Consider the following 72,089-nt stretch of genomic DNA (forward strand, 5'->3'; position numbering starts at 1 on the left):
TCCTCATCTATTGATTTGATCATGTGATTTTTGTTTTTGCTCTTGTTTATGAGATGTATTACATTTACTGATTTGTGAATATTGAACCATCCTTGCATCCCTGGGATGAATCCCACTTGGTCATGGTGTATGAACTTTTTAATGTATTGTTGGATGAAGTTTGCTAATATTTTGTTGAGGATTTTAGCGTCTATTGTCATCAGCAATATTGGCCTAAATGTTACTTCCTTGTTTCTTTATCGAGTTTTGGAATTAGGATGAGGCTGGCTTCATGAGAATAGTTTGGGAGTTTACCAACATCTTGGATTTTTTGGAATAGTCTTTGAAGCATAGGGGTTAGCTCTTCCCTAACTGCTTTGTAGAATTCTGCTGTGAAGCCATCTGGTCCAGGGATTTTGTGTGATGGGAGTTTTCTGATTACTGCTTCAATTTCTTTTGCTGTTATTGATGTGTTTAGATTTTCTGCTTCTTTTTCATTGAGTTTTGGAAGATTGTATTTTTCTAGAAATGTGTCCATTTCCCCTAGGTTTTCAAATTTCTTGGTGTACAGTTCTTCATAGTAATTTCTTACAATCCCTTTTATTTCTGTGGAGTCAGTTGTAATCTCTCCTCTTTCATGTCTGATTGTGTTTATTTGTGTCCTCTCTCTTCTTTTCTTTCAGAGCCTACTTAAAGGCTTGTTCATTTTGTTTATCTTTTCAAGAAACCAGCTCCTGGATTCATTGATTCTTAGAATTGTGTTTTTAGCCTCTATGTCATTTAATTCTTCTTTGATCTTGGTTATTTTCTTCTTTCTATTTGGTCTGGGCTGTATTTGTTGTTTTTCCTCAAGTTCTTGTAGTGGTAGTGTTAGGTTTTTTTGTTTGAAATGTTTCTATATTTTTTTAGGTATGCCTGCATTGCTATGAACTTCCCTCTCAGGACTGCCTTCTCTGTGTCCCATAAGTTTTGGGTTGTTGTGAGTTTATTTTCATTTTTTACAGGAACTTTTTAATTTCTTCTCTAATTTCATTCTTGACCTATTTGTTTTTTAATAGCACGCTATTCAATCTCCATGATTTTGGGTGTTTTGGGTTATTTTCTTTGGGGTTGCTTTCTAGTTTCAGGTCCTTGTGGTTGGAGAAAATGCTTGGTATAATTTCAATTTTTTGAACTTGTTGAGGCTCATTTTTTTGTCATATCATGTGCTCTGTCTTTGAAACTGCTCCATGTGCATTTGAAAAGTATCTGTATTTACCTTCTTTGGGATGAAGGGCTCTCTCTCTCTCTCTCTCTCTCTCTCTCTCTCTCTCTATATATATATATATATATATATATATATATATATAATCAGTTAAGTCCATTTTATCTAGGGAATTGTTCAATTCCACTATATCTTTGTTAATAATTTGTTTGGAATATCTGTCCATTTTTGACACTGAGGTGTTAAAATCCCCTACTATAATTGTGTTGCTGTCAATAGGTTTCTTGAAGTCCTTTAAGATTTTCTCTCTATATTTGGATGCTTCTATTTTGGGTGCATATATATTTACAATGTTTTTGACTTCTTGGTGTATTGTTCTCTTGAGTATTATGAAGTGACCTTCTGGGTCTCTTTTTATGGAGCTTTTTTTTTGAAGTATATTTTGTCTGATATGAGTATTGCTACCCCAGCTTTTAATTCCCTGTCCATTTGCTTGGAAAATTTGTTTCCTGCCCTTCACTTTCAGTCTGTGTAGGTCTCTTGTCCTGAGGTGTGTTTCTTGTAGACAGCATATGTGTGGGTCATGCTTTCTTATCCATTCAGCTATTCTGTGTCTTTTGATTGGAGCATTTAATCCATTTACATTTAAGGTTATTATTGATAGGTACTTATTTATTGCCAATTTTGTACCTGTCTTCCTCTTTGTCTCTCTCTTTTCCTTCCTTTCCTTGAAGCAGACCTTTTAGCATTTCTTGTAGAGCTGGTTTGGTGGAAGCATATTCTTTTAGACTTCTTTTGTCTTGGAATCTCTTTTTTTTGGCCTTCTATCTTGATTGGAAGCCTTGCTGGGCAAAGTAGCCTTGGTTGTAGGCCTCTGGTTCTCATTACTTGGAATATTTCTTGCCATTCTCTTCTTGCTTGGAGTGTTTCCATTGAGAAGTCAGTAGCTAATGTTACTGGGGCCCCCTTGTATGTTACTTCTTTTTTCTTCCTTGCTGCCTTTAAGATTCTCTCTTTGTCTTGGAATTTTGCCATTTTGATGATGATGTGTCTTGAAGTGGGCCTCTTTGGTTTCCTCTTGATTGGGAGTCTCTGTGATTCCTGGATTTGTGTGACTTTTTCTCTCATCAAATTAGAGAATTTTTCTCTCATTACTCTTTCAAATATGTTTTATATCCCTTGTTCTTCTTCTTTTCCTTCTGATATTCCTATTATTCGGATATTATTATGTTTCATATTGTCTTGCACTTCTTTTAATCCCTCTTAACTTTTTCTGAGCCTCTTTGTCTTGCTCTTTCTGGGTGCTTTATTTTTTTCTATTTTGTCTTCCAAATCACTGGTTAGATCTTCTGATTCATCAATCATGCTTTGGATTCCTTCTACTGGATTCTTCATTTCAGAAATTATATTCTTCATTTCCTTTTGGTTCTTGTTGATAGTTTTTATTTCCTTTTTTCATGTTGATATAGTTTGCAGTGAGTTTATTTTAGCTCCCCTGTAGTTTCTGGTGGTTCATTGTGAGCTCTTTGAACTTCCTGGTAACCAGTGCTTTGAATTCAATATCTGATAGTTGACTTGCCTCTATTTCATCTAACATTCTTTCTGAGACTTCCTCCTTTTCTTTCATTTGGGAATTGTTTCTTTCTTTTTCCATTGTTTGTGAGACTCTTCTTGTTAGCTTCAGCTTCTTAAATTGATTTGTTATGACTTCTTGGGTTTATGGTGTGAATTTCTATGGTATAATACCTGTGAGCTTTGGTGGTGTAGTCTCCTTGACCTCCCAAGCTCACATGTCTTCGGCTGGCATTTAAGTTGGCTGTGTGTTTTCCTTTGTGTTTTGGTTGTTTTGGGCTCTTTCTTTAGTGGGTTCTTCCCACCAGCTGGTTAACTGATGGTCCTTCTGTCCACCACCTGTTTCAACTTGTTGTACTTGTGAGGGCAGGTTGTGTTGAACCTAGTTTATCTGTTTGTACAAGGTTTTGAGGATACTCTTTTGCTCTTGTTAGGTTCTTTGTACTGGGTAGGTTTCTCCACTATTTAGTGGTATTTCCAGATAGGCCTTGGATTGAGGTTTGTGTGGTTTCCACTTTCTCCTTCACCTTCTTCTGTTGTTATCTGTTGGTGGTTCCTTTTTTGGTGGTTTTCCTCTTCCAGTGTATATCTTGGTGTTCTCTGCTTCCACCTACTTTTTTTTTATGATCAGTTGGAGAGGGAGGCAAAATGTTTTATGACAGCAGGAGAGTATTTTATATTTACAGTCACATTTGGTAGAGAATAGATAGAAGATATTCAGGCTATGTATAGTGTTAAATGTGATCTTCTACCCAACTAGCCACTTTTAAGAAAGGATGAACAACATATAAGTCTCTAGTTGGGGGATGGGGGGAGAAGGCCTGTCAGTTGGATCTCAAAAGCTGCAACATTGCGAGAGGTCAGATTCTGAGGAAAGGTAAGAGTAAAAAATAGTAAATAGATGTAGTGTATGAGATAACAGCTTTAACCATTATAGTAACAGAGTTCAGGAAACTGTGAAGTGGGCTAAGATCTGGGAGATGTTTTGTGAAGTATTTACAGTTGTATAGAACAGCTATTATTTACAATAGTATTATAGCAACAATCATATTACAGACTCTGTGTGATCTGGGTAACATGAATAGGGGGTATAGAACATTCGGTAGTGTGCTAAATGAAAACGAGTGGTGTGAAGTATAGAAAACTGGCAATACATTGTGGAGGAGAGAACAGGGAAAACCTGTCAAATGATACATATATCCAGCCAAGGTACCTTGCAAACTTTGCAAGGTAAAGTAGCCTATACAGAAAGAAGAGGAATACAAAGATACTATTAACATATAAAAGAAGTGAGAATAATGAAAATAATCATAATACAAATATGCAGTATCTTGTGGCCTCTCTGCTATAGCAAAATGAAATTTGTCTCTCAGTCTGTACTATTGGGATGCCCCCTCTTTGGGTCCAACTCTGGTCTTTTCCCAGTTCCAAGTTGTTTTTGTCACTTGTGAGTTATAGGGGAAAAAAGGCAGGAGAAGGAAGGAAGAAGTGATAAGTTTTTTTTAAAAAGGAAGAAGAAATCAAACAGGAAAAGAAAAGAGAGGGGAAAAGTATTGAAAGATAAAACAATAATAAAATTAAAAAGATAAAAGATTACTTTTAAAAATCTCTCCTGTTGGTTTCAAACTGGCCAACCTGTTTTTTCTGGTCTCCCTGGGTCTAACAGGCTGAGGGGCGATTGGTGTGGTCTTTCTGGGAGCGCTCTTTCAAGAGCTAACCTGGCATCTCTTCCCAGTGACTCATGAAGGGAATTTAGGTCCTCTTCACAGCACTTTACCCAGGGTCGTCTCTCTTGGCTGGGGTGATGGAGTTCACACACACCAGCCAGACTGCCTGGGTCCTGCAGGAGCTGGGCAGGACCCTACCCAGTTCTGTGTTGGAACACAAGGGCTTCCACCCAACCTCTGGATCACTGCCAGGCTGGGTGGGGAGCAGGCCAAGTGGCTGTCTCAGGAGAATCCTTCAGTTTGCTTTCCAAAAAATTTCTCGTTAAGAAAGCTTGCCTTTCAGCACAGACTAATCCCCCCAGCCAGATCAGTGACTATTGGAGTCAGATCCCAACACTGTGCCTCTCAATTCTCCCAGCTTGGTAACCACAGACTCTGTGGTTGATCACAGCCCTTTGTCCTTAGTACCCTCTTTGCAAACTCAATTAAACAGGTCTCTCCAGGTGCCCAACCTTGCTTGGCCAGGGAGGGAGGGAGCTGATGACCCAGCTCTCTCCCAAGGACCCTTTGGCAGGCCTGAGGCTCCCAAAGAGACCATTTGTAGAAGCACGGGATGCCATGCGCTGGATGCCCCCCAAGGTCGTTGCTGCTCCTGTCTTTGCTCTGGTCCCTGAGACCCTACTCTCCTTCAGCCATGTCCTTAATGTCTGGTTTTTAAGTATCCATTACAATTTCTGGTATCTTCGTTTCATATATTCTGGGGAACTGTTGACTGTTTGCACTGTTCCTCTGTAGATCGGCCAGGATTTTCTCCCATGTGTACAAATGGAATCCATTCTGTCCTACTTTGTTGTCATCTTCTATGTCCATCATTGGAATCTTGATAGGAATTGTATTTAGTCTATAGATCGCTTTGTATAATATGGACATTTTAATGATATTAATTCTATTCATGAACACGATGTGTGTTTCTACTTGTTTGTCTCTTCAATTTTTTTCTTCTGTGTCTTATAATTTTCTAAGCTCATGTCTCTTACATGTCTAGCTAGCTCTATTCCTAGGTATTTTATTTTTTGTAGCAATTGTGAGTGGGATGTTTTCTTCATTCTTCTTTCTAGCTGGTTCATTATTGACATATATCAAATGCCACTTATTTCTGGATATTAATTTTTGTATCCTGCTACTTCGCTAAATTAATTTACCAGTTCTATTAGTTTCTTGGTAGAATCCTGGGGGTTCTCTATGTATCATATCATGTCATCTGCAAATAATGACAGCGTTCCTTCTTCCTTTCAATTTGGATTCCTTTATTTTTTCTTGTCTGATTGCTGTGGCTAAGACTTCTAGTAGTATGTTGAATAAGTGCAGTAAAGGTGGACATTTTTGTCTTGTTTTAGCTCTTAAGGGGAACACTTATCATTTTTGCCCATTGAATATGATGTTGGCAGTGTGTTTGTCATATATGGACTTTATTATCTTTAGGTATGCTACCTCTAATCCCACTTTACTGAGAGGGTTTTTTTGTTATAAATGGGTGTTCAATTGCATCAAATGCTTTTTCTGCATCTATTGTTAAGTTCATGTGGTTTCTATCCTTCATTTTGTTTATTTGGTGAATCACATTTATTGATCTGTGAAAGTTGTACCAACCTTGCATTCCCAGAACAAATTCCACTTGATCATGGTGTATGATCTTTTTTATACATTGCTGTACTCTGTTTGCTAATATTTTCTTGAGGATTTTAGCATCTATGTTCATTACAGATATTGGCCTATGATTTTCTTTCTTTGTAAGTGTGTTTTTCTGGTTTTGGAATTAGGATAATGTGGGCCTCCTAAAAGGAGTTTGGGAGTCTTCCCTACTCTTGAATTTTATCAAATAGTTTGAGAAGGGGAGGTATTAGTTTTCCTCAGAATTTTTGTTAAAATTCACCTGTGAAGCTATCTGGTCCAAGGCTTTTGTTTGTTGAAAGGTTTTGATAACTACTTCAATTTCTCTAGGTGTAATCTGTCTACTGAGTTTCTCTATTCTTCCTGATTTAGTTTTGGAAGACTGTATGTTTCTAGGGATTTGTCCATTTCACCCAGGTTGTTGAGTTTGTTGGCATATAGTTGTTCATAATGTTTTCTTACAATCCTTTTGTATTTATTGGTGTCAATTGTAATTTTTCCCCTTCATTTCTGATTTTATTTATTTGAGCCCTCTCTCTTTTTTTCTTGATGAGTCTGATTAAATGTCATTCTTGTTTATCTTTTCAGAGAATCAGCTCTTGGATTTATTAATCTTTTGTACCATTTTTATAGACTTTATTTTATTTATTTTTGCTCTGATCTTTATTATTTCTTTCCTTTTATTCATTTTGGGGTTGGTGTGCTGTTTTTTCCCAATTCCTTTAAGTATAAAGTTAGATTGTTTATTTCCCTTTTTTTTAGTTACACCTATAATGCTATGAATTTCCTTCTTAGTATTGCTTTCCTAGTGTTTCACAAATTCTAAATTTTTGCATCCTCATTTTATTTGTGTCATGGTGTTTTTGATTTCTCTTTAACAGCATTCACTCACTCATTGTGTCATACATTGTATTAAGCTTACATGTCTTTGTATGTTTTTTCATGTTCTCACGTGATTTCTAATTTCATAGCATTGTGGCCAGAGAATATGCTTGATATGATTTCAGTATAATTTTTATTTTCTTGTGAAAATATTTTATTTAAGCAATCACATTAATGCTCTTAAATCACCCAGAATTCTGTATTATCTGCTATTTCATGGGTTACTGAGTGGGAATTTCATTTTCCAAACAACTATTATCTTATAACACAGATTTGGTATGTGCTGCTTAGAATTTTATTTAATAATACTTCTGGTCAAGATGGAGGCATAGGTAGACACACTGTGCCTCCTTGCACAACCAAAAGAAGGACTACAACAATTTAAAAACAAAAATCAATGAGAACTGACAGATAATCAAACTATATGGAAGTCTGACAACAAAGGAGTTAAAGAAGACACATTCATCCAGACTGGTAGGAGGAGCAGAGACAGGCAGCCAGGCAGAAGGACTAGCAGCAACATGGTGGCCTGAGGACCCAGACAGATAAGGCAGCTGGAGGACCCAGTGAGGCAGTGGATTGTGGAGCAAGGTGCACAGAGCTAGAGCTGGCTGGCAAGGCAGCAGTGGCCAGACCTGGAGAGGCTGCAGATTGTGGACTGGTTGGTTCCTTATTCACATGCAGATAAATTGGGAGAAAGAACTGGGGAGCTGGACAGACTGCTCAACCCATGGCCCCAGCTTGGAGAAATAAAGCCTCAAACCACTGATGGAAAAATCTGGTGGGGTTGAGGCACTGGGAGAAACTCCCAGCCTCAGAGGAGAATTTATCTGAGAGACCCAAAGGATACCATGACATATACAAATGCACCCACATGGGAATCAGCACCAGCAGGGGGAGTGACTGAAATCTGGCACAGAGTGAAGCAAACACCATTATTTCCTCTCAGACCACTCCTGCACATAGAACCTCACAGCACAGTCACAATGAATACCCTGCCCAGGTGAACACCTAATGCTCTGTCCCTCACTATGTACCAGGCACATCAGGAGAAAAAAAAATGTCCCAAATGAAAGAACAGACCAAAGCTCCAGAAAAAAATATAACTAACCAACAAAATCATAGCCAACCTATCAGATGTACAGTTCAGAACACTGGTGATCAGGATGTTAACAGAATTGGTTGAATTTGGTCACAAATTAGATGAAAAAAATGAAGGCTACACTAAGTGAAATAAAGGAAAATGTACAGGGAACCTAGAGTGATGGGAAGAAAACTGGGACTCAAATCAATGGGGTGGACCAGAAGGAAGAAAGAAAAATCCAAGCAGAAAAGAATGAAGAAACAAGAATTCAAATAAATTAGGAGAGGTTTAGGAACCTCCAGGGCATCTTTAAATGTTCTATCATCTGATTATAGGAGTACCAGAATGGGTAGAAGAAGAGCAACAAGGGGAAAATTTATTTGAACAAATAATAAAGGAGAACTTCCCCAATCTGGCAAAGAAAAAAGACTTCCAGGCAGTCCGGAAAGCTCAGAGAGTCCCAAAGAATTTGGACCCAAGGAAGAACACACCAAGGCACATCATTATTACATTACTCAAGACTAAAAACAAGAAGAGAATCCTAGAAACAGCAAGAGAAAAGGAGGCAGTTACCAACAAAAGAGTGCCCAGGAGTCTGTCAGCTGATTTCTCAAAAGGGACCTTACAGATAAGAAGGGGCCAAAAAGAAGTATTCCAAGTCATGAAAGGCAAGGATATACATCCAAGATTGCTCTATCCAGCAAAGCTTCCATTTAGAATAGAAGGGCAGATAAAGTTCTTCTCAGATAAGGTCAAGTTAAAGGAGTTCACCATCACCAAGCCCTTATTATATGAAATGTTAAAGGGATTTATCTAAGAAAAAGAAGATAAAAAACCTGCACAGTAAAATGACAGCAAACTCTCAATTATTAACAACTGCACCTAAAATGGAAACAAAAGCATGGTAAGCAAACAACTAGAACAGGAACACAATCATAGAAATAGGGATCACATGGAGGGTTACCAGTGGAGATTGAAGTGGGAGAGAGGGGGGAGAAGGCACAGAGAGTAAATAGCATAGATGGTAAGTAGAAAATAGAAAGGGGAGGGGAAGAATAGTTTGGGAAATGTAAAAGCCAAAGAACTTATATGTATCACCCATGGACATAAAATAAAGGAGGGAATGTGGCTGACAGGGTGTATGCAGGGTGGTGGGGAGGGAAGGTAGGAAAATGGGACAGCTGTAATAGCATAATCAATAAGATATATTTCAAAAAATAAAATTCTATGTAATATATAAGCATCCCTGAATTTAGATATTTAATAAGTTATTGACATATAAGGCAATGTTTTATTATTGTTCAAGTATGCTTGTCTGCCTTTTCCTCCCACCATTCCCCCCATTCCTGCTATCCCCTGACTTCACCCCACCTTGATTTTGTCCATGTCTCCTTCATAGTTGTTCCTGAAAACCCTTCCACATTTTTTCACCATTATTCCCTCGTATTGCCTCTCTGGTTACTGTCAGTATCTTCTTAATTTCAATGTTTCTGGTTATATTTTGCTTGCTTGCTTATTTTGTGGATTAGGTTTCACTTAAAGGTGAGACCATATGGTATTTGCCTTTTACCACCTGGCTTATTTTGCTTAGTAAAATTGTTTCCAGTTCTATCCATGCTTTCACAAAGGATAGGAACTCCATCTTTCTTTCTGCTGTGTAGTATTCTATTGTGTAAATGTACCATAGTATTTTTATCCATTCAATTACTGATGGATACTTTGGTTGCTTCTAGCACTTGGCTATTATAAATTGTGCTGCTATGAATATTGGGGTGCATAGTTTCTTATGGATTGGTGTTTTACTGTTCTTAGGATATAATCCCAGAAGTGGAATTGCTCGGTAAAAAGGCAGTTCCATTTTAAGTTTTCTGAGGAAATTTCATACTGTTTTCTACAGTGGATGCCCCAGTCTGCATTCCCATTAACAATACACCAGGGTTTACTTTTCTCCACAGCCTCTCCAGCACTTGTTTTTAGATTTGTTTATGATGGTCATTTTAACTGGTGTGAAGTGTTATTTTAGTTTTAATTTTCATCCCTCTGATGGCTAGTGATGCTGAGCATATTTTCATATATCTCTGGGTCCTCAGTCTGTCCTTCTTGGAGAAGTGTCTGTTCAGGTCTTCAGCCCATTTTGTGATTTGTTTGTCTTCCTGGGGTGTACTTGTGTGAATTCTTTATATATTTTGGACATCAACCTCTTGTGTAAGATATCACTGGCAAATATGTTTTCCCATGTGACTGGTTATTTTTTCATTTGAATAATTTTTTTCATTAGCCATGCAGAAGCCTTTTATTTTGAGAAGATCCCATTTGTTCATTCTTTCCTTTATATACCTTGCTCTAGGGGACATATTGTCGAAAATATTGGCATGTGGAATATCTGATATCTTCCTGCCTATGTTTTCCTTAAGGACTTTAATGGTGTCACTACTTAGATTTAAGTCTTTTATGTACCTTGGGTTTATTTTTGTGTATGTTGTAAGTAGGTGATCAAGTTTAATTTTTTTCTTGTGTGTAGGTGTCTAGATCTCCCAACACTATTTGTTGAAGAAGCTATTTTTATTCCATTTTATGTTGCTGCCCCCTTTGTCAAATATTAATTGACCATAGAGAATAGGGTTTATTTCTGTGCTCTATTATGTTCTGTTGGTTTAGGTATCTGTTCTTAAGCCATTATCAGGCTGTTTTGATTACAGTGTGATGGGGACTCTGGCCCACCAAGTCCATGTGTTGTGGCAGTGATGAACAAATTCATATAGACTACAGAAGTCCCGTGGAGGAAAAGGGACAGCATGGTCACTCTTTGAAAAAGAGAAAAGGCCCTGACCCCTGCCTGGACAGGCTTTTATTGTTTTTCTGGGTACATTACACCAAGGATGGTCCTCATTTACTATGCACAGGTTTGCTGTAGGTGATTATCTTTTAGAGATAACAAAGGAAAGAATGTTGCTAATTACTTGAAAGAGAAGAATGTTTCAGATCAAGGAAAAAAGTGGTTGAACTGGTTACACTCCATACTTGGGAGGTTTAGCACAGATTTTAGGAAGTTACTTTAGAGATATGCAATAAACATTTCCTGTTTCAATTCGGGGTGAGGAAGTTTTAGCAAAAGCAAGTCTCATAGCAGCCTAGGTACAATACAGGTCTGATTCCCCATGAGAGAACCTACCTGTGGGCATGGGTCCTGTGTGCCAGACCTCACTCCCCACTGGCTTTTGCAAGTGGGAGCTGGGCTACATTTCCCACTGCCAGGCAGAATGGTCCCCCATAACAGTGGCCTTGTAATACAGTTTGATATCAGGTATTGTGATCCCTCCTACTTTGTTCTTCTTTCTCAAAATTGCTGCAGCTATTCAGGGTCATTTGTGATTCCATATAAATTTCTGAAATGTTTGTTCTATATCTGTGAAATATGTCATTGGCACTTTAATAGGGATTGCAGTGAATCTATAAATTCCTTTGGGTACTATGGACATTTTGATAACGTTAAATCTACCAATCCATGAACATGGTACATGCTTCCATTTGTTTGTGTCTTCCTTAATTTCTTTCTTCAGTGTTGTGTAGTTTTCTGAGTACAGGTCTTTTTATCTCCTTGGGAAAGTTTATTCCTTGGTACTTTATTTCTCTTGTTGCTATATCAAATGGGATTTTTTCCAGATTTCTGTTTCTGATATTTTATTTTTGGTGTACAAAAATCTTTTGATTTCTGGGTATTGACTTTGTATCCTGCTGTTTTGCCAAATTCACTTATTAGGTAAAGTTGTTTTTTGGTGGAGTCTATAGAGTTTTCTATGTATACTGTCATGAATTCTACAAACAATGACAGTTTTTATTCCTTTTTTCCAGTTTGTGTGCCTTTTATTTCTTTTTCTTGTCTGATCTCTGTGGCTAGGACTTTTAGTACTATGTTGAATAGAAGTGGTGAAAGTGGACAACCTTTTCCTGTTCCTGATATTTTTTGTAGTCACAGTGCCAGATGCATGGCACAGCTTCTGCACAAGCACTCATTATGTCCCCAGTGATAAGTTACCTTTACATTTTTTTAAGATTTTATTCATTTATTTTTAGAGGGGAAGAGAAGGAACGAGGGAGAGAAATATCAATGTATGGTTGCCTCTGATGTGTCCCTCACTGGGAACTGGCCTGCAACCTAGGCATGTGCCCTGACTGGGAATTGAATCATGATCGTCTGCTTCTGAGGCCTGCACTCAATCCACTGAGCTACACTAGCCAGGGCTCCTTTTTTTATTTTTTATTTAATTTATTCATTGTGTTTTGGAACTTGAAAGATATGCATTTTTATTTTTAAGTAGAAGCAATTTGAATAAGATCAAAGGAATAAGTTATATAACAGATATATATCCATGGATCAAAATTCATTTGGAATTACACACGGGAATATACATAAAATTTTTGTAAATTTTATACAAGAATTAATATATTATAAAATTCTCTTCTAGAAAACCCTTTACTATTCTAGCTACAAAAAAGAAGAAATTACTTAAAATAATATATAGGATGTGGCACTAATAAAACTCCTTTTTTATTACAAAGTCATAAACATGTAATTCTGTAACATAACAGTATCACACAGCATATGACATTTTAGGTGAAATGTTTAAATTGCTGTTCATCTCATGTAAGGCACTCATGTTCTGTACCAAGCACACTCAAGCAAACCTTACTTCTGCTGGCTCTGTATGTTCTTTGAGAAGAAATTATTCTAAAGACATCAATGTTGCCACAGAAGTAAAGAAACACTTCTAAGAATATCTGATCAAGATTGGAAAAAACTTTTTGATCTCGGAAAATGGACAAAGGGAAAAAACTGTGTATATATAGGCAAAGTAGGAAGCTTAAGAAAATGGTGGATTAAGCTGTATAGAGAGGTTTAAACAAAAATGGAAATTCTGGAACAGAAATTAAATGAGCAAGTTCAAAACCTGAAATCTGATTAAATTATCACAAGTTCTGGTTTTGAATCTTAGGGCAAAAGGGCAAGGATAGTTTTTAAGCCTTAAGTTTTTGTTCCTTGTATAACTGCCACCACAAAGAACCTTTTGAGAGCTCTCTTTATGTCCTTGTTCCTGAGACTATAGATGAAGGGGTTCAGCATGGGTGTGACCACAGTGTACATCACTGAGGCTGTTGCACTTGTCTGTGAGTTATGGGTACCAGCAGAGCTGAGATACCATAGGACTGTACCACAAAATAAAGAGACAACTGAGAGGTGAGATGCACAGGTGGAAAATGCTTTATACTTCCCCTGAGCTGATGGGATTGCACATATGGGGGACACAATCTTAGAGTAAGAGTAAAGGATCCCAGCCAGAGGACCACCACCTAGTAGGACAGTTACAAAATAAATCACATTATTAAGAAATGTGTCAGAACAAGCAAGCTGAGCCATCTGATTGAGTTCACAGAAAAAGTGGGGGATTTCCAAGTCTGGAAAGAAGGACAGCTTCAACACCATCAAGCATTGTATCAGAGAATTCAGAACACTCAAGATCCAGGACACCAGAACTAGTAGTAAATGAGTAGATTTAAAAATGTCATACATTTACACAATAAAATACTACGAAACAGAGAGAAAGAAGGAGCTCCTACCCTTTGCAACAGTATGGATGGAACTAGAGAGCATTATGGTAAGTGAAATAAGCCTGGAGGTGAGGTAAAAATACCATATAATCTCACATTTAACTGGAACATAATCCACAAAAGAAAAAATCAAACAAAATATAACCAAAGATTTAGAAATTAAAAATAATTTGACAGTAACTGGAGGGGAGGACGGAGGGCATAAGGAGGGGAAGGGTTTTCAGGAACTACTACCATAAAGGACACATGGACAAAACAAAAAGGAGGATGGAAGCAAAGGAAAGAGGTGGATTTGGCAGGTGTAGGTGGGGAGTGATTGGGGGGAAATGCAGACAACTGTAATTGAACAACAATAAAATAATTATTTTTATTATTATTATTATTATTATTTAATTATTGTTCAAATACAGTTTTCTGTCTTTTACTCCCATCCCAGCCCACCCCCCCCAGTGCTCCCCACCTACCTTCCATTTCCACCCACCTCAGTTTTTGTCCAGGTATTCTATATACTTGTTCCTGTAAATCCTTCACTTTTCCCCCTTAAATTTCCTCCCCTCTCCCCTCTGGTCCCTGTCAGCCTATTCTCTATTTCAATGTCTTTGGTTATATTTTGCTTGCTTATTTGTTTTGTTCTTTAGGTTCCTGTTAAAGGTAAGATCATATGGTATTTGTCTTTCACTGCCTGGCTTATTTCACTCAGCATAATGCTTTCCAGTTCCATCCATGCTGTTACAAAGGGTAGGAGCTCCTTCTTTCTTTCTGCTGCATAGAATTCTATTGTGTAAATGTACCATAGTTTTTAGATTCATTCATTTGCTGATGGGCACCTAGGTTTCTTCCAACACTTGGCTATTATAAATTGTGCTGCTATGAACATTGGGTGCATAGGTCATTTTGGATTGGTGTTTCAGGGTCCACAGGGTATAATCCTAGCAGTGGAATTGCTGGGTTAAAAGGCAGATTCATTTCTAGTTTTGTTAGAAAATTTTATACTGTTTTCCATAATGGCTGTACCAGTCTGAAATCCAACCAACAGTGAACTAGGGTCCTCCTTTCTCCACAACCTCTCTAACACTTGTTGCTTGTTGCTTTGTTTATGATGGTCATTCTGACCAGTGTAAAATGGTAATCATTGTGGTTTTAATTTGCATCTCTCTGATAACTAGAGATATTGATCATCTTTTCATGTGTCTCTGGATCCTCTCTATGTCCTTTTTGTAGAATTGTCTGTTCAAGTCCTTTGCCTACTTTTTAATTGGGTTGCTTGTCTTCTTAGAGTGGAGTAGTGTACGTTTTTTGTATGTAAAATAATTATTTTTTAAAAAGAAAATGGAGTAGCCAAAGAACTTATACACATGACTCATGGACATGAACAATGGTGGGGGGATTGTCTGAAGTAGTAGAGGGTGCTGGGTGGAGTTGGGAGAGGGGGAAAAAATCAGGGCAAGTGTAACAACATAATCAATATGATATAATTTTTTTAAAAAAGGAAATACATTTCCCCTGGAGCATCCAGAAGGATTCCAGTCTTGCAGACATCTGAATTTTAGCCCAAAGAGAACAATTTCAGAACTGACCTTCTAGAATCATAAGATAGATATTCATTTGTTTTATGCCAGCAATGTAGCAATTTCTTAGAGCAAGAATAAAATTTTATTACAGGTGTTTATCCAATAAATTATTTTTTGTAGGAACTGATGGGTGTCAAGTGTGAGGGTGCTGAGGACTTGGTGAAAAAGGTGAAGGGATTAAGAAGTACACACTGGCATTTACAAAAGAGTCATGGGGATGTAAAGTACAGCATAGGCCATATAGTCAATTAATACAAATATGTGGGTACTAGACTTACTGGGGGATCACTCTATAAGTTACATAAATGTCTAACCCCTATAATGATGAATGTCAGCTGTAACTCAAAAAATTTTTAAGTTATTTTTATTTTTTTTATTTTTTATTATTTTTTATTTTTCCACAGCTCCAAGACTGGATGAATTTATTTTTTATTTTTTTTAATTTATTTTTTTAAATTGATTATGCTGTTACAGTTGTTCTATTCCCCTCTTCATTCCCCTCCACCCTGCCCCCCCATCCCCACCATTACCCCCCTTTAGTTTATGTCCATGTGTCTCAAGTCCTTTAGGTTCTATATTTCCCATGCTATTCTTGCCCCCCCTTCTATTTTCTATCTACTGTCTATGCTACTTATTTTCTGTACCTTCTCCCCCCATCTCCTCCTCCCACTCCCCTGTTGCTAACCCTCCTTCAGATCTTCATTTCTATGTTTCCGCTTCTGATCTAGCTGTTCTTTTAGTTTGCTTTCGTTTTAGGTGTGGTTGTTAATAACTGTGAGTTTGTTGTCCTTTCACTGTTCATGTTTCTTTAACTTCTTTTTCTTAGATAAGTCCCTTTAACATTTCATATAATAAGGGCTTGGTGATGATGAACTCCTTGAATTTGATCTTATCTGAGAAGCACCTTATCTGTCCTTCCATTCTAAATGAAAGTTTTGCTGGATAGAGCAATCTTGGTTGTAGGTCTTTAGATTTCATGACTTGGAATATTTCTTTCCAGCCCCTTCTTGCCTGTAAGGTCTCTTTTGAGAAATCTGCTGACAGTCTGATGGGGACTCCTTTGTAGGTGATTGTCCCCTTAGCTCTTGCTGCTTCTAGGATTGTCTCCTTCATTTTAATTTTGGCTAATGTAATTATGATATGCCTTGGTGTGTTTCTTCTTGAGTCCAACTTTTTTGGTACTCTCTGAGCTTCTTGGATTTCTTGGAAGTCTATTTCCTTTGCCAGATTGGGGAAATTTTCTTTTATTATTTGTTCAAATAAGTTTTCCACTAGTGGCTGTGTCTTTCCCCCTTCTGGTATCCCTATAATTCGGATATTGGAGCATTTAAAGATGTCCTGGAGGTTCCTAAGTCTCTCCTCATTTCTTTGAATTCTTGCTCCTTGACTCTTTTCTGTTTGGCCATTATTTGCTTTCTTCTGGTCCACTCCATTGATTTGAGTCCCAGTTTCCTTTTCATCGCTATGGGTTTCCTGTGGAATTCCATTAATTTCCATTAGTTTCGCCCTCATATGTTTGTCTAATTTGTGGCTATAATCAACCAGATCTGTGAGGAAGCTGATGACCAGTGTTTTAAACTGTGCATCTGAGAGTTTTTGCTATTTCTTCGTCGCTTAGATTTATCTCTGGGGCTTTGAGGTCTTCCTGCGACATTTTTGGTCTGTTCTGGCCCTTTAAATGTGAGAAGCGGCGCCTTGGACTCCCAGGTCGCTGGGTTGTGACGCTGTATGTGGGGGCGTGGTCAGAGCGGGGAAATGGCGGCGCCCTCTATGCCATTTGCCGTGGGGACGCCGGGCCCCGGTCCAACCGCCCACTCCCTCGCCTGTCCGCTCGCCCGCAAATAGGGGACCGCAGTCAACACGCAGCACCGCCTCCCCACTGTCTCCTCTGCAGTCGCTCACCCGGTGGGTTGCTCGGTCGCTCACTTGGTCCAATCCTGCGTTTGGAACCTGTGCGTCTGGATTCGCGCATCTGGATTCCGCGCCCGGGTCCGACCCAGTCCACCTGTGCAACCCCTCACGAGACGCCGTTTTCGCCCCTTACTGGTCAGGCTGAAGAATTTGTTGTTAATGGACTTCCAAAAAGTTCAATTTTCCGTGTTCTGGTTGTGTTTTCTGATGCTAATATTTAGTTGTCCCTAAACTTGGTTGTGTGAGAAGGCACGGCACATCCACCTATACCTCCATCTTGGCGGAAGTCCTTAAGTTATTTTTAAAAATGAAAAAATTGGTGGCAGAATTGTTTCACTATGGTATAGTGCCTGGTGGGTAATAGAAATATCAGGGGGACCACTTTGTGAAGTATGTGATTACCTAACCACTATACTGTACAGTTGAAAATAATTTGGTTTAGGTGGTGGTCATGCCCTGCGATATGCAGATGATGTACTATAGAATTGTACACTTGAAATCTATATAATTTTAGTAACCAATAACTTAAATGAAAAAAAATTTAATATTGAATGTCAATTGTAATTGAAAAATAAAATAAAACAAAAATAGAAAAATTGTTTGCAAGAACTAATTTTGAGTTGGTCTTTTTAAAATTTTATTTTATTTTAATTGTTGTTCAAGTACAGTTTTCTGCTTTTTATTGCCTTCCCAGCCCACTGCCCCAGATCATCCCACCTCCATCCCATTTCCACCCCTCTTAGTTCTTGTTTATGTGTCCTTTATACTTGTTCCTGCAAACTCTTCCCCTTTTCCCCTGAAATTTCCTCCCCTTCCCCTCAGGTCACTGTCAGCCTGTTTTCAATTTCAGTTTCTTTGGTTATATTTTGCTTATTTCTTTGTTTTGTTGATTAGGATCCTGTTAAAGGTCAGACTGTATGGTATTTGTCTTTTACTGCCTGGCTTATTTTGCTAAGCTGCTCATTTCTTAAATTTATTTTTCAGTTACACTTGATATGCAGTATTATATTAGTTTCAGGTATACACAATGATTAGACATTTATTTTTAATATATAATCTTTATTATATTTTTCATTATCATTGAGTCCCCTTGTACCTCCTTACCTCCCCACAATCACCATCCATATCCATGAATCCTTTTTCTTTATTCCTGAATCTCTCTACCATCTAACCTCTCCCCAATAGTTGTCCTTTGTTCTCCATCTATAAGTCTGTGATAGTTTTGCTTGTTAGTTCAGTTTGTTTGTTAGGTTCCAAATATGAGTGAAATCATATGGCATTTATATTTATCTGACTGCTTATTTTACTTAGCATAATAGACCTTTAATTAACATAAAGTGATCAATCTGACAAATCCAGTACTATCTAACATCAGATACAGTCATTAAAATGTTATTGGGTATATTTCTGATGCTGTACTTTGCATTCCCATTACTATTAAGCCTCTCAATCCATTCAGTGAGCATTACTTACGTGCAGCCATTTCGCTGTAAATCCCACCTTCAAATAGAAGGTGAAAATTAGAGTCCATATGGAGATATTCTGCCCACTAGGTGGTACAGAAAATTCCCCATTGCATAAGTGTAAATGTGCAATTTACACCTTGAAGCATTTGAGGATCTAAGGTAGAAAAAATAATTTCTTATTAAAATAATAGTCCTTCTTTAAATCTTTGTGTCAAAATTTCTCCATTCTTTCCATTTTGTGCTCACTCAAACATTCATTCTTTTTATTTTTATTCTCTCCATCTTTCTCTCAAAATTTCTTTAGCACAATAAATATAAATATATGTGATTCTGTTTGCATGTACATATATGTGTGTGAATGTGCTTATTTGAGAGACAAGTGAACACAATTGTACACACATACAGTCTTAAACTTGAACATTGTCTTTGAACTGAACAGAGTATTTCAATACATTTCATTTACTCTGCAAAATATTTATCTGTAATTAGAATTTATTATCTCATATTACCATCAGAAATGAAGAAGCCAGTTCAGGGCAATTACATTTTTAACAATAACATAACAAAGGAGTTGAACCTTGTACACCTTTGCAAAGTATATACAAATGGGGTCATGTAGTATAAATTCTTAATTTTTGTATGGCTCACTTACATGAGCCATCTAAGTGGATTCAGCATGTTGTATGTGCTGTACATTTTATGTAAATGTGCTTCATAAATTAGTTAGGAATTAAACTTTCTAGTAGAGCATGGCTCAGGGTCACATCTAGAGCACAGGTAGCCAAGTCACTTCCAGAAGTGCTGGGAGAATCTCTTCTAACCAAGAAGAAAGTAAATGTTATATATCAATATAGGAATTAAGATAAAGCAATTATCATTTAATAAATCCATTTCCCCATAAACTAATGACTCACTTGCATGTACAAAGGGAATAAACTGACATGATTTGGTTCAGCAGAGAAGAACTCTACAGCCACACACAGCATCATGAATGAATCTTAGGGACACAATAGAGAGACTGACAGCTGACTACAAACTGTGAGGAGACAGTCAGAACTCAGATCAACTTCCAATCATGTAATCCCACTGGCAATAAATGCATCATATTAAACCATTTGCTTCTAGGATCACTTGGTATGTAGTGACAGCCCACTGACAACAATAACAAAAGTGTACAGAAGGGAAAAATTTATTGTAATCTGTTGGTTGTTATTCTAGACTTTTGTTTTGATATTTAAAGATAGCATTCATGATTATTCTGATATAGAAGTTTATTACAAATAATTGCATTAAAGAGGAAGTCCATTTAATGGTCATTGTAGGTAAGCAGAAGGGGTCAAAAGAACATGTGTGTTTGTGCAACACTTACAACTCTGAGTCACAAAACTGGACAGGAATTCAACCTCTCTGGTGAGTCATTGTTTGGCCATTTATGTGCATATATGACATATCTATAGATCACACATATAATATATATACTGCATGAAATTGATGTAGTTTTTTTCCCTACCTCTCCAGTAGTTACACAATATTTACAGTAGGAGGAAATGCTTCATTTAGAACAATAGGGAGAATCATATTTTTAGGCAGCAATGAAAGTTTTAAAGTGGAGGCAGGAAGACAATTTGATAGAAAACATAATTACACCAAGCAATGATTCCCTCCAAGCATAAATTCTTTTACACACAGACACAGATCGTATGTACATACATCGATAAGTAATCATACACCATAAAAATAGTTTACCTAGTAATAAATGTATGACTTAAAATTTTGCTTTTTCATACTTAAGGTTTGTGTTTGACTCTCAGGACATATTATGTTAAACTAAGTATTGAAGTTTGTGTTTCCACATCAACTAGAATTGGAGATATGATTTATTGGTCAGTTTTGCCTGTGACTATGCTATAAATGTGGACACCAAGCTCAATAAGAATCAGGATCCTAATAGGGGAAGACAACTCAATGACCTGTTATAAAACACACTATATGTTGAAATCTACATTTTGAATAAGAGTAATTACAGTACCGAGATATGAAGAAATGATGTACAAGATGTGGTAAACTGTGCTCTTCTATTTTCCTCTTCTTTGAAATGATGTAAATAGTTTTGGTTACCAAGTGCAGTATAATTCCATAGGAGTAGTGCATCTCAAGGTGTTTCTTTTAGTGAAACAAAAGAAAAATTACTCAGCATACTATATTTCATTTCAAAAGAAATTGTTCTTAACAAATCCATCAGGTAAATGGCAATATCCAAATGTTTCATCCAAGGTTGGAAATCAATTTGGGAGAGGAGAAAAATGACAAAGAGAAGCTGTTGGAGGTCGCAGTATTGAAGAGTTATAAAAGTAATTCATTTAAATTGTATAGAGAGGTTGAAATCATAGAAACAGAAACTCAAGGAAATAAACAGAGAATAATTTCTACTTCCATATCCTGATTGAAGAGTCACAATTTTAATTTTTATGGAATGAAATAATATAATACACTGAGAAGCCAAGTGAGATTTTCCCACATCATTAATACCACTTAGTATTATTCTATCTATAGAACAAAAACTAATTACTTACAATGATATATCATTTGAGAAGAAATTATTCTTAAGATATTAATGTTGTCACAGAAGAAAAAAATCCAAATATTCCTATTCAAGGATAGAAAGTTCCTTGAGAAAGAAAAAGGACAAAGGGAATAACCACCTAGACAACAGGCAAGGTAGAAAGCTTCATAAAATGGTGACATAATCTGTATAGAGAAGTTAAAATGAAGAAATAAAATTCCAGGACAGAAACGAAAAGAGCAAGTTCAAAATCCATGATCTGATTAAAAAAACATAATTTCAGTTTTGAGTCTTGGGGCCAACAAAGTAAGGTCACTTTTTCAGACTCAGTGTGATTATCTCTTTTGTACCTGACATACCAAAGAATCTTTTGAGAGCTCTCTTTATGTCTCTGTTCCTGAGATTATAGATGAAAGGTTTCAGGATGGATGTGACCACAGTGTACATCACTGAGGCTGTTGCACTTGACTGTGAGCTGTGGTTACAAGTGGAGCTGAGATACACTCCTATCACTGTACCATAAATAAGGAGAAAACTGAAAGGTGAGATGCACAAGTGAAAAATGCTTTATATTTCCCGTGAGCTGATGGGATTGCCCATATGGAGGACATAATCTTAGAGTATGAATAAAGGATCCAAACCAGAGGAACATCACCCAGTAGCACAGTTACAAAATACATCATTGTGTCATTCAAAAAGGTGTCAGAACAGGCAAGTGGGACTACCTGTTTGCAGTCACAGAAAAAAAGGGAGATTTCCAAATCTGAAGAGAAGGACAGATGCAAAACCATCAAGCATTGTAGCAAGGAATCCAGGGCACTCAAGATCCAGGACACCAGAACCAGAAGCCCACAGAGCCAGGGGTTCATGATGACTGTGTACTACAGGGGGTAACAGATGTCCACAAAGCAGTCATAGGCCATCACAGTCAGGAGGAATATGTTTAACCCCACAAAGAATATGAAAAAATACATCTGGGTGATGCAGGCTGCATGGGTGATTGCTCTGTGTCTGGATGTTCACCAGCATTTTGGGGATGATGGTGGAAGTGAAACAGATGTCTACCAAGGACAGGTTGGACAGGAAGAAGTACATGGGAGTGTGGAGGTGGGAGTCTGAGCTGACAGCCAGGATGATGAGCAGGTTTCCCAACACTGTGATCAGGTACATGGAGAGGAACAGCCCAAATAGGAGGGGCTGCAGTTCTGGTGCCTCTGATAGTCCCAGGAGAAGAAACTCTGACACTCTTGTAAGGTTCCCTGCTGCCATGAGGTGGAGCTGACTTTCAAGAAGGTGAAAGAGAACAGGAGTAACTTTCATATAAGCCAGTATTACTTGCATAGTTTTGATGCTACCATTTATATTTTGCAATTAAGAAATACATTTCATATTTTGGGATAGATCTGTTCTGTTTTAGGAATTTTCTGTGTCACTCAGAGTAGGAATTTTTGTTCCAACCTGCTTTCCACCCTTCCCAAGATGTCAGTCATACTAGAGTCTTAATGAGAAATATATCATGTACTTTGGAAATATAAGTTGAGTGCTGAATGTGTTTTCCACACTGTCCAGGCTATGAGTAGAAGGTGCTGAAGAACACAAGTCCCTACAAGTAAATACTGGCAGAGAATATGAAACCAGAAAAACCAGTGTTCACGCTGCCTGTCACACACCAAACCCAATAAGCAGAGATGGGGATTGAATCTTTATTGGTGCTTTATTCAGATGACCAGCAATCTGAGAAGACAGTGGTTCATACCCTAATGGACCATCTTATATTTTCTTTCCACATTAGCCTTTTTACAACAGAAAAAAAAGTGCAGTGAGAGGTTCTGAAATTCAGGGAAAATTAGGTTAAAAAATGGCAGTATTCTAGCCCTGGGCAGTTAGCTGTCTCTGAGCAGACAGGCAGGTGTCTGTCTCTCCCTGGAACACAATGGCTCAGATGTTTCCAGCTGTGCCCCCAGAGGCCCGCTGTCTCTCCAGGGAATGGTGGACCTTACCTGCAGTTTCTGAAACAATTGCTTTAACATATGCATTACCTACTAGGCTTATTCACTATTTATCATAAATTAAAATTTTGCAACTCTTGAGTTGCCTGTCAAAAATAGAAACAAAAGAAACATTCAACATTACAGTTAGTGACAAATTGTGTACAGAAAATGAAAGCAGGTCTAAAGGAGAAAGTGACAAGGCCATTCTATTTCTCATGGGTTTTTAGGCAAGACCTGTCAAGAAGGTGACATTTGAGCACAGGACTCAAGGGAGAAAAAGATGGAGATCAAGCTTCTGTGGGCAAGTGTGTGTCCAGCAGAGAGAATGGCCAGAAGCAAGGCCTTAGGGAGAAGCTGCAGGGGTTTAGTGATTTGCTCAAAGTTAATATCAGAGCATGATGGGCCATGATAATAACCTTTTAAGATTGCTTCTAGTCAGTTGGCCTCAACCATAAATTATTTTGCCCCCAGCAATACCTGAAGGGATACCGCTAAAAACGTACAATTCACAAACACACACAGAATGCACCCTGATTATTATCCCTCCCCAAATGTCAATGTTAAAATGTGACAAAACCTTTACACCAGCCTTTTCCAGTTTCAAATTCATAGGAGGTCTTCAGGATTCTAGTGCAAATGTAGAATGATTCAGCAGGTCCTTCAGGCTCAGAGGAGCTATGTTTCTGACAAGCACTCAGGTGGTGTTGACCCTGCAGGTCCTGGTCTGTGGACCACTCTCTGGGAAGAAAGACTATGGTTCTGTGTTAGACTCCGTTGCAGTTGTTTTACTTCCTGTGATCGAACACTGTCTCTGCACGGGGTTGTGAAGAAAGAGTGTGTTCACTCTTTCCAGAGGCTATGATTAAATCTGTTTCCTTAATATAAGGATGCTTGAGTGGCACCAAATAATACACTTATGAAAAACAACTTGTAGCAGACAGGAAAACTTCTATAAGATGTTCACCCTTTATTCCAGTACCCTGGAATAAAATTTTGTTTTCATAACAAGGGGAGGATGAGGGTAGCAGATGGAACAGGGCTGTTAATCAGCTGACTTGAAGGTAGAAGATGTGCAGGATCATCTGGGAGACTAAGGTCAGCATAGTGCTCCCCTAGATGCAGAGAGGGAGACCAGGAAAAGATAGCCAGCCAGAAAACTGCTGGCTTTGACAAAGGAGGGAGGACCTTGAGCCAAGGAATGCAGGTGGTCAGAACACAAACTGGAATTAAGGAGAAGACAGGTTCTCCCATGAGCCTCCAGGAGGGACCCAGCCCTGCAGACACCTTGAAATTAGCCAGTGAGACTCAAGCCAAGCTCTGATACCGAGAATTGTATGCAAATATGTGTGCTTATTACAGAAACAAATCCGTGGAAGGGTGGGGAGACTTATATGCTATTACCAAATGGACCCCTCTTCTCCCAGAGTCCCCCTGTTTTAGATTCACCTTGTCTACCACCAGACAATTATAGCTCTCAATGCCAGAGACTAGTGAAAATGAAATGAATTATTTATTCAAAAGTTATACAAAGATAAGAGTAATCTCTTAATGTCTTCATCGAAATCCCAAACTTCCTTAGAATACCCACAAACACACACAGTCCTTCCTTCCCCCTCTGCCCAGTCCGGGGTACTGTATCTCAGGAAAAAAAAAATTAGAAGTCCTCGACACAGGTAGCCCTTGGATTCCCAGCAACCCACACTTTCCTGGCCAGCCTCCTGCGGTTCCCAGCACCATCAGCTCTGTTGTCATCTCAATCTCCAGATAATCAAAAACCACGTGACACCTTCTCTCTGCTCACCAACAAGAGTAGTTTCACCCCTTTTCTTCCCAGCAAGGTCTCTACTGCTGCCTAAGCCACATGGCAAAAGGAAGCACCTCAAAGCCATGAGGTCCTAACTCTCTCCAAAGCCATGTGGTCCCAACCTCAAATGGCTGCCATGCCTGGGTTTAAATTCCAACACCAATTTTCCTCTATTGTCCCATTTCTGACTCCTCCCACAATCAGCTACTCCTGCCAGCACTCCAGTATTTTTCCAGCTTTTCTTGGCTGCCACAGTAACTCTGGGGAGGCGTGGCCCCATGGCTTGGAGCCAATCATCTTCAAGCTCTCACACAGGTGCCTTAACCAGGGGAGTTGCCTCCCAGTTATGTCATGGGTGGAAATCATTCCCATCTCCCGGGCTCAAAGCATAGCCACAGCTATTTAACATATCCATGAAACCAGTTAAAAGTTAGAGATATGTTAAATGGCCATACCAGAGGTTAGTTGCAAAACTGTTGCTATGCAAAACAACTCTCAATGGCCCTGCTCCATGTTTCCCATCCCCTAGTTCAGACTTGTGGGGGCAAGGACATCTTACATATATTTTTAATATATTCTGGACACTGAGTTCTGGACCCCATTACAAATCCCTATTTGGGGGTCTCCCAGCTGCACCTTGTACCATGCTCACTGTGAACAACTGGTATGAGGGTACTTCCCAGCATCTGGGCAGTCTCAGAGAGTCAGTCCTTCAGTGACATGTGATGGAGGGACTGAGCGTAAGCAACTCTATTCATTAGCTTCTGTGGGTAGGCATTTTACTTTGAAAATTCACAGGGAATAGGATAGAAATTTTTAAATATTTGGAGATTTCCACCCAGTTAGCAGGGAAAGTGAATCTTCATGGCATAAATAGTGTTTTCAACTAGAATTCCTTGGTGTCATTAAGATTTAAGGTACAGTGTGTGACCTTAATTTTTTCATCACTGAATTGTCAAAAACTATTTTTGAACCCCACAGTATATACACTTTGGCTAAAAGTCAGTCAGTCCTCAATTTATATTTCCAAGAACATGACAGAATCTCTCAAAGTGTAGAAAAATGACCACTACAGGGAAGGGCTGAGTGTAGGATAGAAATGTCAACTAACTGTTTTAATGTAAAGTTAAAAGGGCACAAACCCCAAAATATATGCAGCCTCACCAATAATGAAGTAAACTGTCACAGGTGGGCACAAGTAACCAGGTTCTTGGTGATGGTGTTACAGAACAAGAGGTCCAAGGGAGGGGCAATACAATATTTGGCCCACCTAGGGGTGCCAAAAACTGCTACACAACAGGTGCCCCTCCAAGGACAAAATACTAATATCTACTGGGCTCTTCTGTCTGCTACCAATTGGAAAGACATCTCTCAATGCCAGAGATTTGTGAAAAGGAAACAAAATGTTTATTTAATGCTATTCAGGCCTAACACCTCCACTAAAATAGAAAAGTCCTTTAGGGTATACACCTACACCCACACAGCTCTCCCTTCTCCCACTGTCCCAACTCTCGGTACGGTAAGTCAGGAAAAGAGCACACGTCTGTGTGCAGGGCACTGGCACCATCAGCTATGTCACCATGCAGGCAGGATCTCCAGTTAATCCAAAGTACTGTGGTACCCTCTCATAGTCCACTGGCAAGAGTTCTTTGTACCCAGTTCCAGTCAAAGTCTCTCTTGCTTTTCCGGGCCACACGGCCAAACAGGGCACCCCAAAGCCGTGTGGGCCTCTTCTACCAAAGTTGCAGGGGTTCTCACTCCACCAAAAGCATGTGGCTTTCTTCTTCACCTAGCTGCAGGGATCTCCATTCTGCCCCAAACGGCGTGGCCCTCTCCTCACCTGGGCAGTTATCCCCTCATGTCCTGGAGCCCATCTTTTCCAAGCTCTCTTGCAGGCCCCTCTCACTCAGGGGTGCAGCCCCTAGTTCCATCCTGAGTCCTAGCTACTCCCTTCTCCCTGTCTCAAAACTTGGCCACAACTATTTAACATATCTATGAAACCAGTTAAAGGTTATAGATATGTTAAATAATCATTCCAGAAGTTAGCTGCAAAACTGTTGCTATGCAAAATAGCTCTCAATGGCCCTGGTTCTATTCATCCCCCCCGGGGGGGGGTGTTGGTGAGGACATCTTATATGTCTCTCCAATATTCCTATACATTTTGAATTCTGGACACCATTCCAAATCTTTTTTTGGGCCCCCCCCCTTGGCTGCACCCTGTATCAGTGGGGACAAAGAACTGAACCAAACACACAGTTTATAGCAGAGAACATGGGAGCAGCCAACTATAAGCAGAGATTGACCTCCAGGGCTGGAGGAATTCTATTCTTGTAGGGGGGATATTTTCTGGCTAGCTTTGGTGGGCTTTTATTCCGAATGTACAAGTAGTTATATTACTTTAAAGCTACTGCACATGTGGTCCCAAATGATTTACCTTGATTGGCCATTGGAGAATGGGTCACACAATGCTACCAATGGACCCCCTCTGCTACTGGGGTCTCCCTGTACTAGGTTCACCTTGCCCACCACCAGGGAATTATAGCTCTCCATGTCAGAGATTGGTGAAAGGAGAGGAATTATTTATTCAAAAGTTATACAAAATCCATTCATTTACTGATGGGGTTACCTTGGTTGCTTCCAACTCTTGGCTATTCTAAGGTGTGCTGCTATGAACATTGGGGTGCATAGACTCTTTTGGGTTGGTGTTTCAGGGTTCTCAGGATATAAACCCAGCAGTGGAATTGCCGGGTCAAAAGGCAATTCCATTTTTAATTTTCTGAGGAAATTCCATACTGTTTTTCATAGTGGTTGCCCCAGTCTGCATTTGCACTATCAGTGCACTAGGGTTCCCTTTCCTCCACATCCTCTCCAACACTTGTTTGTTGATTTGTTTATGAAAGTCACTCTGATGGTTGTGAAGTGGTATCTCATTGTGGTTTTAATTTTCATCTCTCTAATGGCTAGTGATGCTAAGCACCTTTTCATATGTCTCTGGGCCCTCTGTATGTCCTTCTTGGAGAAGTGTTTGTCTAAGTCTTTTACCCATTTTTAATTGGGTTGTTTGTTTTCCTGGAGTGGATTGATGTCAACTATTTATATATTTTGGAGATTAAACCCTTGTCCAAGATATCACTGTCAAATATGTTTTCACATACCATTGGTTCTCTTTTCATTTAAATGGTGTTTTCTTAGCCATGCACAAGCTTTTTATAATCAAACTGTATTACAAGGCCACTGTAATCAAAACAACCTGGTACTGACATAAGAAGAGACATACAGACCAAGGGAACAGAATAGAGAACTGAGAAATAAACCCAAGTCTCTACAGTCAATTAATATTTAACCAAGAGAAAAGAGGCATAAAATGGAGTAAAAATAGCATTTTCAATGAATGGGGTTGGAAGATCTGGACAGCTACATGAAAAAAAATTAAACTCAATCACCAATTTACACCATACACAAAAGTAAATTCAAGCTGGATAAAAGACTTAAATATAAGTTGTGATGCCATAAAAGTCCTAGAGGAAAACATAGCCAGGAAAATCTCAGATATTTCACTCAGCAACATTTTCATTAATATGTCCCATAAACCAGGAGATATAAAGGAAAGAATACGCAAGTGGGACCTCACCAAATTAAAAACACATTTGTTTTTTTTAAATATTATATTAGGATAGCTTTATTCACTTTAAACATTTTATTGAATTTGTTGGGGTAACATTGGTTAATAAAATTGTGTATCAGGTATATAATTCTATTATACATCATCTGTGTATTGTATTGCGTGTTCACCACCCAAAGGCAAGCCACCATCTCTCACCATTAAACCCCCCTTTACCCTCTTTCACCTCCCACAGCCCCTTTCCCTCTGGTAAGCACCAAAGTGTTACCCGTGTCTGTGAGTTTCCTGTTTTTTGCTTACTCCCTTCACCATTTTCACCCAGGGCCCCAAATCCCCTCCCCCGTTATGGCTGTCAGTCTGTTCTTTGTAACTATGAGTCTGTTTCTATTTTTTGTGAGCTTATTTTGTTCATTAAATTCCAGATATGAGTAAAATCATATGGTGCTTTTCTTTTCTGACTGATTTCACTTAGCATGTTTATTTACAGGTCCATCCTAGAAGTAAATGGATAAAAGTAAGATTTCCTTCTTTTTATGGCTGAGTAGTATTCCACTGTGTAAATGAGCCACAGCTTTTTTATCTGCTTATCTACTGGTGGACACTTGAGCTGCTTCCAAACTTTGGGTACTGTAAACAATTCTGAAATGAACCTACAGTGCATATCTTCTTTCAAATTAGTGTTTTGAGAATTTTTTTGAATGATAGGTACATGGACCCAGGAAATATGTGTCCTTAATTAATTTTTTTTCTTTTACTTTTCACATCTTTTCTAAAGATTTTGTTTTATTTATTTTTAGACAGGAGAATGGTGGGAGAAAGGGAGGGACAGAAACATCAATGTGTAATTGCCTCTTGCGCACCCCCTACTAGGGACCTGGCCCATAACTCCAGCATGTACCCTGACTGGGAATTGAACCAGAGACCCTTTGGATTGCAGGCCAGCACACAGTACATTGAGCCACATGAACCAGGGTTGTATTCTTCGTTTTTCTATGGCCTTTTAGTTCAGAAAATTCTGTATTTAAATACGTGAACAGAGGACTTCTGGCCAAGATGGAGGTGTAGGTGGAAATACTGTACCTCTTCATACATCCAAATTTAAGGACAACAGAGATGTAGAAAGAAAAACACAACCAGAACAGACAGAAAATTGACCTGTACTGAAGTCCAGCAACAAATCACTCATACAGACCAGTAAGAGGGGGGCAGTCAGAGGCTGGTGGACAGATGTTGCAGTGGAAAAAAGTAGCGGTTGTGACACCCGGGCTCAGGGAGGAAGCTGGCAAACCCACTGAGGTGCACAAGGTAGTTGGCTGACCCTGGACACATATTTGCACACAGATAAACCAGGCAAAAAACAGGCAGTGTGACAAACCATGCAACCCAGGGCTGCAGTAATGGGAAATAAAGCCAAAAAGCACCAGTTGAAAAATTTGCAGGGGCTGAGGTGCTGGGACAGACTCCCAGCCTCACAGGAAAGTTTGTGGGAGAGACCCAAAGACTCCTGGAACATAGACAAGCCCACCCACCTGGGAACCTGCACCAGAAGTGCCCAATTTGCTTGTAGGAAGAAGCAGAGGGTACCAAAATGAAATCTGAGATAGAGAAGAGCAAGTGCCATTGTTCCCTCTCTGACCCCACCTACACATACAGCTTTACAACCCAGCAACTGGGTGGCCCCACCCTGGTGAACACCTAAGGCTCCACCCCTCATATGTAGTAGGCACAAACCAACCCCCCAAAATGAAACAAATGCAAGAACAAATCAAAGCCCTGAGCAAATACTTTTAAGTTACAGCCAACCTATCAGATGCACAGTTCAAAGCACTGGTGAGCCAGATTCTCACAGAACTGGTGGATTTTGGTCACAAATTAGATGAACAAATGAAGGCTACACTAAGTGAAATGAGGAAAAATGCACAGGGAACCAATAGTGATGGAAATAAAACTGAAACTCAAATCAATGGAGTGGACCAGAAGGAAGAAAGAAACGAACAAACTGAAAAGAATGAAGAAATAAGAATTCAAAAAAATGAGGAGAGGCTTAGGAACTGGCAGTTCATCCTTAAATATCCCAACATCTAAATTCCAGGGGTACCAGAAGGGGAAGAGAGAGAGCAATAAGTGGAAAACTTATTTAACAAATAGTAAAGGAGAACTTCCCCAATCTGGCAAAAAATATAGACTTCCAGTAAGTCCAGGAAGCTCAGAGAGTCCCAAAGAAGGTAGACCCAAAGAGGAACACACCAAGGCACACTATAATTACATTACCCAAGATTAAAATGAAGGAGAGTATTCTAGAAGCAGCAAGAGATAAGGGGACAGCTACCTACAAAGGAGTTCCTATCAGACTGTCAGCTAATTTTTCAAAGGGGACCTTACAGACAAGAAGGGGCTGGAAAGAAGTATTCAAATTCATGAAAGGCAAGGACCTACATCCAACATTGCTCTATCCAGCAAAGGTTTCATTTAGAATGGAAGGCCAGATAAAGCACTTCTCAGATAAGGCCAGGTTAAAGGAGATCATCATCACCAAGACCCTATTATATGAAATGTTAAAGGGACTTATCTAAGAAAAAGAAGATAAAAAAGATTAACAGTAAAAAGACACCAAACTCACAGTTATTAACAACCTCACCTAAAGCAAAAGCAAACTAAGTGGACAGCTAGATCAGGAGCAGAACCTTAGAAATGAAGATCACATGAAGGGTTAGCAACAGGGGAGTGGGAGGAGAAGGGGGGAGAAGGTATAGAGAATAAGTAGCATACACGGTGGGGAGAAAATAGAGAGGGGGGGCAACAGTAGTGTAGAATGTAGAAGCTAAAGAACTTATGACACATGGACATAAAGGGAGAAGGTGGGGGAGGGGTTGTGCAGGGTGGAGGGGAATGAAGGGGGGAATGGGACAACTGTGATGGCATAATCAATAAAATATATTTTTAAAAAGATAAATATGTGGACATTATTGCTTGTTGTTATACTCCAATAAAATATTGAAAAGTCTCATATCGCAGGTATCATCAAGAACACAGTAGCTGAGACACATTTTATCAGGTGTCGGAGGCATATCTTCTAACTGCGTAGACAAGTGTCATATAGAGATAGAAATAGTGGGATCAAATTACAGTGATTACATTTGATAATCTCATATTTTGTAAACATATGTCTGATCTACATATACAGCTAAAGGGACATAAATTGGTTCAAGACAAGGGTGCACTACAGCCTCACACAATATCAAGGATGAGCCACAACATGCAATCCAGACACTCACAACTGATGCAGACTTACGAGATCTGAACAGAGATCAGAGCAACTTCCATCATAGAATTCCACTCAATGATAAAGGCATTATAATAAACCATTCTATTTAGGATTCTTGTTATGCAGCGATTGCTAATAAAATAATCAAAGCAAACAGCACTAAATATAATAATTCTGTTTTTACATTTTACATATGTTCTGATATTTGGGATAGCCTTGCGATTATTTTGTTATTCAAAATACAGTCACCTGTGAGTACAGTTATCTGTAATGGAACCACAGATAACTGTACTCACAGTACAAATAAACTTTTGTACTGTGAAACAAAGTTCATTGGTACAGAGGTTGCCTTTTAGGTGTCTCTAAGAGGTTTCAAGCACATGCACATTTGTGCAGAAAACCTGGTGATCCTGAATCATATGACCAGGAAGGGATTCAGTCTCTCTTGTGAGTCATTTTTAATTCTGAGAAGAGATTATTGCGCATGAGAGAGACATATGATCCATAATCTGGAAACTTTACATTGATTGTTCCTTTAGTGGTGAAGACAAAATTTAGAAAAAAGGATATGTTTTGCTTAGAGTCGTAGAGGAGTCATAATTGCAGGCAGCACCAAAATTTTCAAGCAGAGAAAGAAATAGAATTCATTAAAGAGGTAAAATATACTAACCAGCAACTTACCCCAATGCAGAAACTCTTCCTTACACATGGGCATCAATCTTCCATACCTCCATGAACATAGCAATACTTTGCACAATAATAAAATTAGTGATTAACAATTTTGTTTGATCGTATTTCAGGTCACCTCTAACACTCAGGCCATTTAGGTTAATGAATCAAATCTTGCTGTCCATGTAGACTTCACTGTAGGTATGTATATGATGGTCAATTTCTGTCAGTGCCTCCAGTGGGCATTGGGACCCTGAGCTGAATAAGACAATAAAAGCAGGAGAGCGGCTACAAAGCAGAGTTTCATGTTTGTAGTGTAAGTGCCTGTCAGGAAATACTTGATTTCCAAGGCTTGCACTTCAAAGATAACCATGTTGAAGAAACATGTGGCCAGCTTTCTGACACAGCTACTAGCTAAGCACCCTGGCCCACTCCCCTGTGAAGAGCCCCTTACAGAAAGCCCTGGAGAACTTAGATAACTGACCTCAGCAGTGACCACTGTTCACTTTTCACACCCCGAAACCTGCTCTTAAGTTTTAAATTCACCAATAAAGAGTGAAGCTTTGAAACTCTATTCATCCTTCCCTCAGACCTGAATAACTGCAGAACCCACAATAATGTCTTCTTTCTCTATCTCTCTCTCTCTCCCCCTTCCTCCCTCCCTCTCACTTCCCTGCCTTCTATCTCCATGACCTCATCAATGGACCTTAGGAACATCTGTACCCTCCAATCTCTGAGTGATAAACTTGCTTTTACCAGGTTCTCTTCGGGTTTTGGCTGAACAGTGTCATGGGATCATAATAAGAACTGCAAGGCCTGGTCCAGCCACAACATTGGCTCATGTCAGTGTCACAAGAATTCAGGGACCAGGTGAGTTCCCCAGGCATTTTAGGAATAACTGTGTTATCAACAGACTAAGACATAAATGGAACAATGTTTAAAATCTACATTATTAGGAAGAGTACTTAAGATAGTGAAATAAAAAATCAAGGGAAATGCAACCAACTGTAATTGAAAAACAATAAAATAATTTAATAGAAAAGAAAAAATGACACAAATTAAAAAATGGTTTCATATTTTCCTGCACAATGAAATTAAATAAATGTCCTAAGATGCCAAATGTTGTTTTGTGCATGTGAGTAATAGAAGTCTGATTATTTTTTCAGAAAAAGAGAGAGTTTTCTTAGCATGATATTTGTCATTTGAGAATATATTTTAGAGAAATCCAAGTTTTCCTATGAAAGATATGGAATTTTCCAAATATTTCTGATCCAATGTTGAGAAACACTTTCATAATATATAAAAATTGTCAAAGGGCTGACAATGACCAGAGGGGAGAGGGGAGGGAATTTCAGGGAAAAAGGGTGAAGGCTTTGCAGGAACAAATATAAAGGACACATGGACAATACAGAGGGTTAGAAACAGGAGGGAGGGCTGGGGCATTGGGTTGGGGTGGGGGGAGGCAGAAAACTGTACTTGAACACTTAAAATTTAAAAATTTTAAAAACTTGTCAAAGGGAAAACTGCCCATACATTGTAGCAGAAGCTTGTAAAGTGAGTTACTTAAATTTATAGAGAACATGAATGAATACAAGAAAATGGACCCACCAAAAATTAGAGAGAAGGAGCCAGGCTATCCCACAGGATCAAACACTCCCAGTTTATGGTTTGAGTTGTTGAGCCACCCACACAAGGTCACATTTTGAGCATGAGCACAATTGTCCCCTTTGTACTTGCCATCCCCAAAACTCTTTTCAGAGCCCCCTTTATGTCTTTGTTCCTGAGACTGTAGATGAAGGGGTTCAGCATGGGTGTGAACACAGTGTACATCACTGAGGCTATTGCACCTAATGGTGAGCTGTGAGTACCAGCAGAGCTAAGATACACACCTAGGCTTGTACCATAAAATAAGGACACAACTGAAAGATGAGATGCACAGGTGGAAAATGCTTTATACTTCCCCTGAGCTGATGAGATTGCACATATGGAGGTCACAATCTTAGAGTAAGAGTAAAGGATCCCAGCCAGGGGACCACCAGCAAGCAGCCCAGCAGCCAAGTACATCACCATGTCATTCAGAAAGGTGTCAGAACTGGCAAGTTGGCTCATCTGACTGAGTTCACAAAAAAAGTGAGGGATTTTCAAGTCTGCACAGAAGGATAGTTGTAATACCATTAAGCTTTGCAACAAGGAATACAGGGAACTCGTGATCCAGGACATCAGGACCAGCAGTCCACAGAGTTGGGGGTTCATGATGTTAGTGTACTGCAGGGGGTGACAGATGGCTACAAATCGGTCATAGGCCATCACAGTGAGGAGGAAGTTGTCCAACACACCAAACAATAGAAAAAAGTACACCTGTGTGATGCAGCCTGCATAGGAGATGGCTTTGTTCTGTGTCTGAATGTTCACCAGCATCTTTGGGATGGTGGTAGAGGTGAAACAGATGTCTACCAAGGACAGGTTGGAGAGGAAGAAGTACATGGGGGTGTGGAGATGGGAGTTTGAGCTGACGGCCAGGATGATGAGCAGGTTTCCTAACACAGTGATCAGGTACATGCAGAGGAACAGGCCAAATAGGACGGGCTGCAGTTCTGGTGCCTCCGATAGTCCCAGGAGAAGAAATTCTGAAGTTGGGGTATCATTGCCTTGGACCATGGGGTGGTGGTCACTACAAGGACAAAAACATTACATAAATGGGCATAACTAACAAATAGGAGGTGCTGCAATTACAATGCTATGTGGCAAAGAGCATGCAAAAGAGAGTGGATGTGGGATTTATTTATGGAGAGTTCAGGGAGACCTAAGAACCAGATTTCATTAGAACAGGGACCTCAAGGGAGAGAAAGCAGGAAACACTAGTTTATTTGCAAAGAGTAAGCCCTGCAGGGAAAGAGCCAGTGCAAAGACCCATAGGTGACACTTGTTCCAGACATTCAAGACTAAAAATTGAGTCACATGGTGAGGTGAATGAGCAAGAGGAGAGAAATGAGAGATTATCAGAGAATGAGGGGAATAAGGTGACATTTCTGCTGCTGCTGAAACTTCAAGTCACAGGGAATCTCTTGTCCACAGTTTTTCCTTGAACTTTATTCATTTTGATTCCAGGTAATAATGTGGCCATAAATGATTCCCCCTTCTTATTTTCATGTGTTGGTTAACATCCTACATCTCAATTTTAAGGGTCACATTTTGGAGTATATTTTCTCATGTACCCCTGATTCAGTACCTCCGAAGCTGTCAGACTCACCTGGATGAAGCTCTGAGAAGGCCTCTGTGTGCAAGTCTGAACTGGTCTGTGGATGGCTGATGATGGAGACTGAAGGTCTGTCTCCAGACAAGAGAGCAGGAAGGAGTGAAGCATTGGTCCCCAACCAGACTTGGGTCTCCAAAAACAACCCTCTTCCGGCCAGTCTAAGGTTGTACATGCAGCAGAGGTGATATTTTCAGCAGCCTATATCTGCTCATTAGGTACTCTCTTCATTGTTACTCCCACTTCTGAGTACATCATGTCCCTTAGGACACAGCTGTGGACAGAAGGGGAATTTTCTTGCTGAGTCTGTATCCCTGTAGACCATATTAGAAGTCAGGTGAATCCAGCTTTCATTATTGCTTTTCCATGAACTCACCTGCCTTCCAGAGGTCTTACCTCCTTGCACCTCATCCCAATCTTGTGTCATCATTTTCTCCAAATCTAAGACTGAGGACCCTGCCCTGACTAGGTCTCATGGACTCCCAGAGTACTGACAGGTGGTGAGCAGCAGCTCCTCCTATCTCTAGAAATTGCTGTTTCTCTCTTGAACAAGTAGGACTGGTGTGTTTCTTTGCTATAAAACCACAGTACTCTTATCCTTGGCCACAAGGATCAGATGATTAGATGATTCATGCTTGTAACACAAATTAAGAGCTGGCATTTAGTGCTTCATGTAAGAATATTTGCAAAAAGGTACAGGGAATAAGAAGCATAAATGGTAGGTACAAAATAAACAGGGGGAGGTTAGAAAAGTATGGGAAATGAGAAGCCAATGAATCTGTATGTATGATCCACGGACATGAGCTAAGTAAGATGGGGGAGATGCTGGTAAGAAATGAGTACAAGGCAGAGGGTAATAAAGGAGAGAAAGAATGGGACAACTGTAATAGCATAATCAATAAAATATATTTTAAGAAAGTATTTGCAGAACCAGACAATAACAAAAATATCAGTAAAAATATAGAGCACCTGAATAACACTACCCACTACCTTGATCTAATATTTCTAAAATACTCTCCAACCAACAACAGCAGAACACATATTTTCAAGAACAAGTGGCCCACTGACCAAGGAACACCACATTCTGGTTCAAAATCAAAACAAGAAAAAAAACACTATAAGCTGCTACATTTCACTGCCTATCCTAAAAAACAAACAAAAAAACACTTTTGGGGAAAGTAAAAGCATCTTTTCCTTCCCCAGAGAGGGTGAGAGGCGATGCCTACTTTAATTACCAGTGCTCAACAAATGCTCAAACAATGCAGAGCAAATTGATCAATAAACTCTGATTGATCAATCAACCCTGCTGAGGTTGTACAAACAGCCTCAGGGGACTCCAAATTAAAGGTAATTGAGAATGGAAGTAATCACGTATTCCATACAGTTTTTGAGAAATGCAGGATTTATTTCTGTCAATGTTTATGGATTTAATTATGATTATTTAAGTATTTTATTACACTTCTTAGGTTGCTTCCTTTTTTAAACCATCTTTCTGGTATTTCTATTACTCTGATTTTATATCTGGATCACTGAGTCCATGAAAAAAGAATAAGCTTAGATTCAATCTCCATGGCAATTCTATGTCCACCACACTATAGTTGCATATGTGAGTTTGATTTAAATACATTAATCTATGCAAATTTGCAAAAAATAAAAACGTTTCATAATTATAAGATATACTTTGATGTTTTTATGCACTGTTTTGAACTTAGATTCTTATACGGATTGTCTTATTTCAGTTCTACTGAAGTCCATTCTTTGAGATCACACCACTGTGAATTTCACTCTACATTTGCAGAAATGGGACTTAGAGGGTGCAGCAACCTGCTCAATATGAACTGAGTAAGGGGTGAACTTTGATGGGAACCCCATCAAGATGTTTCCACTTCAAGGACTGGCTGGTGTGGCTCAATGGATTGGCCATGGGCCTGTGAACCAAGGGGTCACTGGTTTGATTTCTGGTCAGGGCACATGCCTGGATTGTGGGCCAGATCTCAGTACAGGGCACATGAGAGGCAGCCACACACTGGTGTTTCTCTTTTTCTCTTTCTCCTTCCTCCCCCCCTCTAAAAATAAATGAATAAAATCTTCAAGAAAACAAAAAGATGTTTCCAGTTCTCATGCTCCAGTCACATGTTTGGAAACCACAACCAGAGGTGATTTTGCTTCTAGGGAACACCTAACAAAGTCTGGAGGCTATAATGTGGCTACCAGTAGCACCTAGTGGATTGAGCGCAGGGCTGCCTCTCAATGTCTTACAATGCATGGACTGTCCCACCGCACATAGGTATCCAGTAGATGTGTCAACAGTGCAGTGATGAGAAATAACATTCAGGACCAGAACCTCTCCAGCATCAATGGGTATATGAATTTGGGATCTTGTTCAGATGTAGATTTTGATGGGCAGGTCTATGGTGACCCAGAGATTCTGCACTTGTAACCAGCTCCTACTTAATACTCATGCTGCAGGTCCCAGTCTGCGACCACTCTGAGTACCAAGGCTGATGTCAAGTGTGAGATTCCAGGGTGAGTAGGTTTTCACCTCCTTCAACAAGAACCCTCTTCCACACACACACCTCAGGTCTGGCTTTAAGCAGTCAAATGTTGGACTCAGTAGCTCAGCTTCAAGCACACAGAAGCCTCTTGAGTATTTCTCTCATGACAGGAAATGATACTTTCAGGTATTTGGTTCCTTATCTATACAAATAGAGAACTTTCAGCTATGTTATGAAGCTGGCCTGAGAAGTTAGTCATATTTTAGAGCTAATAGGAAATTACTGGCACAGAGCAGGTGTTCAATTTATAGCAGCAATGTGACTATGTCCCAGTTTTGCATTTACTAAGCTTATTGTGACAGAGAATCTGGACAGACAGGAAGTGAGTCCAGCATGGCCCTGCCCCTGGAAGAGAGAGAGCTGTGATGTTGAAGGTGGACCTGCTCACCGGGCCCCTCACAGGGAACAGAGTGCTTGAGTGGCCACGGATCTGTGCTCTGCTGAACTCAGTGATATGACCTCTGGCCCTCTCACACTGGCTCCACATGGCCACAGTAAGACTTTGCAGACTCTTCAAGCTGTTTTACTATATTCTATATTTCACTGCTGGGAATTTCTGCCAAGCTAATGTTTCTTGAGGGATTAAGTTATTCCACCAACTCTTTGTACCTTCCTTGTTGCAAGGCTACATCATAAAAATCACAAGTGTTTGCTGTGCAAAAACAAGTGTGAAAGCCTTCTGTGTTGTTTGCCCAAGTAGAATTAATTCATATTTCTGAGTGATTCACTCCATCATTTTTTTATGTGGACTGTACAGCCCTGCCCATTGCTTTGAGATGTTAAATAAAATTTTTTCTGCTTTACTGAGAAATAATTGATATATAACTTTGTGTAACTAAATTGTACACCAGGACAATGCATTACACATATATTGTAACATTTTTACCACAGTGTGATTACTTAACACATCCAGCACATGATAATTATCCTCTCTGTGGTTAAAATATTTAAGAGGTACTTTCTTGGCAATTTTCAGGTGTATAATACAGTATTACTAACTAGAGTCACCTTGGTCTTTACTAGATTCCCACAATCTTGCACTTCATATACCAGTCTTTACCCTTTGACCAATATTTCCACATCTTCCTTACCCCCCTGTTCCAGGCAATCACATGTCTACTCTTTGTTTCTATGAATTTGTCTTTACTGATCCCACTTGTAAGACAGATTACACCAAGTTTTGTCTTTTTCTGCCTTATTTTATTTTTTTATAATGCCTTCATAGTCCATCCCTGTGGTTGCAAATGACATGATTTCCTCATTTTTTAAAGCAGAATAATATTTTATCCTATGTATTATATGTAATATTTTCTTTTTTTAAGATGTATTTACTTTTAGAGAGAGAAGAAAGGTGGGAGAAAGACAGGAAGAGAAGCATCGATATGCGAGGGATACATCCTCTTTCACACACCCAACTGAGGGCCTGGCCCACAACACAGGCACTTCCCCTGATTGGGAATCGAACCAGCAACCTCTAGGTTCGCAGGCAGGTACTCAATCCACTGACCACATCAGCCAGGGCCATGTTTTCTTTATTCATCCATCGGTGGCACCTTAGGTTGTTCCATGTCTTGGCCATTGTGAATAATGCCGCAATGAACATTGAGAGGGCACGAACATATTTTTGTGACAGTGATTTCATTTCTTTAGAATTTATACATGGAAGTGACATTCTGGATCACAGAGTAGCTTTATTTCAATTACATTTCTACCCACGGTGCACAAGTACTCCCTTTTCTCCACATCTGTACCAGCAATTATCTTGGTCATCATGATGAAAGATTCCTGATAATTCCTCATGGAACTGACCACACAGAATTTATAAAGTCTCATACATTCCCACCATATAGCTATACATACTTGAAAGGACTGAATGACCAACAGTCATTCTGTGAGAAAGAAAGAAAATCTTCAATTGTTTTTTGCATGAATGTGATCGGAGACAGGAACAAAACACTCCAACCTCACCACACAGAAACGAAGGTGTCTCAGACAATCTGTGATCAAAAAAGGAAAGAAATAACAAATGCAAAAGTAACAGTAGATCCACTGCAAGTAACAAAACTTGTGAGGATAACAGTATATCCTCACAAGTAACAAAACCACTGCAAAGTAAAGCTCATTAGCATTCTCTTTTTCACATAGTAAACCCACTTCTTAATGTGAGACCCACAGTGAGAGGAGATACTGTGAAATGTTTGCTTCATGAAATGCCGTGACAAGGGTGTAATTTAAAGCCTTTCTTGCTCTGAATCGTCCTCATTGTTATGGAAACAAATATGCCACCTTTTAAAAATAAAAAGAAATGCTCTCACATCCCTTTGTATCCCTCTGCAGCAGTACCCTAGGTCTCTCTGCTGGTTTACTGGTAAGGCTTTGGCTAATGCTCTACTTCTATTGGAGGAACTGATGCCCCTTATTTCTGCTTCTACTTGCACTTCCAGTATTATTCAATCGGCAACACTGACCCTTGTGTCACTGAGGTCAGTGTCTACTTTGCTTCTTCGCCTCATAAATAAATATGCTGACTTACAAGTCAAGCCGGCAAACAGTCCCCGTGATCTCCGGGCTCTGGGCCAGACCAAAATGACTCTCAGGTGGCCTCAGATAAATATTCTAGGCTTCCAGTCTCTCTGATTGTTGCCTGTCATGTCTGCTGGGTTTTCATACTCACCTGGATGAAAAACGCTGAGAGAAAGGTCTCTGTCCCCAAGTCCAACTTCCTCCTGGATGGTTGACTATGTTGAGTAAAGCTGTGTCCACACCATAGAGCTGGAGGGAGTGAAACAATGGTCAGCTAGCCAGACTCGGTCTCTGAGGGAAACGCCATGCCCTACAGTGTCCAAGGTTGCACAGGCTGAGCCCCAACTGGCGTAGCTCACCGGATTGAGCACAGGGCTGAGAACCGAAGTATTGTGGGTTCAATTCTCAATCAATTCCCAGTCAGGATACATGCTTGGGTTGCAAGCCAGATCCCCAGTGTGGGCTGCACCAGAGGCAACCACACATTGATGTTTCTATCCCGGTGTCCCTTCTTTCCCCACTCTCTGGAAATAAATAAATAAAATATTTTTGAAAAATAAAATCAGATTCACAGGAACAAGTATAAAGGACACATGGACAAAAACTAACAGGGGTAGAAATGGGAGGGAGGTGGGGAGCACTGGGGGCTGAGCTTGGATGGGAGTAAAAGACAGGAAACTGTATTTGAACAATAATTAAATTTTTTAATTACATTTAAAAATAAAATCACTACAATTTATTAAAAATGGTTGTACAGGCTAATTGTACTGCAGTAGAGGCGGTATGGACAATTCGCTTTATCTTCCCATTACCTAGTTTTGTTTTTACTCCCATGTCTGCAGAAGTGGTTTCCCTGTGGGACACAGACAGGACTGGCCAGAAAGGAAAATGTCGTTGCTGACTGTTCCTAGGAGACTCCGTCATAAGCCAGGTAAATTTAGTTTCTAGTACTCTATTCTCCATGAACTCTTCTGCTTCCAGAGGTCCAAACTCCCAGCAGCTAACCTCAAACATCAGTGAAATTTTCTCAAAGTCTGAGACTGAGGAATGTGCCTGGATTGGGTCTATGGATCTTCCAAGCATTGAAGGTGGACACCTTCCAGAGGTGGACACAGAGCCCCTGTTACCTGTAGAAAACTGTTATTCCCTTCTTTAGAAGAGACATAACTGTTTCTTTCATATAAAATCTCGGACACCACATTGTTTGGCTTCCTGACACTGTTGCCAAACTATTAAGTATTTCATAGAACTATCGCAAGTAAGAGTTATTATTTGGTCCCTAGTTATAAAGTGTTTATAATTATAATAGATGTAGATATTTTTATGCATCATAACCTACCTTAGCAGATTATAGGAATTATCTCATTTCATTTTTATGAAGTTTATTCTATGAGGTAGTCTTACTATGTACTCCATTCTCCATCTCAGGATTTGAGCTCAGACTGATTTGAAGTTCTGCATGAAGTTCTGCATTGAGTATGGGATAGGAATGAAATCTGTCTTCCAGTTCTTGAACTCTGGGCCAATGGTTGTCAACAGACATGATTTTCCCCTGGCTACATTTGGCAATGTCTGGAGGGATGCTGCTGAACACTCTACTGCACCAGACAGCATCTGGTGCAAATAATCAGACCACCCCTAATGTTGATAGTGGAAGACAGGAAAATGTAAGCACTACCAGAACTTCTCCAATGTCACTGTTTCATCAAATTATCAAGAAGTGTAGTTCAAACGCAATTTGATTCAGCAGGGCCTGGAGGGCCCAAGAAACTGTATTCCTGACAAGCTCCTAGATGGTGTTCGTGCTGCAGGTCCTGGTCTGTGGATCACAGTTTGAGTAGCAAGAAACTAGTCCTCTGTTAGAGTCAGGGGTAGGTCAGATCAGGTCTTTTCCACCAGAACTCTTTCATGTGTGTCATTTTACGACAGTTTTTTTACTCACTTTATAGGGAGCATAAATTCTGTGTTTGATTCTTTTATATTGGCCTCCAGAGTAACATCAGATAATTTGTATCTGAAAAAGGCTTTGTAGTTGGTGAAATAAGGGCCTCAAAAGATGTACACATTCTAATCACAAGAATTTTTAAATGTTATTTTACAGGGCAAAGGGAATTAAGCTAGCAGATGAAATAAGGCTGCTAATCATTGATCTTGATATAAGAAGATCCCCCTGGATCATCCAGGTGGGACCAATGTCACCCTCATGGTCCTGTGAATGTGGAAGAGAGAGGAAGAAGTGGAGTCTGAGAAACACTGGAGATGGTCTGTGGCTGGTTTTGAATGTGGAGGAAGGGCCATGGGCCAAGTGAAAGGGCAGGTTGTCCCTGGAAAGTGTAGTAGGAAGGGAATGAATTCTTTACTGGAGCCTCCAGGAGGATTTTAGCCCCAAAGAGACCCATTTCAGACCTCTGAGTTTCTAGAATCATAAGACAGATATTTTTTGTTTTATGCCATCAGCGTGGCAATTTCTTAGAGCAAGAATAAAATTTTAATACAGGTATTTATCCAATAAATTATTGTTTGTAGCAACTTACCGTTGTCAAGTGGGAGGGTGCTGGGAACTGGGTGAAAAGGGTGAAGGGATTAAGGAGTACACACTGGCATTTACAAAATAGTCATGGGGATGTAAAGTACACCATAGACCATATAGCCAATAATATTAATATAAGTATGTGCAGTGTCAGGTGGGTACTAGAGTTACTGGGGGATCACTCTATAAGTTACATAAATGTCTAAACCCTATAATGATGAATGTCAACTATAACTCAAAATGTTTTTAAATTATTTTTTAAATGAAAAATTGTTGGCAGGATTGCTTTCATATTGTATAGTGCCTGGTGGATACTAGAAATATCAGGGGGATCACTTTGTAAAGTATATGATTATCTAACCCCTGTGATGTATAGTTGAAAGTAGTTTGATTTGTGTGGTGGTCATACCATGCAATATACAGATCATGTATCATAGAATTGTATACTTAGACCTGTATTTTTACTAATCAATGTCACCCCAATAAGCTAAATTTAAAAAATTAAGTATTGGAGAACCAACTTTTGGCCAAGATGGAGGCATAGGTAGACACACTGTGCTTCCTTGTACAACCAAAATAAGGACAACAGCAATTTAGAAACAAAATAACAACCAGAACTGCTAAAAACTGAAATGTATGGAAGTTCAACAACCAAGGAGTTAAAATAAACACATTCATCCAGATTGGTAAGTGGGGTGAAGTTGGGCAGCTGGGCAGAGATGGGTCGTGGCACGAAAAGCAGTGGCAACAGGCACGTAAGGTAGCAACGGGTGGATCCTAGGCACCACAGGCACCAGGTAGCAAAGGGAAGACCAAGAGAGGCAGTGATTGTAAAGCTACGCACTGTGCGCATGGCAGCTGGCTGACCGGGTGATCCCACATTTGCACACAGATAAACCAGGTGAAACTGGGCAGTGGGACAGACCACATAACACAGGGTCTCAGAGCTAGAAAATAAAGCCTCAAAACACCTATTGAAAACACCTGTGGGGATTGAGGTGCCAGCAGAGACTCCCAGCCTCACAGTAGAGTTCATTATAGAGACCCATAGGGTCCTAGAACTTATACAAGCTGACCCACATGGGAATCAGCACCAGTAAGGCCAAGTTTGCTTGGGGGAAGTGGCAGAAGGGACTGAAATCTGACAGAGTGGAGTAAGCCCCATTGTTCCCTCTTGGACCCTGCTCCTACATACTGTGTCACGACCCAGCATCCTCAGTTGCCTCACCCTGGTGAATACGTAAGGCTCTTCCTCTCATATATAACAGCTAAAAAAAGACAAAAAAATGGCCCAAATGAAAGAACAGATCAAAGCTCCACAGTAAATACAACTAAGCACTGAAGAGAGAGCCGACCTATCAGATGCACAGCTCAAAGCACTGGTGATCTGGATGCTCACAGAATTGCTTGATTTTGGTTGCAAATTAGATGAAAAAATGAAGGCTACACCAAGTGAAATAAAAGAAAATGCACAGGGAACCAATACTGATTGGAAGAAAACTGGTACTAACAACAATGGAGTGGACCAGAAAGAAGAAAGAAACAACCAAACAGAAAAAAATGAAGAAACAAAAATTGAAAAAAAATGAGGACAGGTTTAGGAACCTCCAGGACATCTTTAAATATTCCAACATCTGACTTATAGGGGTACTGAAAAGGAAAGAGAAAAAGCAACAGATGGAAAACTTATTTGAAAAAGTAATAAAAAAAAATTTCCCCAATCTGGCAAAGGAAATAGACTTCCAGGAAGTCCAGGAAGCTGAGAGAGTCCCAAAGAATTTATGCCCAAGAAGGAACACACAAAGGCACATCATGATTACATTACCCAAGATTAAAATGAAGGATAGAATCCTAGAAGCAGGAAGAGATAAAAAGACAGTAACCTACAAAGGAGTTCCCATCAGACAGTCAGCTGATTTCTCAAAAGAAACCTTACAGGCAAGAAGGGAGTGGAAAGAAGTACTCCAAGTCATTAAAGGAAAGGACCTACATCCAAGATTGCTCTATCCAGCAAAGCTTTCATTTAGAATAGAAGGGCAGATAAAGTGCTTCTCAGATAAGGTCAAATTCAAGGAGTTAATCATCACCCATCCCTTTTATATGAAATGTTAAAAATACTTATCTAAGAAAAAGAAGATTAAAAACTTTTTTTCTCAAATATTTTATTTATTTATCTTTAGAGGGGAAGGGAAGGAAAGAGAGAGAGAAATATCAATGTATGGTTGCCTCTCATGTGTCCCCTGATGGGAACTGGCCTGCAACCCAGGCATATGCCCTGAGTGGGAATCGAACTGCAATTCTTTGATTCGAAGGCCCATGCTCAATCCACTGAGCTACACCAGCCAGGGCTAAAAAACATTTAAAGTGACAGCAAACTCACAATTATTAACAACCACACCTAAAACAAATACAAAACCAACTAAGCAAACAACCAGAATAGGAATAGAACCACAGAAATGGAGATCACATGGAGGATTATCAACAGGGGAGTGTGAGGAGGAGGGAGGGGAAAAAGCTACAGAGAATAAGTAGCATAGATGGTAGGTAGAAAATAGACAGGGGGAGGGGTAGAATATTATGGGAAATGTAGAAGCTAAAAAAAATGTACTTGAAAAGTAACTAAATAAAATTTAATATTAAAAAATAATAATAAAAAAATAAAAAAAATTTTTTTTGATTCTTATGGTTATTATTCAAATTCACCCCAAATTTTAATTTAAAAATGCATACTTAACATAAAAAAGAGTAAATTAATTTACATTTCTATCAGCAAAAAAAGAATTGCCTACTTCACTATACCCTCATCAGCATTGGGCATTATTTTCTCTTTTAATCTGCACTTATTTTTGTTATTATTATTTTAATTTGCATTCTGGGTTATTACTTAAACTTTTATTTTTTATTTTATTTCCACAATATAGCTTTTATTCTATTTTCTGTTACAAAATTTTCAGCAAGAAAAATAACTTAAGACAATAGCTAAATACTTTAAATTCTCACAAAAATCTTTTTTTTTAAATTTTATTTAGTTATTTTTCAAGTACAGTTTTTTGTCTATTTTTCCCATCCCAGCCTCCCCTGCCCCTTGCTCCCCACCTCCCTCCCATTTCCTCCCCCCTTAGTTCTCGTCCCTGTGTCCTTCCTATTTGTTCCTCCAAATCCCTCCCCCTTTTTCCCCTTAACTTCCCTTCCTTCTCCACTCTGGTCACTATCCCCTTGTTCTCTATTTCAATGTCTTTGTTTTTTGGGGTGTTTTTTTTTCTGCTTACTTGTTTGTTTTGTTGTTTAGCTTCCTGTTAAAGGTGAGATCATATGGTATTTGTCTTTCAGCACCTGGCCTATTTCACTCAGCATAATGCTTTCCAGTTCCATCCATGTTGTTGCAAAGGGTAGTAGCTCCTTCTTTCTTTCTGCAGCATAGAATTCCATTGTGTATATGTACCACAATTTTTGGATCCATTCATTTACTGATGGGCACCTAGGTTGCTTCCAACTCTTGGCTATTGTAAATTGTGCTGCTATGAACATTGTGGTGCATAGGTTCTTTGATATTGATGTTTTAGGATTCTTAGGATATAATCCTAGCAGTGGAATTGCTGGGTCAAAAGGCAGGTCGATTTTTTATTTTTCTGAGAAAAATCCATACTGTTTTCCATAATGGTTGTACCAGTCTGCACTCCCACCAACAGTGAACTAAGGACCCCTTTTCCCCACAACCCCTCCAACATTTGTTGTTTGTTGCTTTGTTTATGATAGCCATCCTGACTGGTGTAAAGTGGTATCTCATTGTGGTTTTAATTTGCATCTCTCTGATAGCTAATGATATTGAGCATCTCTTCATGTGTCTCTGAATGTTCTGTATGTCCTCCTTGGAGAAGTGTTTGTTCAAGTCCTTTTCCCATTTTCTAATTGGGTTGGGTGTCTTCTTAGAGTGGAGTCGTGTAAGTTCTTTGTATATTTTAGAGATTAAACCTTTGTCTGAGGTATCATTGGCAAATATGTTTTCCCATACAGTTGGTTGTCTTGCTAATTTAATACTGTTTTCTTTAGCCATGCAGAAGCTTTTTTATTTTTATGAGATCCCATTTGTTTATTCTTTCCTTTACATTCCTTGCTCTAGGGGACATATCAGTAAAGAAGTTGCTGCGTGAAATATCTGAGATTTTCTTGCCAATGTTCTCCTCTAGGACTTTAATGGTGTTATGACTTACATTTAAGTCTTTTATCCACCTTGAATTTATTTTGGTGTATGGTGTAAGTCTGTGCTCAAGCTTCATTTTTTTGCATGTAGCTGTCCAGTTCTCCCAACACCATTTGTTGAAGAGGCTATCTTTACTCCATTTTATGTTACTGCCCCCTTTGTCGAATATTAATTGACTGTAGAGAGTTGGGTTGATTTCTGGGCTCTCTGTTCTGTTCCATTGGTCTATGTGCCTGTTTTTATGCCAGTACCAGGCTGTTTTGATTACAGTGGCCTTGTAATACAGTTTGATATCAGGTATTGTGATCCCCCCCTACTTTGTTCTTCTTTCTCAAAAGAGCAGCTGCTATTCGAGCTCGTTTATGGTTCCATATAAATTTTCGAAGTGTTTGTTCTATGTCTGTGAAATATGCCATTGGTACTTTAATAGGTATTGCATTGAATCTGTATATTGCTTTGGGTAGTATGGACATTTTGATGATGTTAATTCTTCCAATCCATGAACAAGGTATATGTTTCCATTTGTTTGTGTCTTCCTTGATTTCGTTCTTCAGGGCTGTGTAGTTTTCTGCATACAGGTTTTTTACCTCCTTGGTTAGGTTTATTCCCAGATATTTTATTTTTCTTTTTGCTATATCAAATGGGATTTTTTCTCTTTATTTCTGCTTCTGCTGATTCACTGTTGGTATACAAAAATGCCTTTGATTTCTGGATATTGACTTTATAACCAGCTGTTTTGCCAAACTCATCAATTAGTTTGAGGAATTTTTGGGTAGAGTCTATAGGATTTTCCATGTACACTATCATGTCATCTGCAAACAGTGACAGTTTTGTTTCCTCCTTTCCTATTTGGATGCCTTTTATTTCCTTTTCTTACCTGATCACTGTGGCTAAAACTTCCAATACTATATTGAATAGAAGTGGTGAAAGTGGACAACCTTGTCTTGTTCCTGATCTTAGTGGAAAAGCTTTTAGTTTTTTTCCCGTTGAGTATGATATTGGCTGTAGGTCTCTCATATATGGCCTTTATTATTTTGAGAAATGCTCCTTGTATTCCCACTTTGCTGAGTGTTTTTATCATAAATGGGTGTTGTACCTTATCGAAAGCTTTTTCTGCATCTATTGATATGATCATGTGATTTTTGTCTTTGCTTTTGTTTATATGATGTATTACATTTACTGATTTGCGAATATTGAACCATCCTTGCATTCCTGGGATGAATCCTACTTGATCATGGTGTATGATCTTTTTGATATGTTGTTGGATGCGATTTGCCAATATTTTGTTGAGGATTTTAGCATCTATGTTCATCAGCGATATTGGCCTGAAGTTTTCTTTCTTTGTTGTGTCTCTATCTGGTTTTGGAATTAAGATGATGCTGGCTTCATAAAAAGAATTTGGGAGTTTTCCATTCTTCTGAATTTTTTGAAATAGTCTGTGGAGAATAGGGGTTAGCTCTTCCTTAAATGCTTTGTAGAATTCTCCTGTGAAACCATCTGGTCCGGGGCTTTTGTGTGATGGGAGTTTTTTGATTACTGCTTCAATTTCTTTTGCTGTTATTGGTGAATTTAGATTTTCTGCTTCTTTTTCACTGAGTTTTGGAAGATTGTATTTTTCTAGAAATGTGTCCATTTCCCCTAGGTTTTCAAATTTCTTGGCATACAGTTCTTCATAGTAATTTCTTACAATCTCTTCTATTTCTGTGGTATCAGTTGTAATCTCTCCTTTTTCATTTCTGATTGTGTTTATTTGTGTCCTCTCTCTTCTTTTCTTGATGAGTCTACTTAAAGGCTTGTCTATTTTGCTTATCTTCTCAAAGAACCAACTCCTGGATTCATTGATCCTTAAAATTGTGCTTTTAGTTTCTATGTCATTTAATTCTGCTCTAATCTTGGTTATTTCCTTCCTTCTGCTTGCTCTGGGCTGTCTTTGTTGTTGTTCCTCAAGTTCTTGCAGGCGTAGGGTTAGGTTGTTTGTTTGAAATGTTTCTATATTCTTTAGGTAGGCCTGTATTGCTATAAACTTCCCTCTCAGGACTGCCTTCGCTGTGTCCCATAAGTTTTGGGTTGTTGTGAGATCATTTTCATTTGTTTCCAGAAATGTTTTGATTTCTTCCCTAATTTCATTCTTGACCCATTCATTGTTTAATAGCATACCATTCAGTCTCCATGTTTTTGGGTGCTTTGGGTTTTTTTCTTTGGGGTTGGTTTCTAATTTCAGTGCCTTGTGGTCAGAGAAGATGCTTGGTATGATTTCAATTTTGTTGAATTTGTTGAGGCTCCTTTTGTGTCCTATCATGTGGTCTATCTTTGAGAATGTTCCATGTACATTTGAAAAGAATGTGTATTTAGCTTCTTTGGGATGAAGGGCTCTATATATATCAGTTAAGTCCATTTCATCTAGGGTGTTGTTTAATGCCACAATATCTTTTTTGGTAATTTGTTTGGAAGATCTGTCCATTTTTGATAGTGGGGTGTTCAAATCCCCTACTATGATTGTGTTGCTGTCAATATCTTTCTTGAAGTCCTCTAAGATTTGCTTGATATATTTGGGTGCCCCTATGTTTGGTGCATATATGTTTACGATGTTAATGTCTTCTTGGTGGATTCTTCCCTTGAGTATAATGAAATGACCTTCTGGGTCTCTCTTTACAGCCTTTTTTTTTTGAAGTCTATTTTGTCTGATATGAGAATTGCTACCCCAGCTTTTTTTCTTGTCCGTTTGCTTGGAAAACTTGTTTCCAGCCTTTCACTTTTAGTCTGTGATGGTCTTTTGTCCTGAGGTGAGTCTCTTGTAGGCAGCATATGGGTGGGTCATGCTTTCTTATCCATTGAGCTATTCTGTGTCTTTTGATTGGAGAATTTAATCCATTTACGTTTAAGGTTATTATTGATAGGTACTTATTCATTGCCATTTTTGTACCTGTGTTCCTCTCTGTCTCCCTCTTATCCTTCCTTCCCTTAAAGCAGTCCTTTTAGTATTTCTTGTAGAGCTGGTTTGGTGGAGGCATATTCTTTTAGACTTCTTTTGTCTTGGAAGCTCTTTATTTGGCCTTCTATCTTGATTGAGAGCCTTGCTGGGTAAAGCAGCCTTGGTTGTAGGCCTCTGGTTCTCATTACTTGAAATATTTCTTGCCATTCTCTTCTTGCTTGAAGTGTTTCCATTGAGAAGTTGGTAGCTAACCTTATTGGGGCTCCCTTGTATGTTATTTCTTTTTTCTCCCTTGCTGCCTTTAAGATTCTCTCTTTGTCTTGGAATTTTCCCATTTTGATGATGATGTGTCTTGAGGTGGGCCTCCTTGGGTTCCTCTTGATTGGGACTCTCTGTGATTCCTGGATTTGTGAGACTTTTTCTCTTATCAAATTAGGAAAATTTTCTCTCATTACTCGTTCAAATACGTTTTCTATCCCTTGTTCTTCTTCTTCTCCTTCTGGTATTCCTATTATTCGGATATTATTACGTTTCATATTGTCTTGCATTTCTCTTAATCCCTCTTCATTCTTTCTGAGCCTCTTTTCATTTTCTTGCTCTTTCTGTGAGATGCTTTCTACCCTGTCCTCCAACTCACTAATCCTATCCTCCGCTTCATCTATCCTACTTTGGAAACTTTCTACTGTGTACTTCAATTCGGAAATTGTATTCTTCATTTCCTCTTGTCTCTTGCTGATGGTTTCCATTTCCTTTTTGATGTTGCTGTAGTTTGCAGAGAGATCATTATAATTTCCCTGTAGTTTCTGGTAGCTCACTGTGAGCTCTTTGAGCTCTTTGAACTTCGTAATAACCAGTGCTTTGAATTCACTGTCTGATAGTTGATCAGCGTCTATTTCATCTAACATTCTTTCTGAAGTTTCTGCTTTTTCTTTCATTTGGGGATTGTTTCTTTGTCTTCCCATTGTTTGAGACTCTTCTTGCTAGTCTCTGCTTCCAAAATTGATCTGTTCTGAAACACTGGTTTTATGGTGTAAACTTCTGTGGTATGTTCCTTGTGAAGTTCAGTGGTACAGACTCCTTGAAGTTTCTTGATGATCTTCGTCTCCACCTACACTCACGCTGGTCCTCGCACTGGTTCTGCGTTGGTCGCCTACCACTGCTGAATGTCCCGGCTCTAGTAGCCGCCTCCTCAAGCACCCAGGCCCGTTACTAGGGCAGTGGCACAGAGGCTGGGAATGTCCTGGCTCCCGTATCTGGCTCTCTCTGCCGCCCAGGGCCGTCACAGGGGCTTGGAGTGTCCTGGTTTCCGTACCTGACTCCCCGGCGTCTAGTCCTGTCTCTATGGCAGTGGCACAGAGGCTTAGAAAGTCCCAACTCCGTACCTGATTCCCCAGTGTCCAATCCCCTGCTATGGCAGCAGCACAGGGGTTGTGACCCTCCCAGTTCCCGTAGAGGGATCCTCTGCCACCCCGGGCTGTCTCAGGGGTTTGGAGTGTCCAGGCTTCCGTACCTGACTCCCCGACATCCAGTGCCGTCGCTATGGCAGCGGCACAGGATTTGAGAGCTTCCCAGCTCCCGTAGCTGGCTCCTCAGCTGCGTCACAGGGGCTTGGAGAGTCCCAGCTTCTGTACCTGACTCCCCGACGTCCAGTCCCATCGCTATGGCAGCGGCACAGGATTTGAGAGCTTCCCGGCTCCCATAGCTGGCTCCTCAGCTGCGTCACAGGGGTTTGGAGAGTCCTGGCTTCCGTATCTGACTCCCCGGCGTCCAGTCCTGTCGCTAGGGCAGCGGCCCAGGATTTGAGATCTTCCCGGCTCCCGTAGCTGTCTCCTCAGCTGCGTCACAGGGGTTTGGAGAGTCCCGGCTTCTGTACCTGACTCCCCGGCGTCCAGTCCCGTCGCTATGGCAGCGGCACAGGATTTGAGAGCTTCCCGGCTCCCCGTAGCTGGCTCCTCAGGGTCCAGGCCTGTCTCTATGGTGGCGTCACAGGGGCCTTTGGTGTCCCAGCTCCTGCAACTGACCCTTCCGTTGCCCAGGCTAGTAGCTATGGCATCGGCACAAGGGTGTCCCCGCTCCGGTTCCTGACTCCTCTGTCTCCCAGGACCGTCACAGGGGCTTGGAGTGTCCGGCTTCCGTACCTGAGGCCCCGGCTCCCAGGCCTGTTGCTCTGGCGGCAGTACAGGGGCTGCGTGAGACCCAGCTCCGGTAGCTGACTCTGCCGCTGTCTGGTGTTTCAGCGTCGGTCACAATCTCTGGTCTTTTAATTTCATAAATGCTGGGTAACCGATGGTTTATTGTGCTGTTTCTCCATAGATCTGCCAGGATTTTCACCCATGAGTACAGGAGCTAGTATCCGCTCCATCTTACTCCGTCGCCATCTTCCCAGCATCCTGTAAAAAAATAAAAAAAATTTTTAAAAATTATTTTTCTATGGAAAAAAATGGGTTGGATATTTGAATGGTATTATTAAACCTCAACCTTTTTTTAGTATCCACAAAAAAAAAAAAGAACTTATGACATATGGACATGAACTAAAGCGGGGAATTGTGGGTAAAAGAGGGTGTGCAGGGTGGAGGGGAATGAAGGGGGGGAAATTGGACAACTGTAATAGCATAATCAATAAAATATATTTTAAAAATTAAAATATTGAAAAAAACAGTTGTAATTGAAAATATTGAACAACAGTTGTAATTGAAAAATAAAATAAAACTAAAAAAAGAGAACAAATTGGAGGAACTAATTTTATACCTCTCATTTTTAAGTATTTTCTTATTTTTTCAGTTACACTTCACATACAATATTGTATTAGTTTCAGGAGTACAACATGGTGATTAGACATTCATATAACTTACACAGTCATCAACCTCATAAATCTCGTGTCACCTAACACCATATATAGTTATTAAAATAATATCCACTATATTTCCTATGCAGTAACTGTACATCCCCATGACTATCAAGCTTCTCAATTCACTCAGTGAGCTTTTCTTAGGTACAGCCATTTCATGTACAAATCCCACCTTAAAAAAGGAGGTGAATATCAGACTGATGCAGCCACTGTGGAAAACAGTATGGAATTTCCTTAAAAAACTAAAAATGGAACTGCCCTTTGACCCAGCATTTCTGCTGCTGGGAATATATCCATAAGAATCCCAAATAACCAATTCAAAAGAATGTATGTACCCCTATGTTCAGAGCAGTGCTATTTACAGTAGCCAAGTGCTGGGAACAGCTTAAGTGTCCATCAGTAAATGAACAGTAAATGGATAAAAAAAAAACTGTGGTACATTTATGCAATGGAATACCACACAACAGAAGGGAGAAAGAAGGCCTATATTTTTCAATGGCATGGATGAGACTGAAGAATATTATGTTAAGTGAAATAAGGCAGTCAGTGAAAGACAAATATTGTATCATCTCACCTACAGGAGGAATCTAATGAACAAAATAAACTCATGAACACAATAGAACCACAGGCATGGAAACATGTAATAGAATGACAGTGACCAGAGGGGAGATGGAGGGAGAATAATGGAAAGAAGGGGAAGAGACTAGACACAGAACACATATGAATGACCCACAGACATGGACAACAGTGCAGGGATTGACTGTGTGTGTTGGGGGGGGGGAGCAGCAGAGGAGGGGAAATTGGGACAAGTATAATATAATAATAATTAAAAATAACTTAATTTAAGAAGAAAATTACAGCCCATTGGAGATATTTTACCCCACTAGGTGGCACAGATTCCTCATTGCATAAATGTAAGTGTTCTGACCTTGAAGCCTTTGAGAATCTAATATTGAGGAAAAAATTTCATATTAAAATTATACTTCTACTTTAAATTTTCATGTCAACATTTCTACATTTTTCCATTTTGTGTTCATTCAAACATTCATTTTTTTATTTCTTTCCCTCCAACTTTTTCTCAAGATGTCATTAGCATAATAAATGGGACTTATATGATTCTGTGTGCATGCACATACATGTGTATGAATGTGCTTATTTGAGAGAAAAGTGTGTGCAAGTACATACACACACTCCTGATCTCAGACGTTACCTTTCAACTCAACAGAGTATTGTACACATTTCATTTATTCTGCACAATATTCGTCTGTAATTAGAATTTATTTTCTCATATTACCATCAGAAATGAAGAAACAGGTTGAGGGTGATTACATTTTAACAATAACATAAGGGAAAAGGGAACATGGTGGCGGAGTAGGACAAAAAGGATTCCACTTCCCCCCACACATGGGAGAAAAACCTGGTCAATCTGCAGAGGAACACACCAAATAGCCAACAGTGCCCAGGCATATAGGAAAATAGGAGTCCAGAAATTGTAGCGGACGCTGAGAGACCAGATGGTAAGATGGCTGCAGGTCAACAAGGTTGGAGAGACCAGCACAGAGGCTGCAGGCCATGGCTGCTGCCTCCTTCGGACTGGGCACCAGGGGCCCGGGCTGGATCTGCAGTGGACTCTTTGGGAGCCAAAGACTCACAGGAAGGTCCTTGGGAGAGAGCTGAGTCATCAGCTCCCTCCCTACCAGGCCAGGCGCAGTTTGAAAAATACTGGGAGAGACCTGTTTGCTTGAAGTGTCAGAGACAGGAATGGGCACAAGGAAGTAAACAAGGAGGGTTTGATCACCTTTGGAGTCTGTGGTCACTGGCTTGGGAGAAATGATAGTCACCCTTGCATGCCCCCATAGCCCTGGGAAAGGTTCACACCCAAGCCTTCGGGACAAGGGAAGCCTGGCTGGTTGCACACACCTGCACCCCAGCCCACAGCGGTGACTTCCAGGGAAAGAGTGCTCTAAAAAGGACCTGGATTCCCTCAGTGGGACGCTGGAGAGAGGTGCCAGTCTGGATCTTGAGAGAGTGCTGGTGAGACTGAGTACACTGAGAAGAAAGAAAGGCCACACCAATCTCCCCTCAGCCTGTGGTAGCCAGTGAGACCACAAAAACCAGTTTGGCCAGCTGGAAAACAAGAGGAGGTTTTTCTTTTTAAGTAATCTTTTACTTATTTAACTTTATTATTGTTTTATCTTTCACTACTTTTTTTCCTCTCTTTCCTTCTCTATTGTTTTATTCCTTCTTCCTTTCATTCCAAACTTATTACATTTTTCTCCCTTCTGCTGCCTTTTTTTTTCTTCCCACCACACGTGAGACAAAAAACTTGGAACTGTGAAAAGACAAGAGTTGGACCCAAAGAGGGGACATCCCAACAGTAGAGACAGAGAGGCAAATTTCACTTTGCCATAGCAGAGAAACTACAAGTTACTGCATATTTTTATTATTATTTTTTAAATTATTTTTCACTATTGTTTTAAAATTTTTTATTGATTATGCCATTATAGTTGTTCTATTCCCCCTTCATTCCCCTCACCCTGCACCCCCCACCCCTCACCATTCCCCTCCCTTTAGTTTATGACCACCTGTCTCAAGTTCTTTAGATTCTATATTTCTCATACTATTCTTGCCCTCTCCCCTATTTTCCACCTACCATCTATGCTACTTATTTTCTGTACCTTCCCCCCACTTCTCTTCCTCCCACTCCCCTGTTGCTAACCCTCCATGAGATCTTCATTTCTATGTTTCCACTCCTGATCTAGCTGTCCTCCTAGTTTGCTTTTGTTTTAGGTGTGGTTCTTAATAACTGTGAGCTTGCTGTTTTTTCACTGTTCACATTTTTATCTTCATTTTCTTAGATAAGTCCCTTTAACATTTCATATAATAAGGGCTTGGTGATGATGAACTCCTTGAATTTGATCTTATCTGAGAAGCACTTTATCTGCCCTTCCATTCTAAATGAAAGCTTTGCTGGATAGAGCAATCTTGGTTGTAGGTCTTTGGATTTCATGACTTGGAATACCTCTTTCCAGCCCCTTCTTGCCTGTAAGTTGTCTTTTGAGAAATCAGCTGACAGTCTGATGGGAACTCCTTTGTAGGTGACTGTCCCCTTATCTCTTGCTGCTTCTAGGATTCTCTCCTTCATTTTAATTTTGGCTAATGTAATGATGATTTGCTTTGGTATGTTTCCTCTTGGGTCCAACTTCTTTGGGACTCTCTGAGCTTCCTGGATTTCCTGGAAGTCTATTTCCTTTGACAGATTGGGGAAATTCTCCTTTGTTATTTGTTCAAATAAATTTTCCACTGGTGGCTGTTCCTCTTCCTCTCCTGGTGCCCCTATAGTTCAGATGCTGGAACATTTAAAGATGTCCTGGAGGTTCCTAAGCCTCTCCTCATTTTTTTGAATTCCTTTTTCTTCAGATTTTTCTGTTTGGTCATTTTTTCCTTCCTTCCGGTCCACTCCCTTGATTTGAGTCCCAGTTTCCTTTCCATCACTATTGGTTTCCTGTGCATTTCCCTTCATTTCAATTAGTTTAGCCTTCATATGTTCCTCTAATTTGTGACAAAAATCAACCAGTTCTGTGAGCATCCTGATCACCAGTGTTTTGAACTATGCATCTGAAAGTTTGGTTATTTCTTCATCATTTAGAGTTATGGGCTCTGGGGTTTTGAGTTCTTCTTGAGCCATTTTTGGTCTGTTCTCACCAGTTAAGTATGAGGAGTAGAACCTTAGGTGTTCACCAGGACGGGGCTGCCTAGGTCACTGGGTTGTGATGCTCCATGTGAGGGTGGGGTCAAAGAGGGGCAATAGCGGTCCCCTCTGCTGCTTCCATCCCCTGGGGCTTGTGCAGTCTGTCTTACTGCTCACTCCTTCGCTGGTTTATTTGTGAGTGAATGTATGACCACGGTCAGCCTGCCACCTTGTGCCCTACTGGGCCCACCAGTCACTCACTGGATTTGCCTATTCACAACCCCATGCCTGGGATCCACCAACCACCACCCACCTGCACACCTGGGTCGGTTTGGCCGAGTTTTCCTGCACAACCCCACTCCACCAGACACTGGCTTCACCCCTCTTACCAGTCTGGCTGAAGAATTTGTTGTCATCAGACTTCCTAATAGTTCAATTTTCTGTGTTTTAGCTGCATTTTCTGTTACTAAAATTTTGTTGTCATTAAACTTGGTTGTGTGAGAAGGAGCAATGTTTCCACCTATGCCTCCATCTTGGCAGAAGTCTCTATTTTTTCATTATTCTTATGTCTTTTATTTTAATAGTATCTTTCTATTCCTCCTCTTCCTGTATAGTCTTCTTTGCCTTGGATGGATATATTGTGTCATTTCACAGGTTTCCACTGTCCCTTCATTCATAGTCTATTGCTAATTTACTGTTCTTTACTTCAGAAGTGTTCCATCAACACACTATTGAAGGTCCAATATTCCCTATTTTTAGTATCTTATAGATTCTGTCATATGATTGTTGCTCTAATATTATTGTAAATAATAGCTATTCCATACTATTGTAAATACTACACAACACCCCTCACAGATCTTAGCCCACTTCATTGTTTCCTGAACTAAAATACTGTAGTGGTTATCTCAATTCTCTCTCACACTACAACTATTTACCATCCTTTATTCTCACCTTAACTCAAGATCTGAACTCCCTCAACCTCACTGCTTTCTAGATCCAATTCACAAAACTTCCCTCCCAAAGAAGAGCTTTATTGTCTTTCCATCCTTTCCAAAAAGTGAATAGCTGGGTTGAAGAATACCATTATCCTGCCCTGGCTGGTGTAGCTCAGTGTATTGAGCATAGGCCTACGAACCAAAGAATCGTGGTTCGATTCCCAGTCAGGGCACATGCCTGGGTTGCAGGCCAGTTCCCAGCAGGGGATGCATGAGGAGGCAACCATACATTGATATTTCTCTCCCTCTCTTCTTCCCTTCCCCTCTAAAGATAAATAAAATGTGTAATAAAAAAGAGGCTTTATTAACAATAACAACAAAGCACCAAAGTTAAAAAAAAAAAAAAGGAATACCGTTATCTCTATAAATACCCAAAGGATCTCCTATCTCTTTCCTACTGGCTTCAACTGTAAATGTCATACAATAATCTCCTGCTATAATAAACCATTTTGCCTTCCCCTCCACCTGATCACAAAAGAAAAAAAAGAGTAGGTAGAAGCTGTGAAAACCAGGATACCCACTGGAAGAGGAAACCCAACAACAAAGGAACCATGAATACATAACAACAAAAGAAGGTGAAGGAGAGAGTGGAAACCACACAAACCTCAATCCAAGACCTATTTGGAAATACAACTAAACAGTGGAGAAACTATCCAGTGCAAACAACTGAGCAAGAGCAAAAGAGAACCCTCAAAACCTTGTACACACAAAAAAACTACTTAAACACAACCTGCTTTCACCAGAACAACAAATTAAAACAGGTGGTGGACAGAGGACCCATCAGTCACCAGCTGCTGGGAAGGACCCACAAAAAAAAGACCCCAAAACAACAAAAATCCAAAGACAAACTCAGAGCCAATGTTAAGGACAGCCCAAGACCAGTGAGCTGGGGAGATCAAGAAGACTACACCACTGAACCTCACAGGTATTACACCACAGAAGTTCACGCCATAAACCCAGGAAGCCAGAACAAATCAATTTAAGAAGCTGAAGCTAAAAGAAGACTATCATAAACAATGGAAAGACAAACAAACAATCCCCAAATGAAAGGAAAAAAAGAAACCTTAAAAAGAATGGTAGAAAAAACAGAGGTAAGTCATCTATCAGATACTGAATTCAAAGCACTGGTTATAAGGAAGTTCAAAGAGCTCACAATGAGCTACCAGAAACTACAAGGGAGCTACAATGAATCCACTGCAAACTATATCAACATGAAAAAGGAAATAGAAACTATCAGCAAGGACCAGGAGGAAATGAAGAATACAATTTCTGAACTGAAGAACTCAGTGGAAGGAATCCAAATCAGGATCGATGCAGCAGAAGATAGGATCAGCGATTTGGAGGACAAAGTAGAGAGGAACTCCCAGAAAGAGCAAGAAAAGGAAAATAGGCTGAGAAAGAATAAGGAGGGATGAGGAGAAATGCAAGACAATATGAAACATAATAATATCCAAATAGTAGGGATACCAGAAGGACAAAAAGAAGAGCAAGGGATAGAAAACCTATTTGAAAAAGTAATGATGGAAAGCTTCACTAATTTAATGAGAGAAAAAGTCACACAAATCCAGGAATTAGAGAGTCCCAAACAAGAGGAACTCAAAGAGGCCCACTTCAAGACACATCATCATTAAAATGGCAAATTTCCAAGACAAAGAAAGAATCTTAAAGGCAGCAAGGGAGAAAAAAGAAGTAACATACAAGGGAACCCCAATAAGGTTAGCTACTGACTTCTCAATGGAAACACTCCAAGCAAGAAGAGAATGGCAAGAAATACTCCAAGTAATGAGAACCAGAGGCCTACCACCAAGGCTACTTTACCCAGCAAGGCTCTCAATCAAGAAAGAAGGTCAAATAAGGAGCCTCCAAGACAAAACAAGTCTAAAGGAATATGCTTCCATCAAACCAGCCCTGCAAGAGTTACTAAAAGAACTGCTTTAAGGAAAGGAAGGAAAAAAGAGAGACAATGAGATGCACAGGTATAAAAATGACAATGAATAAGTACCTATCAATAATAACCTTAAATGTAAATACATAAAATGCTCCAATCAAAAGCCAACAAATAGTTAAATGGGTAAGAAAGCATGACCCACACATATGCTGCTTACAAGAAATTCACCTCAGGACAAAAGACCTACACAGACTAAAAGTGAAGGGCTGGAAACAAATTTTCCAACCAAGCAAAGAGGGAAAAACAGCTGGGGTAGCAATACTCATATCATACAAAATAGACTTCAAAAAAAGGGCCATAAAGAGAGACCCGGAAGGTCACTTTATAATGCTCAAAGGAACAATCCACCAAAGAGACTTAAACATTGTAAATATATATGTACCCAATGTAGGAGCACTCAAATATATAAAGAAAATCTTAGAGGACTTCAAGAAAGATATTGACAGCAACACAATTATAATAGGGGATTTTGACACCCCACTGTCAAAAATGGACAGATCTTCCAAACAAAATATCAACAAAGATGTTGCGGCATTAAACAACACCCTAGATGAAATGGACTTAACTGATATATATAGAGCCCTTCATCCCAAAGAAGCTAAATACACATTCTTTTCAAATGCACATGGAACATTTTCAAAGATAGACCATACGATAGGACATGAAATGAGCCTCAACAAATCTAAGAAAATTGGAATTATCCCAAGCATTTGCTCCAACCACAAGAAACTGAAACTGGAAACCAGCCCCAAGGGAAAAGATTCAAAACCCTCAAAATCATGGAGATTAAACAGCATGCTATTAAACAATGAATGGGTCAGGAATGAAATTAGAAAAGAAATCAAAAAGTTTCTGGAAACAAATGAAAACGAACTCACAACAACCCAAAACTTATGGGACACAGTGAAGGCAGTCATGAGAGGGAAGTTCATAGCAATATAGGCCGACCTAAAGAAGATAGAAACATTTCAAAAAACAACCTAACCCTATGCCTATAAGAACTCGAGAAAAGACAACAATGACAGCCAAGAACAAGTAGACAGAAGGAAATAACCAAGATCATACCAGAATTAAATGACATAGAGACTAAAAGCACACTTCTAAGGAGCTGGTTTTTTGTAAAGATAAACAAAATAGACAAGCCTTTAAGCAGGCTCATGAAGAAAAAAGAGAGAGAACCCAAATAAACACAATCAGAAATGAAAGAGGAGAGATTACAACTGACCCCACAGAAATACAAAGGATTATAAGAAAGTACTATGAAGAACTGTATGCCAAGAAATTTGAAAATTTAGGTGTCTATTTTCACTTAGGTAAAATAGACAAATTTCTAGGAAAATATAATCTTCCAAAACTCAATGAAGAAGAAGCAGAAAGCCTGAATAGACCAATAACAGCAAATAAAATTGAAGCAGTAATCAAAAATCTTTGGACACACAAAAGCCCTGGATCAAATGATTTCACAGGAGAATTCTACAAAGCATTTAAGGAATACCTAACCCCGATTCTTCACCAAGTACTCCAAAAAATCCAAAACAATGAAAGACTTCCAAACTCTTTTTATGAAGCCAACATGATCCTAATTCCAAAACCAAATAAAGATCCAATAAAGAAAGAAAACTTCAGTCCAATATCGCTGATGAACATAGACGCTAAAATCCTGGACAAAATATTGGCAAACTGCATCCAAAAATACATTAAAATGGGGGGACTTCCACCAAGATGAAGGCATAAGTGGAAACCCTGTGTCTTCTCACACAACCAAATTTAAAAAACAACAAAGTTTTAGCAACAAAAACACAGCCAAACCACAGAAAATTGAACTATACAGAATTCTGACAACAATGAACCCTTCAGCCAAATTGATAAACCGGTGAAGGAGCGAGCAGTGAGACAGACCACACAGGCCCCAGTGGCAGTGGTGGGAAGCGGCAGAAGGGACAGCCATTGTCCCTCTCTGACCGTGCCCCCACATACAGCGTCACAAGCCAGTGACCTGGGTGGCCCCGCCCTGGTGAACACCTGAGGCTCCGCTCCTCATATGTAACAGGCAAAAACAGATCAAAAGATGGCTCAAAAACAACTCAGAACCCCAGAGCCGATAAATCTAAGTGACGAAGAAATAGCCAAACTTTCAGATGCACAGTTCAAAACACTGGTGATCAGGATGCTCACAGAACTGGTTGATTTTTGTCACAAATTAGAGGAACATATGAAGGCTAAACTAATTGAAATGAATGAAAATACACAGAAAACAAATAGTAATGGAAAGGAAACTAGGACTCAAATCAAAGGAGTGGACCAGAAGGAGGGAAAAAATGACCAAACATAAAAATCTGAGGAAACAAGAATTCAAAAAAATGAGGAGAGGCTTAGGAACCTCCAGGACATCTTTAAACGCTCCAACATTCGAATTATAGGGGTACCAGAAGGGGAAGAGGAACAGTCACCAGTGGAAAACTTATTTGAACAAATAATAAAGGAGAACTTCCCCAATCTGTCAAAGGAAATAGACTTCCAGGAAATCCAGGAAGCTCAGAAAGTACCAAAGAAGTCGGACCCAAGAAGTAGCACACCAAGGCAAATCATCATTACATTAGCCAAGATTAAAATGAAGGAGAGAATCCTAGAAGCAGCAAGAGATAAGGGGACAGTCACCTACAAAGGAGTTCCCATCAGACTGTCAGCTGATTTCTCAAAAGACAACTTACAGGCAAGAAGGGGCTGGAAAGAGGTATTCCAAGTCATGAAATCCAAAGACCTACAACCAAGATTGCTCTATCCAGCAAAACTTTCATTTAGAATGAAAGGACAGATAAAGTGCTTCTCAGATAAGATCAAATTCAAGGAGTTCATCATCACCAAGCCCTTATTATATGAAATGTTAAAGGGACTTATCTAAGAAAAAGAAGATAAAAAAGATGAACAGTGAAAGGACAGCAAATGCACAGTTATTAACAGCCACACCTAAAACAAAAGCAAGCTAAAAGGACAGCTAGATCAGGAGTGGAAACATAGAAATGAAGATCTCATGGAGGTTAGCAACAGGGGAGTGGGAGGAGAAGGTACAGAAAATAAGTAGCATAGACAGTAGGTAGAAAATAGATAGGGGGAGGGCAAGAATAGTATGGGAAATATAGAATCTAAAGAACTTGAGACAGGTGGTCATAAACTAAAGGAGCAATGGTGGGGGAGGGAGTGTGCAGGGTGGAGGGGAATCAAGGGGGGAATAGAACAACTGTAATAGCATAATCAATAAAATATATTTTTAAAAAATACATTAAAAAGATCATACACCATGATCAAGTGGGAATCATCCCAAAGATGCAAGGATGGTTCAATATTTGCAAATCAGTAAATGTAATACATCACGTAAAAAAAGCAAAGACAAAAACCACATGATCATAAATGCAGAAAAAGCTTTTGATAAGGTGCAACACCAATTCATGATAAAAACAGTCAGCAAAGTGGGAATAGAGAGAACATTCCTCAACATAATAAAGGCCATATATGAGAGACCTACAGCCAACATCACACTCAATGGGCAAAAACTAAAAGCTTTTCCACTAAGATCAGGAACAAGACAAGGTTGTCCACCTTCACCACTTCTATTCAATATAGTATGGCAGCTTTAGCCACAGTGATCAGATGAGAAAAGAAAATAAAAGGCATCCAAATCAGAAGGGAGAAAACAAAACTGTCACTATTTGTGGATGACAAGATAGTGTACATGAAAAATCCTATAGCCTCTACCCAATAACTGCTCAACCTAGAAAATGAATTTGGCAAAAAAAGCAGGATACAAAGTCAATATCCAGAAATTAAAGGCGTTTTTGTATACCAACAATGGAGCAGCAGAAGCAGAAATGAAGAAAAAATCCCATTCAATATAGCAAAAAGAAAAATAAAATACCTAGGAATAAACCTAACCAAGGACGTAAAACACCTGTATGCAGAAAACTACACAACACTGAAGAAAAAAATCAAGGAAGACACAAAGAAATAAAAACATAAACCATGTTCATGAATTGGAAGAATTAACATCATCAAAATGTCCATACTACCCAAATCAATTTACAAATTCAATGCAATACCTATTAAAGTACCAATGACATATTTCACAGACATAGAACAAACACTTTAAAAATTTGTATGGAACCATAAACCACCCAGAATAGCAGCTGCAATTTTGAGAAAGAACAGGGTAGAAGGAATCACAGTACCTGATATCAAAGCATATTACAAGACCACTGTAATCAAAACAGCCTGGTACTGGCATAAAAATAGGCATATAGACCAATGGAACAGAACAGAAAACCCAGAAATAAATCCAAGTCTCCACAGTCAGTTAATATTAAAGGGGGGGGGCATAAAATGAAGTAAAAATAGCCTCTTCAACAAATAGTGTTGGGAGAACTGGACAGCTATGCCCAAAAAAGTGAAACTTGGGCACCAACTCACACCGTACACCAAAATGAATTCAAGATGGATAAAAGACTTAAATATAAGCAGTGACACCATTAAAGTCCTGGAGGAGAACATTGGCAGGAAAATCTCAGATATTTCACACGGCAACATTTTTACTGATATGTCACCTAGACCTGGGGACATACAGGAAAGAACAAACAAAAGGGATCTCATCAAAATTAAAAGCTTTTGCACAGCTAAATAAAACAGTATTAAAATTAAAAGAGTACCAACTGTATGGAAAACATAATTGCCAATGATACCTCAGACAAAGGTTTAATCTCCAAAATATATAAAGAACTTCCACAACTACACTCTAAGAAGACAAGCAACCCAATTAAAAAGTGGGAAAAGGACTTGAACAGACACTTCTCCAAGGAGGACATACAGAGGACCCAGAGACACATGAAAAGATGCTCAATATTACTAGCTATCAGAGAGATGCAAATTAAAACCACAATGAGATACCACTTTACACGGGTCAGAATCACCATGATAAACAAAGCAACAAACAACAAATGTTGGAGAGGTTGTGGGGGAAAGGGAACCCTAGTTCACTGTTGGTAGGATTGCAGACTGGTACAACCATTATGGAAAACAGTATGGAATTTTCTCAGAAAACTAGAAATGAATCTGCCTTTTGACCCAGCAATTCCACTGTTAGGATTATATCCGAAGAACCCTGAAACTCCAATCCAAAAGAACCTATGCATCCCAAATGTTCATAGCAGCACAATTTACAATATTCAAGTGTTGGAAGCAACCTAGGTGCCCATCAGTAAATGAATGGATCAAAAAACTATGGTACATTTACACAATGGAATTCTATGCAGCAGAAAGAAAGAAGGAGCTCCTACCCTTTGCAACAGCATGGATGGAACTGGAAAGCATTATGCTGAGTGAAACAAGTCAGGTGTTGAAAGACATATACCATATGCTCTCACCTTTAATAGGAAGCTAAACAACAAAACAAACAAGCAAGCAAAATATAACCAAAGACACTGAAATAGAGAACAGGCTGACAGGGACCAGAGGAGATAGGGGAGAGAATTTCAGGGGAAAAGGGGAAAGATTCACAGGAACAAGTATAAAGGACACATGGACAAAAAGTAACAGGGCAGAAATGGCAGGGAAGTGGGGAGCACGGGGGGGGGGGGCTGGGATGGGAGTAAAAGACAGAAAACTGTACTTGAACAACAATTAATTTTTAAATAAATAAATAAATAAACAAACCACTGATATGTTCAATAGCAAAAAAAATAAAATGCAAAATTCAGGAAGGTAATTCTTACTGAATAACAAACAGCCATCTGAAATAAAACAACAAGAATTTAATACTTTTACACCTTTCCAAATTTTATGTAAATGAAATCAAGTAGTATAACTTTCTAATTTTTGTTTGGCTCATTTAATCCCACATGTTGTATGGGCTGTATATTTTATGTGATTATGCTCCATGAATTAGTTAGGAATTAAACTTTCTTGTAGAGCATGGCTCAGGGTCACATCTAGAGCAAAGACAGCTGAGTCACACCCAGAAATGCTGGCAGTATCTCTTCTACCCAAGAAGAAAGCAAATGTTATATATAAATACAGGAATTAAAATAAAGCAATTATCCTTTAATAAATTCATTTCCCCATAAATTAATGACTCACTTGCGTGTATAAAGGGAATACACTGACATGACTTGGTTCAGTGGGAAGAGCACTAAAGCCACATACAGCCTCATGGATGATCCTTAGAGACACAATAGAGGGACTGACAGCTGACTACAAACTGTGAGGAAACAGTCAGAACTCAGATCAACTTCCAATCATGTAATCCCACTGGCAATAAATGCATCATATTAAACCATTTGCTTCTAGGATGACAGTATGCAGCAACAGCTAATTGATAACAATAATCAGAGTGAACAGAACTGAAGAAAAATATCATAATCAACCACTGGTCATTGTAAGTCTTATCTTGATATTTGAAGATGGCATTCATGATTATTACTACTGAAGGTTATTTCAGAAAACTGCATTGAAAAGTGACTCCATCAGATTCTCTTTTAGGTAAGCAGGAGAGGTTGGAAGAACATGTATGTTTGGGTAACACATATGATTCTGAATCACAGGACTGACAGGAATTCAAACTCTCTGGTGAGTCACTGTTTGGCCATTTATGTACATGTATGAATATCTATAGATCACATATATAGTAATACACTGCATGAGATTTATGTAGTTGTTTCCCTAACCCTCTAGTGGTTACGACAATATTTAGAGAAGTGGGAGATACTTCATTTAGAACAATAGAGAAAACCATAGTTTTAAGAAGCAATGAAAGTTTTCAAGTGGAGGGCCAAAGATCATTCAAAGGAAACAATTATACCACAATGGTTCACCCCAAGCCTAAATTCCTTTATACATGGACACCGATCTTATATACATCGATAAGTAAACATGCACCATAAAAAGAGTTTACCTAGTAATAAATGTATGACTTAAAATTTTGCTTTCTTACTCTAAAGATTCTCTGCCTCTAAGCACATATTATGTCAAACTATTTTATGGTAGTGAGATATGAAGAAACGATGTACAAGAAGTGTTACACTGTGATCTTCTAGATTCCTTTCCTGTGAGATGATATAAATGGCTTTCGTTACCAAGTGCAGTGTAATTCCATAGGAGTAGTACCACTCAAGATTTTTCTTTCAGTGAAACTGAAAGAAAAATTATTCAGTATGATAGATTTCATTTCAAAAGAAATTGCTCCTAAGAAATCCACATAATTTTCATGAGATAGATGGCAGTATCCAAATGTCTCATCCAGGCCTGGGAATCAGTTTAGGAGAGGAGAAAAATGACGAAGAAAAAAGCTGCTATGACAAAGTTGACAAGAGAATAAAGTGATCCGCTGAAATATAATGGAGAAGTTGAAGTCACAGAAACACAAACTTGAAGAAATAAACACACACAATACTTTCTACTTCCACAACCCTATCAAAGAGCAACAACATTTGGCTGTGAGGCTTTGAACCCTGTGATCATGGGTGTTTGTTTATTCAGCCCTAGGACAAATGACCCTTATAAAGCTGTCACCCCAACTAATCTTCTCAGAGTTCCCTTTATGTCTCTGTTCCTGAGACTGTTGATGAAGGGGTTCAGCATGGGTGTGACCACAGTGTATATCACTGAGGCTGTTGCTTGGAGCTGTATGTGGCAGCAGAGCCGAGATCCGCACCTAGGCCCCTACCATAAAATAAGGAGACAACTGAGAGGTGAGAGGCACAGGTGGAAAATGTTTTATACATCCCCTGAGCTGATGAGATTGCACATATGGAGGTCACAATTTTAGAGTAAGAGAAAGGATCCCAGCCAGGAGACCACCAGCAAGTAGGAGAACTGAAAAATACATCACCATGTTATTAAGAAATGTGTCAGAACTGGCAAGTTGGCTCATCTGGTTGAGTTCACAGAAAAAGTGAGGGATTTCCAAGTCTGCACAGAAGAATAGTTGTAATACCATTAAGCTTTGCTACAAGCAATACAGGGAACTCGTGATCCAGGACATCAGGACCAGCAGTCCACAGAGTTGGGGGTTCATTATGACAGTGTAGTGCAGGGGGTGACAGATGGCCACAAATCAATCATAGACCATCACGGTGAGGAGGAAGATGTCCAACACAACAAAGAATAAAAGAAAATACATATGTGTGGTGCAGCCTGCATAGGAAATGGCTTTGTTCTGTGTCTGGATATTCACCAGCAACTTTAGGATAGTGATGGAAGTGAAACAAATGTCAGCCAAGGACAGGTTTGAGAGAAAGAAGTACATGGATGTGTGGAGGTGGGAGTGTAAGCTGACAGCCAGGATGATGAGCAGGTTTCCCAATGCAGTGATCAGGTACATGCGTGTACCTGTCCCAAATAGGAAAGGTTGCAGTTCTGGTGCCTCTGATAGTCCCAGGTGGACAACTTGTGAAATTTGTGTAAGATTCACTGCTTCCATGTGGTGCAGTTGACTGCCAGGATATAAGTAAAGTACATGACTCATTTTCACTCATGCAAGTATTAGTAACCTTGCTTAAGAACTACCATTTATATTTTGGAATAAATAAATTAATGTCATATAAAGGGACAGCTTGGGGTGGGGTGGAATGGGAGTAAAAGGCAGAAATCTGTACCTGAACAATAATTAAAAGAAAGAATAAAAAAATTAATGTCATAGTTAATGTGTGGTCTGGTATCCTTTAGGACATCTATAGTGTCATTTCTGGTTAGAATTCTTTTTCCGGGCATAGACACATGACGAATTATTGTATCTTACTCAATTTTTTCAGTAATAGAAGAAAAAGTGAAAAGGCAACTCGTGTGATGTAAAGCACAACATGGTGACTCAAGCTAATAATACTTTCAACAATTTCAAAGTTGCTAGAAAGGAGAGTTTCAAAGTCCTTATTAAAGAAAAATGTTGTCACTGTGTGGTGACAGAGGTTAACTACACTTAGTGTGGAGGTCATTTTTTATTATATACAAAAATGATATGTTGTACACCTGAAACTAATAAAATGTTTTATGTCTATTCTAATGCCCAAATATTGCATGCTAATTGGTTGTTATGCATAAGAGTGTTCAAATTGGTGTTTATAATTTTCAAAGTGATATGAAGTTTTTGCTTTTCATTTTTTCCTTTTGCACAAGAACTACAAAAACTATATATGTGACTTTTATCCATGTGGTCAAAAGAACATTTAATAAATCAATTACTTAAACCAAAAAATTATACTTCAGTTTAAAAATGTTGAAAAAGCCATAGACAAAACACAACATCACTGATTGATATATTGGACTACAAAAAATTTGTAACCTTTATACATTCTTCAAAAATGCATGTACACATACATAAAAGAACTAAACAGAAAACATACAGACTGTGTAAAAAACTCCAATTCTTGTTGGAAAGAATCCAATCAAAAAATAATCTAACGGGCTGGTCTAATGGTAATGGGTTATCAGAACTCAACTAAAGCTAGTGTCAAAAAATAAACTAACGGAATATAGTCAATAATATTGTGATAAGCTTGCATGATGACACGTGATTACTAGAATTTGTGTGGTGATTGCATTGCCACAGATAGAGATGAGAGTCACTGTATGTACACCTGAAACTGATGTCATATTGTCTACAAATGTACTTAGACAAACAAACAAAAATAATTAAAAATACTCTGATAACACATCCAAGACCAAGGAACATTCAGATGCACAACATAGTGAAAGGTATAATATTGTAGTCCAACTACAATTTAAAATACATAAAGTAATACACAGGTAAAGCAAAAACTTTCCCTGAAAAATTTTGATAGTGACCATAAGCAACCTCTCCCATGAGAATTTCCTCAGGATCTGAGAAGGAATTTCTTTGTCTATCAAAGGCAAGAGCAGGCCATATGCTCTTTCTCCCACATTTTTCAAGACCATATGAGTTCCAAGCACCTTGCCTTGAAGCTGTGGACGAGGTTCTGAACCACATCTAACTTCCAACACAAGACAGAAAAAACGAAAGCAACAAAGGAAAAAAGGAGAAAAAACAGAAAAAAAACCATTCCAATGACTTTTCTCCAGCTTCCATTCTTCCTATTGAAGGTACCACTTAGAAAAATTTCTAAGTATACAATGACAGAAGGATGGCAAGAAGTGGATTGGGTGAACTGTGTAGGCAGGAATCTGTGGGTATCTACATCTTTTCAGGGGCAAGTTTATTGGGCAGTCCTCAGTATTTCAGTCCATTGAGTATCAGCCACCATTGTCAATTCACAGACTTATTTTTCTTTTTTGTTTGTTTAAAATATATTTTATTGATTATGCTATTATAGTTATGCCATTTTCCCCCTTTATTCCCCTCCACCCTACACACCCCCTCCCACCCACATTCCCCACCTTTAGTTCATGTCCATGGGTCGTACATATAAGTTCTTTGGCTTCTACATTTCCCATACTGTTCTTAACCTCCCCCTATTTTCTACCTACCATCTATGCTACTTATTATCTGCACCTTTTCCTCCTCTCTCCCTTTCCCACTCCCCCACTGATAACTTTCCTTGAGATTTCCATTTCTGTGATTCTGTTCCTGTTCTAATTGCTTACGTAGTTTGTTTTTGTTTTTGTTTTTAGGTTTGGTTGTTAATAGCTGTGAGTCTGTTGTCATTTACTGCTCATATTTTTTATCTTCTTTTTCTTAGATAAGTCCCTTTAACATTTCATATAAAAAGGGCTTGGTGATGATAAACTCCTTTAACTTGACCTCATCTGGGAAGCACTTTATATGCCCTTCCATTCTAAATGAAAACTTGCTGGGTAGAGCAATGTTGGATGTAGGTCCTTCTCTTTCATTACTTGGAACACTTCTTTCCAGCCTCTTCTTGCCTGCAAGGTCTTTATTAAGAAACAAACTAGTAATCTAATGGGAACTCCTTTGTCGGTAACTATCTTCTTTTCTCTTGCTGCTTTTAAGATTCTTGCCTTATCTTTAATATGGGGTAATATAATGGTGATGTGCCTTGGTGTGTTCCTCCTTGGGTCCAACTTCTTTGGGACTCTCTGAGCTTCCTGGACTTTCTAGAAGTCTATATCCTATGCCAGATTGGGAATTTCTCCTTTACTAATTGTTCAAATAACTTTTCCACTTGTTCCTCTTCCTCCTTTCCTTCTGGTACCAAATTATTCTGAGGTTGGAACCTTTAAAGTTGCCCTGGAGGTTCCTAAGCCTCTCCTCATTTTTTAAATTCTTGTTTCTTCATTCTGTTCTGGTTTAAGGATTCTTTCTTCCTTCTGCTCCAAACTATTCATTTGAATCCTGGTTTTCTCCCCTTACCTGTTGTCTCCCTGTATATTTTCCTTTATTTTACATAATGGACCTTCATTGCTGCCTGGATCTTTTTTATGCTGTTGAAGTACCCAGTGAGTTCCTGGAGCATCCTGATAACCAGTGCTTTGAAGTGTGAATCTGATTATTTATCTATCTCTTCATTGCTTAGTCCTATTTTTTCTGGACCTTTGAACTCTTCTTTCATTTTGGCTATTTTATTTTTGTCTTGGCTCACTTGTTACATAGTAAGGGGTGAAGCCTTAGGTGTTCACCAGGGCAGGGCAACCCTCACCCCTGCATTGTGACACTGTATGTGGGGGAGGGGTCTGAGGGGGAACAATGCCACTTGCTCAGCTCTCTGCCAGTTTTCAGTCACCTACCCTGCTACCAACAATCAAATTGGGCTCTTCTGGTGCTGATTCCCTGGTGGGTGGCCTTGTGTATGTTTTAGAACCCTGTGGGTCTCTCCAACAAACTCTCCTGTGAGGCTGGGGATTTCCCCCACTGCCACCTCAAGCCCCACAGGTGTTTTTAGTCAGAGGCTTGGAGGCTTTATTTCCATGTGCTGTAGCCCTGGGTTGCCCAATTTTTCTAGCTCCCTAGTTGTTCCTCCCAGTTTCTTTTTTTTTTTCTTTTTTAAACTTTATTTAGTTATTTTTCAAGTACAGTTTTTTTGTCTATTTTTCCCATCCCAGCCTCCCCTGCCCCTTGCTCCCCACCTCCCTCCCATTTCCACCCCCCTTAGTTCTCGTCCCTGTGTCC

General features: G+C 39.3%; 1 protein-coding gene and 2 pseudogenes across 1 annotated transcript; all 3 read right to left on the reverse strand.

Annotated features, from left to right (window-relative positions):
• Positions 1-13,082: 13,082 nt before the first annotated feature.
• On the reverse strand, positions 13,083-22,347 carry LOC128627854 (olfactory receptor 7A17-like; annotated as a pseudogene).
• An 11,876-nt stretch (positions 22,348-34,223) lies between these two features.
• LOC119044485 (olfactory receptor 7A10-like) lies at positions 34,224-35,186 on the reverse strand. The gene has a single exon (XM_037138840.2). The coding sequence runs from the start codon at positions 35,184-35,186 to the stop codon at positions 34,224-34,226; it is 963 nt and encodes a 320-aa protein (XP_036994735.2).
• A 32,357-nt stretch (positions 35,187-67,543) lies between these two features.
• LOC128627855 (olfactory receptor 7D4-like) lies at positions 67,544-68,369 on the reverse strand (annotated as a pseudogene).
• Positions 68,370-72,089: the final 3,720 nt, after the last annotated feature.

The sequence above is a fragment of the Artibeus jamaicensis genome, unplaced genomic scaffold (assembly GCF_021234435.1).
Source record: "Artibeus jamaicensis isolate MK-2021 breed Jamaican fruit bat unplaced genomic scaffold, CSHL_Jam_final contig_477, whole genome shotgun sequence".
Lineage (NCBI taxonomy): Eukaryota > Metazoa > Chordata > Mammalia > Chiroptera > Phyllostomidae > Artibeus > Artibeus jamaicensis.

What these genes read in the sequence shown, in the direction of transcription:
- LOC119044485 (XM_037138840.2), bottom strand. Translation starts at nt 35,186, where the DNA reads ATGGTCCAAGGCAATGATACCCCAACTTCAGAATTTCTTCTCCTGGGA.